At 42.2% G+C, this 72,089-nt stretch overlaps 1 protein-coding gene across 1 annotated transcript; it reads right to left on the bottom strand.

The window, feature by feature from the left end:
• Positions 1 to 22,501: 22,501 nt before the first annotated feature.
• Positions 22,502 to 45,813, bottom strand: LOC126427177 (ankyrin repeat domain-containing protein 23-like). The gene is made up of 3 exons (XM_050089403.1): positions 45,233 to 45,813; positions 30,280 to 30,429; positions 22,502 to 23,030 (listed from the first exon to the last, which is right to left on the bottom strand). The coding sequence occupies exons 1-3, from the start codon at positions 45,640 to 45,642 to the stop codon at positions 22,640 to 22,642; spliced, it is 951 nt and encodes a 316-aa protein (XP_049945360.1). The 5' UTR covers positions 45,643 to 45,813; the 3' UTR covers positions 22,502 to 22,639.
• Positions 45,814 to 72,089: the final 26,276 nt, after the last annotated feature.

Below are 72,089 nucleotides of genomic sequence, written 5' to 3'. Positions count from 1 at the left end.
AGCTCTGGCCAGCGTAAATGGGAGCGTGCTGCCTTGGTCAGGACATTGCCCGTATCTCGTGGTCGTGCGGTAGCGTTCTCGCTTCCCACACCCGGGTTCCCGGGTTCGATTCCCGGCGGGGTCAGGGATTTTCTCTGCCTCGTGATGGCTGGGTGTTGTGTGCTGTCCTTCGGTTAGTTAGGTTTAAGTAGTTCTCAGTTGTAGGGGACTGATGACCATAGATGTTAAGTCCCATAGTGCTCAGAGCCATTTTTGGTCAGGACATTCCCTCCTGGATGCCGTAGAGTACGTGCGGTGAAAGGCGGGCGGCTCCCATATGCTTGCGCTAGCCTAGGACGTGAACCTATTTGCGCCTTGTTAGATTCTGGCAGTAACGTTTCATTGATTGATCATGATTGGTACGAACGTTACAAAGGCTTGGCTAAGTTGTCAAAATTAAGCACTGTTAATCATGTGTGTTATTCCGCTGGTGTGTAAACCCTTGAAGTGGTCGCAAGGCACTTTCAAGCATGGCATTCAAAGGTTCTCTTGGCCACTTGTCTGTTTGGTGGTTAAAAATTTATCTGTGAGGTTTATTTTGGGTTGTGATTTCTTGAAATTAACTCAGTGTGTGGTAGACTATGAGAACAAAAGTTTTTAATTCAAGTTTAGACCAGAGCTTAGTTTTCATTTCTGTGCTCATGGGTTGGGGGCCGGTGTGTGTAGAGTCGAGGCACAGCCAGCCAAGGTTAATGTTTACCATCTTACTCAAGAACAGGCTAGGTTATTATTAGAGGCGTTGCATGAATTTCCGGAGGTGTTGACCGACCGGCTTGGGGTCACTAATAAGATCGAATATCGCATTCAGCTTACTGATCAGATTCCGGTGCGGCAAACTCCCTGACGTTTATCTCCATCCAAAATGCAGGAACTCCGTAAAATCATTAACCACTTCCGTATCACCTTATGCAGCACCTATATTTCTTGTGCCCAAGCCCTATGGGGAAGGGTTTAGACCCGTGGTTGACTACCGTGCTTTAAATCAGAAGGTTGTCCTGGAGTCTATTCCTCTCCCGGATTTGCACAGTTGTTTTTCTTGGTTCGTGGGAGCCAAAGTTTTCACTGTCCTGGACTTGCACCAAGCGTACTATGAGGTACCGTTGGCTGAGGAATCTAAGCCGGTAACGGCATTTAGTACCGATTGTAACCTTTCAGAGTTTAATAGGGGGCCCCTCGGACCAGCAGCAGGTGCGGCAGTCTTATCACGCCTGTTAGGCTAAACTTACACTGCCCGCGATGCGATGCGATGCCGAGCCGAGCGGAGCGATGAAGCGCTGAAATCGCGTGACAATGGACAGGCTTGGTTTAACTGTGGCAACAGAGTGGTGCCCGTTTAGACTGCAGGCTGGGCCGAGCGATGTGATGCGGTGCGATGCGATGACTCCGCTGTAGTCGCAACCGAGTTTGCGTTTGGCGCGAGTGTTTGGAGCGATTGCTTGTTTGCGCTTGCATCTGAAGTAATTGTTTGCTTGCAATGGACATCGAAAGACTAATTAACAGAGTGCGTGAACACTCCGTGTTGTGGGAGCAGAAAAATAAATATCACCACAATAGGGATTTTGTTCGTCAAGCATGGAATGAAATAGCTGAAGATTGTGGAACAGACAGTAAGTACAAAAAAGTAAAATAAATAGCTACAAGACTCCAAGAAATAAGTAACACAAACAACTTCGTTTATTTTCTAATTTTAATTGTGTATAGATACTATTACAGTATTTCGATAATGAAATGACGTTGACAATAGTTACAGTATTTGATAATTTCGACATGAAATATATTTGCGTTAATGACTGTTGACATAGTTTTTGAAGGCCTCTCTGACACTCCTCGCTCTTCTTGAAGCACTACTGTTTGCTCTGTCATTTTGGAATTTCACGTCTATATTTTCAGACGAGGTACTGAAGAATAAATGGAAGCACCTACGTCACACTTTCCGCTCTGAACTCAAAAAACCTCGTGCTGAACGTTCAGGAGACGAAGGTGGCATGCCGCATTTCCAATCCAATTGGCCGTGGTACGAGCTAATGACATTCCTGACTGACATAATGACGCCACGGAAGACCAAGACTAATGTTCATTACAGTAAAAGAACAGCATCGCAACACGACGACGCACACGACGACGTACCATTTTCACCAGCTCTTACAGAGAAGCCGGCCGGTGTGGCCTTGCGGTTAAAGGCGCTTCAGTCTGGAACCGCGTGCCCGCTACGGTCGCAGGTTCGAATCCTGCCTCGGGCATGGTTGTGTGTGATGTCCTTAGGTTAGTTAGGTTTAATTAATTCTAAGTTCTAGGCGACTGATGACCTCAGAAGTTAAGTCGCATAGTGCTCAGAGCCATTTGAACCATTTTTCTTACAGAGAAACAGAGTGTTTCACCTGATGAAACCAACCAAGCCAGGTCTTCAAGACCGTCTGTAAGTTCAGAGCGTAGCGTTTCGATGCCTCCTCCCTCACCCACCCTACACACAAACCAAAACAAGAGATCCAACAAATCGATAAACTCTGAGTTGCTAAATATAGAGAAGCAAAAGTTGAAGCTAATTGAGCAACAAATGTCGAAATCAGAAACGCAAGATGACAGCTATCATTTTGTAGTGAGTTTGCTGCCAGCAATGCGAAAACCATCACCAGCAGCTCAGTTGAGAGCCAGGATAAAAATTCAGCAGGTTATTTTGGAAGAATTGGAACAATCAACCACTTCCACTGCACATTCGTTGATGTCACCCTATGCACCTGAAAATCCAGTTGAAATCGTAATGGCGGGAAATCCGCAGAATGAAATAGTCATTTCTGAAATTGAACCTGATGACATTGTTATTTCAAGCTTTTTGTTTTGTTTGTTTTGGTTTTTTTAGGGCGCAAAATTATTTCAAGCCACCAAAATTCTGAAAACTTTGATACTTAAGTGAGTGAACTGTGATGTATTTTACTTCTCATTGTCAACTATGTCAAAATTAATTAAAAGAAAGTTTGAATCTATCACAATTCGTAAATTTTTCATAATAAAATGATTACTGTAAACTTAATATTGTACTTACCTAATGGTGATCATAACTTTTTCAGGGGTAATAGCCATTCTGAAATTTGTGTTTTGCTTCTGTAATCTACTTGAAACAGACGGCACTGTATAATCAAATGTCTCTGTACTCATTCTGGATAACTCCAAAATTTATCCTCATCTTTTCTCAAGTCACTGTACAAATGATGAAATTCTCCTAAAGCCAACCTCACCTTGTTGATTTCATGCACCCATTCACGACTGCGTTGAATTCTCAGAGCACTGTTTTCTAATAAAAAAGAATTTACTGGTTCGAGGAAACACGACATCGTGCCGAGACTGCTCAGTTGCTGGCCAGATCGCGCGCGCGCGCGCTGTATCGTGTGCAATGTGAACGCTCCATCGTATTGCATCGCTTTGGCCATTATGCTTCGCATTATGCTTCGTGTCGCATCGCATCACAGGCAGTGTAAACGTACACTTAGACTCGATGTTAGGCGACTTTAAATTCAATTTTGCGTTCAATTATTTGGACGATGTTGTCATACATAGCGTGAACTTCGATGAACATCTGGAACATCTAAGTCAGGTATTTGGACAATTGAAAGAGGCAGGTCTAACCGTTAAACCGTCCACGGTAAGTCGCCCGGAACGGAATATCCTTTTTGGGACATATTGTCATGCAAGGGAGTAACTATTGATCATAGCAGGACGCATGCTATTCATGCCTTTCCGATTCCTAAAGATAAAAGGGCTGTCGCGCGTTTCGCCGGCATGGTGAATTTTTTTAGGAAGTTCGTACCGAATTTCGCTCAACTGGCCACGCCTACTAACCAGTTGCGCAGCAAAGGCGAAAGGTTTGTGTTGGGCGACTCATAACAGGCAGCCTTTGTCGCCTTGGAAGCTACAATAAGCACCGCTCCAGTGTTAGGGATCCCTGATTTCAATCGTACATTCCGTGTTCAAACCGACGCGTCGAACGTAGGGGTGGCGGCTGTTTTGCTGCAGGAGAAGGACGGGGAAAGGCGTCCTCTTGCTTACGCATCACGAGCTTTGTCACCAGCCAAGTATTCAGTGTACGAATTAGAGGCTTTGGCGGTCATATTCGCCTTGGAAAAATATAAATTCTACTTGGGACATCGTCAGTTTCGTTTAGAAACAGACAATCAGGCCCTGAGTTGGGTGCTTGCTCGGCCACGGAAGACAGGAAGAATAGCGCGTTGGGCCGTTAGAATCTCGCCGTTCCAGTTCGATGTTTGTCATATTAGAGGGGGACAGAATCAAGTGGCGGACGTTCTCAGTCGCATGTTTCGAGGAAGCAGACGATCATTTCGAGCTAGCCACCTGTAATATGGCTGTGTTAACTGAAATTCCATCTCTGTTCAGTAAACTTAAGGAGGAACAACGACAGGACCCCGAATTGCGAACTGTGGTATACAGACGTAGTGCCGGGGAAACTGTTCCGGGTTACTCCTTGGAACGGGGGTTTCTCTGCTTTCGCGCTAACCGCCATAAGGTTCCTAAATTATACGTACCCCGGAGTTTAGTGCCTGGAGTTTTCGAATATTTTCACCAGACCTTGTGCGGGGGACATTTTGTTGTTGTTGTGGTCTTCAGTCCTGAGACTGGTTTGATGCAGCTCTCCATGCTACTCTATCCCGTGCAAGCTTCTTCATCTCCCAGTACCTACTGCAACCTACATCCTTCTGAATCTGCTTAGTGTATTTATCTCTTGGTCTCCCCCTACGATTTTTACCCTCCACGCTGCCCTCCAATACTAAATTGGTGATCCCTTGATTCCTCAGAACATGTCCTACCAACCGATCCCTTCTTCTCGTCAAGTTGTGCCACAAACTTCTCTTCTCCCCAATCCTATTCAATACTTCCTCATTAGTTATGTGATCTACCCATCTAATCTTCGGAATTCTTCTGTAGCACCACATTTCGAAAGCTTCTATTCTCTTCTTGTCCAAACTATTTATCGTCCATGTTTCACTTCCATACACGGCTACACTCCATACAAATACTTTCAGAAAAGACTTCCTGACACTTAAATCTATACTCGATGTTAACAAATTTCTCTTCTTCAGAACCGCTTTCCCTGCCATTGCCAGTCTACATTTTATATCCTCTCTACTTCGACCATCATCAGTTATTTTGCCTCCCAAATAGCAAAACTCCTTTACTACTTTAAGTGTCTCATTTCCTAATCCTATACCCTCAACATCACCCGACTTAATTCGACTACATTCCATTATCCTCGTTTTGCTTTTGTTGATGTTCGTCTTATATCCTCCCTTCAAGACACCATCCATTCCGTTCAACTGCTCTTCCAAGTCCTTTGCTGTCTCTGACAGAATTACAATGTCATCGGCGAACCTCAAAGTTTTTATTTCTTCTCCATGGATTTTAATACCTACTCCGAATTTTTCTTTTGTTTCCTTTACTGCTTGCTCTATATAAAGATTGAATAACGTCGGGGAGAGGCTACAACCCTGTGTTACTCCCTTCCCAACCGCTGCTTCCCTTTCATGTCCCTCGACTCTTATAACTGGCATCTGGTTTCTGTACAAATTGTAAATAGCCTTTCGCTCCCTGTATTTTACCCCTGCCACCTTTAGAATTTGAAAGAGAGTATTCCAGTCAACATTGTCAAAAGCTTTCTCTAAGTCTACAAATGCTAGAAACGTAGGTTTGCCTTTCCTTAATCTTTCTTCTAAGATAAGTCGTAAGGTCAGTATTGCCTCACGTGTTCCAGTATTTCTACGGAATCCAAACTGATCTTCCCCGACATTTAGCTTTCCATAAAACCCTGCTCAAGGTGAGCGAAAGGTTAACTTGGAAGGGATTGGTCCGCGATGTAATAAGGCTTGTTAAAGGGTGTGAGGCTTGTAAGATGGCGAAGCCGGATACTGGGCCCAAGAAAGGGTTCTTGCAATCTACTTGAGAATCTCGACCCTTGGATAAAATCTATATTAACTATTTGGGTCTCTTACCGCGTACCCAGAGAGGCAATCGCTTCGTGTTCGCCATGGTAGACACCTTCGCCAGGTTTGTGTGGTTAATTGCTAGCAGCGGTACTACTGCTAGTGTTAGTATTCAACATTTCGAGAGTGTTTTCGCTATCCTTGGCGCGCCAACGTTGCTAGTGAGCGATAACGCCCCCGCTTTTGTTTCTAAACAGTTTAAACAATTCTGTTTTGACCGGGGTATTTCTCATATTACCACTACACCTTATTATCCCCAACCGTCCTTCGCTGAAAGAGTCCATAGGAATTTAACGTCCGCGCTCATCGCGTACCATTCTGGGTCACAACGACAGTGGGATTTCTCTCCCCACTGGTTATCTTTTGCTTTTAATACCGCTCACCACGAAGCGCACAAATTTTCTCCTGCTAAATTAATGTTTGCCTTCCCGTTGAATTCTCCCTTGTCCAATTTGTGTTCACTTAATGATCTGCTACCAGAGCAGGTCAACCCGAAGGAAATTAAAGTCAACTGGGAGGCAGCACGCAGAAACATCAGGCTGGTACATCGCCGGGAGCAGCTGCGTTACAGTAAGGGTAGGCAATGCGCGCAAGTCCAGATGGGGCAGGAAGTGTACCTTAACAATTTTTGGGGTCAGAGTCAGGCCAGTCAAGGTGTCACTGGGAAGTTGCTGCCTAGCTTTGTGGGTCAATATAAGGTTATTAAGATACTCTCACCGGTGAACCTTCTACTGCAGGACCTTAAAACAAAAAGAAGGGTGAAGGCAGGGGTCAGCTCAAATTGAGTACGATTGATCGCCGTTCAGAATGTCAGGGGGCAAACGCAGGTTTTCCACCCCAATTTCCGCCTTTAAGGGGTGGGGGGGGAGATTGAACCGTATCATCTTCATCTTTGCCTATGTTTGGTGTGTCGTCTTCCGGAGCCTCGGTTTTGCTCTGCCGCTATTGGTCCGTTTGCTTTTAAATTACGGAGGGCGCTGCGTGCGAGGACAGACCTGGTGACGACGAGAGTATCGAGTGCTGCTGCCGGAGTGAGATGGGGAGTTTTTTTTCCGGTTGTGTGGCAGCGCAATGCTGCGGGAAAGGTGGTACAACTTCCTGTGAACGCACGTGACTGCTGCGAGCGTGTGTACTCGGGACGGCGGCAGTCGTTCTGGACGGGCTGTGTGATAAGGAAGCTCGGCGTGGCAACTGTTGATGTGGCGGTCCACGTTGCTATGGTGGAACTGGGGCGATTGACATAACTCGAGTTGGTGCTGGTTGCAACCTGTCGCCGAATGCTTGTCTGCCTTCCGGACTAACGGTGAGAATTTCTCGAGGCGTCTCACTCAATTTCTGCCCGTGTCGTCGGGTGTGTTTTGCTCTAAGGGCGTGTGCCATGGTGTTTCGCAATTTTAGTAGGCTCAGGCGTGCCCGGAATCCCGATTCAGTGATCTGCTGTTACATTGTCAAGTGTAACTATCACTAGAAAAGAGTGTTAACTCTCTGTGCCTTAATAACTGAACCTAAAATATTATCTGTGGTTGAAATTTTATTTTGACCCAAGTGCAATAACGATCTTGTATTTTACAATTTGTTGGGTGGTATTATTATTTAGGTCTGGCTGTCACATTTACTAAGATGAAGATTTACGAAGGCCAGTGGGCGTCATCAACAGTTCCTGCCTAGATAGGAGTTATATTTTGAACAATGAATTTCAATGTTTAGTAATTTTTATTTTATGTGTTATAGAGAGTTGCTGTGATGCCCTATGTGAACGATTCGCCACATAGGTGAAGTTTCTAGTTATTCTGCTGGTCTGTGCCATACTGCTAAAGCAGGCAGTCCTAGCACAGCTGGCCGGCCGGAGTGGCTGAGCGGTTCTAGGCGCTTCAGTCTGGAACCGCGCGACCGCTACGGTCGCAGGTTCGAATCCTGCCTCGGGCATGGATGTGTGTGACGTCCTTACGTTAGTTAGGTTAAAGTAGTTCTAAGTTCTAGGGGACTCATGACCTCAGATGTTAAGTCCCATAGTGCTCAGAGCCATTTGAATCATTTGAACCTAGCACAGCTTCAACCATTCTCAAATATTTATTACTACTGATATTCAGGCCCTTCAGGCCGAGTGGCGACGTCACTACCCTTTTTTTGGTTATTAATTTTATCTTGTTAGCTTGCTTCATTAAAAAAACACCTTTGGGATATGAATTTGTCATTTTGTCTTTACTGCTCCTTTGGACGAAGTAAATTAACTGTTGGTTTTGCATTCATGTAGCATTATCAAAACAGCATTTGTGGTTATATTTGATTGGCCTTTCTGGCCTAATGATTAAAGTCATTCCTTTGAGTAACTTATTGTATTGGTGAATAATTAATCAATATATATATATATATATATATATATATATATATATATATATATATATATATATATCTGTACCAGTGCACAAGTGTTTTTCAATGTTTAATAAAATTATATACATTACTAGCCATTAAAATTGCTACACCAAGAACAAATGCAGATGATAAACGGGTATTCATTGGATAAATATATTATACCATAACTGACATGTGATTACATTTTCACGCAATTTGGGTGCATAGATCCTGAGAAACCAGTATCTATAACAACTACCTCTGGCCGTAATAACGGCCTTGATATGCCTGGGCATTGAGTCAAACGGAACTTGGATGGTGCGTACAGGTACAGCTGCCCATGCAGCTTCAACACGATACCACAGTTCATCAAGAGTAGTGACTGGCGTACTGTGACGAGCCAGTTGCTCGGCCACCATTGACCAGACGTTTTCAATTGGTGAGAGGTCTGGAGAATGTGCTGGCCACGGCAGCAGTCGAACATTTCTGTATCCAGAAAGGCCCATACAAGACCTGCAACAAGCGGTCGTGCATTATCCTGCTGAAATGTAGGGTTTCACAGGGATCAAATGAGGGGTAGAGGTACGGGTCGTAACACACCTGAAATGTAACGCCCACTGTTCAAAGTGCCGTCAATGGGAACAAGAGGTGACCGAGACGTGTAACCAATGGCACGCCATACTATCACGCCGGGTGATACACCAGTATGGCGATGACGAATGCACGCTTCCAATGTGCATTCACCGCGATGTCCCCAAACACGGATGCGACCATCATGATGCTCTAAACAGTACCTGGATTCATCCGAAAAAAATGACGTTTTGCCATTCGTGCACCCAGGTTCGTCGTTGAGTACACCATCGCAGGCGCTCCTGTCTGTGATGCAGCGTCAAGGGTAACCACAGCCATGGTCTCCGAACTGATAGTCCATGCTTCTGCAAACGTCGTCGAACTGTTCGTGCAGATGGTTGTTGTCTTGTAAACGTCCCCATCTATTGACTCAGGGTTCGAGACGTGGCTGCACGATCCGTTGCAGCCATGTGCATAAGATCCCTGTCATCTTGACTGCTAGTGATACGAGGCCGTTGGGATCCAACACGGTGCTCCGTATTACCCTCCTGAACCCACCGATTCCATATTCTGCTAACAGTCATTGGATCTCGACCAACGCGAGCAGCAATGTCGGGATACGATAAACCGCAATCGCGATAGGCTACAATCCCACCTTTACCAAAGTCGGAAACGGTACGCATTTATCCTCCTTAGACGAGACATCACAACATGGTTTCACTAGGCAACGCCAGTCAACTGCTGTCTATGTATGAGAAATCGGCTGGAAACTTTCCTGATGTCAGCACGTTGTAGGTGTGAACGCTCTGAAAAGCTAATCATTTGCATATGACAGCATCTTCTTCCTGTCGGTTAAATTTGGCGTCTGTAGCACGTCATCTTCGTGGTGTAGCAATTTTAATGGCCAGTAGTGTAGAAGTTGCCGGCAGCAGTGCTGTATTCTGTCTGTTTACATATCTCTGTGTTTCAATAGGTATGGCTATACCAGTTGCTTTTTTCGCTTCAGTGTATATGTGGTGTCCGTCCTTTCAGACATGTCCTAAAGAACGGGCACCATATGTGTATTTAATAAGTGCTTTTGTCAAACTGACATACATATTTCAAATGACGACGTGATACAAGCAAATTCAGTAAGATGAGTTGTGGTCGCTAGCAGGTTTGAAGTGATTGATGAGGCTGCTTCTATTACATGCGCTTGTGCTTTGCTTGCGGACTCTGTAGTTTTCGTCAAAGCCTGGGCAGATTTTCCTGTCTTGAGCTTCCATGCGATCAGTGCCTGCCTTTCCATATCTACATCTGCCCTCCGTAAGTTGCTTATGGTGTGTGGCGGAGGGTATTTCTGCTACCACTGTGATTTCCTCCAATCCCCCCCCCCCCCCGCCCCCTCGCTTGTTCCATTCTCGAACGGTGTGGACCGAACGGCTTTCTATAAACATTCGCATTGGCCCTGCTTTCTCTGATTTTCTGGTTGTGCTGGTTTCACGAGTCACATGTGAGAGGAAGTGATGCGTTTCCCGTCTCTTCTTTGATCGCACGCTCTCGTTTCAGCAGAAGACCTCTCCATGGTACAAAGCATCTGTCTTGTAGCGACTGCCACTGCTGTCTGCTGAAAATCTCTGTAAGATTCCTGCGTCGAGTGGACGATCCCGTGGCGAAACGCGCGACTCGTCATCGAATGTTCTCCATCTCTGCCACTCATCCTTCCGTATGACTCTCGTACGCTCGGGTCGGTGCTCTGCTGTCGGGCATAGGCTGCACAGCGCATCCTTATAGCCGGGGATTGCGCTCTATGCGTTTGAGTGAGCCAACACCAACTCTAGTTAGTTGGCCATAAGTTTTCTTCGAGATTTCCGCTGCCAGCTGCTTATCCAACGACCATTTTCCAATTCTTGATTAAAAATCGTTTATCTATACAATTTATTATTAAAGGGGAGATAAAAAGTACCACAGAGGAAATTCGGGCTTTTACTTTAGTAGTGGAAAGTAATTAAAGCTAAACAGCACATTTTCAGTGGACTTGCAGACCTGGAAAAAGCGTCTGAGATCGTACAGTCGATACCTAAGGAAATATAGGTAGAGGGTGACACTTGCTGGACTACATGACACAAAATCGTCAAAACTTCTGAACGGTTTGCGTTAAGACGTTCGAACTGCACGGTTGGCTTCCGGGCAAGATGGGAATTAATATGCGCATGCCGGTTTGGTTTAGCGACGAAGCCCACCTCATTTACTTGGGTTCGTCCATAAGAAAAACTGACGCATTTTGGGGGCTGAGAATCCACATTGTCCGACACATCGCTTATGTAAGTCGAGATAACTGGGGGTCCTTCTGTAGTGTCTTCCGACATACACACAGTGGGACATGGGTTTCTGTTGAGCTGTCGCTCTCTGTTATTTTATAGTGTACGAGGTCTGTTAAAAAATTTCTTGAACATTCGTAATTTCGGACCAATGGTGTGTTGGGACGAATTGGGTTGGCATCCCTGAAAACGCCTGTGTTTAACGTGTAACTGTCCGCCCCCATTAGCTGAGTGTTCAGCGCCACAGAATGTCAGTCCTAAGGGACCGGGTTACATGCCTGGCTGGGTCAGAGATTTTCTCCGCTCAGGGAGTGGGTGTTGTGTTGTCCTAATCATCATTATTTCATCCCCATCGACGCGCAAGTCGCCGAAATGGCGTCAAATCGAAAGACTAGCGCCCGGCGAACGGTCTACCCAAGGGGAGGCCCTAGTCACACTACATTTACATTTTAACTTGTAACTACCGGAAGTTCCATTGCTGTATGTCCGTTAGTTATGGTTCAGTGCTGTAGTGAGTAGAAAGTTGTATCATACAGTGTGCGAATTTCACGATGCCAGAGTTAGAGGAGCACGGCGTCTGCATTAAATTTTACGTGAAAGTCAAGGAAACCTTTACAGAGGCCCACCAAGTGATGCGGGAAGCCTACGCTGAGTAGTTAAGCCGTTACGAATGTTCCACACGGTTTAAAAACTGCCGGACGGAAGTTGAAGATGACCCTCGTTCAGGACGCCCTTCGACGTCTACCGAAGACGCTGTCAGGAACGTGAACGAAATTGTACCTGTCAATAGAAGACTGATTGTCCGAGAGATTGCAGTAGAATGTAGCATTTCAGTTGGATCATGTCACGAAATCCTGACACAGCATCTTGGAATGCTCCTAGTTGCTGTTCGATTTCACAAATGAGAACGAGATGTTCTTTAAGAGAATCATAATTGTGATGTGACGTGGCTCTATTGGTATGATGTTGATACCAAGGAATGATGTGGAAGGAAACATCAGAACCCTAGGAATCAGAGGACGGAGAAGGAAAGTAAATGGGAGGAAATTGTTGAGAAGGCTATGACCCATGCATCGTTGTAAAGGCACAAAACTAATTAAAATGGTTTTGCAGCCTCATCAAATGTATATCTCATTTTTGTGTAGTTAAGAGTTGAAGTAATGAGAACTGGTCTGATTTTTCAACAGACTCTGTTAATAAGGTGTGTTGGTAGGTAAGTAATTATTGATTCTTCTCTCAGAAATATAACTCGTACGCATACAGGGTGTTTGGAAATATCCGTTACAAATCTAGGACTTACAGAGGTGAGTTCATAATATCTTGAATAGGAAACCACATCTGTAAACGTTCTGTTTTCGTTCTATTACAGTTTCAGTTCAGATATTGAACTCATCCACTTATACTTGATGAATTGAATGATCCGTTACACAGTATAGTTATCAGGTAACAATTCGAAATGAAACATAACGAAACATGGATTTATCACTTAGGCACATTTATATGTATTAGCACTTTAGCGTCATGGCCTGTGTGTTTGTACAAAGAGCTTATGTGGCTCACCATGTAATTTTATACAAGACAGATGAGGAAACAGCATATTTACTAGACATTTTTGCAACACAGTATGTTTACATTCGTATCAAGTTTTCACCCAACACAAGAACATTTGCAGTATTCCACAGCATACTACAGTATGTAATGGTAAAGTATGTTATTTTCATCTGGTGTACGCAGAGAGCGCCAATGGCCTTGCCGCAGTGGTTACACAGTTTCCTGTCAGATCACTGCAATGCCTGACAGCTGGGCCTGCCACAGCCTGAAATTCGTTTCGATTGAAGTTCGCTGACAGTGCTGCCAACAGCCGAGTGCACGGCATTACCAATATTACTTTTGCTGTTGTTGAGGAGAGAGAGGAAATAGGCCTTGTATTCAAGTGGCAAGTTTGAGCTTATTGTCTCTGAGAGAATCAGTTTGTTGTGCAGAACAGACCATGGTGTAACATGCACGCCACCCACTGCAGACTAAGGGAACGACTTGGAACAGTGTATCAGGACAGCAGGAAAGATGAACAGCTGTTCTTGTTCCAGAAACATAAGAAAATTCTGAGTGATGTTACATTAGTTGCTGACATTTTAACATATCCCCTACAGTACATGGTAGTAGCAGCTTCGTGTTCCTAACTATCTGCACTGCAATTTCTAAGTGTCAGCACGTGAGATATAAGAGTCTGTTTTCATTGAAGAACCGCAGACTTTAGTAACGTGCAGCTTTGAGAAGTATTATCGAAAAAAAACCTGGGAGATTCATACCATGATCCAACATGTTCAAATTTGTTTTAAAATCAACGTCTTCTGGCTGTTTGCCGCTTTACCATAGAGAAAGCTAAAAATGCGGTTATGGATTATCTCCAAGCTAATAGCAACAATACCAACCATATAACTGTTAAACTATGACACATGGCTTATGGTTTCTTTCTTTTTCGTGTGCGGTGAGATTTACAAAGAAGGTATGAGAACCCTCCACGTGTGTGATACCACTGTTAGAGATATTTACAATATTTTTTTTGAATAAATTGTTTCACATTTGTCTACACTATGGCCTCAATAGTTTACAAGCAGATGAAGTTAAAATACAGCGACAAAGAGCATCAGCAGACGAGAGATCGGCGGAGCAGCGAGTCCCAGCAGCGGTTTTATAAATGTGTGCCTATTGTTCAGTAAGAATCTGGTGACAGTAGTTGTTACTGTATTTATAGGATAGACACAGCAATTTTTCAAGGTGTTTACTTAAATTATCTAGCAAACATAGGCTGTACATGTATAATCACCTTACACCAGTCTGCCATTTACTGTGCATTGCACTGTTGGGTTCCTCAACACATCTACACCAATACTCACACTGTACAAACCCTACAGGTAGGTGGCAGTGGACCATTACAACTGTACCATATGGTACTCTTAACTTCTGTTTTCTTTCCATTCTCATGTGGAACACAGAAAGAATGGTAAATTTAAATACTACAGCGAAATACTGTTTGTGATGTCCTTTTTGTAAGATTTTAAAATCCCCTGTTAGTTCTATTCTCTACAAGTCCAACATACTATATCAACGTTCAAGAATGGATACAAAGGAGTTTTGTTGGCTGTTTTCTTGTAGACTCACTGTATTTTCACAATATCATGCGAAAGAATCGTAGTCTGTTATCTACTTTACCTATGACTGTGCTTTTGTGGTCGTATGGCCATATCCCTACAAACAGTTATCCCTAGGTATCTCTATGGGTTGACTGATTCTAGATTTTATTCACTGATATTCAAATCATAGAACACAACATTTTCGCATTTTGTATAATGCACAGTTTTATATTTCTGATCAATTAAAGCTAGCTGCCACTTTTTGTACCGCTATTAAACGTTATCAAGTTGTTACGATTTGTGCACTTCCTCCACCTAACTGCCTTTATCCATGGTCTTAGGGGTATCTTGCGAGGAAACCGTGAGCTGGAATTTTTATGACCAGTGTCTTCAAAGTCGATGCAAATTGACATGGATTAGGTTAATTTTTTCTACATACTTATCAATGAATACTGCAGATAAACATCTCCAAAACATGTTTGCAATGAAATCTCCTTATTCACTGTTGAACATGGAATGGTTGACTGATTATTGTGGAGGGTATAACTTACTCAACATTTACATAGAGTAGTATGAGACATTCATAGCCTGCAGCTGATTTTGCTTGGAGCCATATTGGATACCTTAACTTTTACAAAAACTGAGAAGAAATATTTTGCTTTAGCATCCTGCAACAGTCAGAGCCACTCTATAATTGCGATCAATAAACGTATCGACCTTTCATTTGATTACTGAAGCACTAACTTAATTTGAATTATGTACTTGATTTATAGGCCAAAGTAGAGAATTTTATTGCCAGTACTCTAACTACAACCGTAATTGCACCCTTGTGGCTGATGTGTGTGTCCAGCATTGTGAACTATGTGTTGCTGTTTTGTGCCCATAGTTGACTGTCTGCCTTCTGTCTGAAGTGCAACTTCAGTTCTTTTGACGGTTGTATTTTGGTGGCACAAAATAGGCAGGACAATATTAAGATTATACTAATTTTATTTTTCGTATGCGCCGTCTTCCATTCACGGCTGTATTAGTGCATCTCGTCACCCCTTCAGCTTTCTTTACTCTTAACGAAATTGATCTGTTGTTCATATTTCATTGAATATAACTTGCTTTTGGATACTCAGTCTCAAAGAGTATTGTATTACATTGTCATTATACCAAAGATTGTTAGCTGTTAACTGGCAGTCCCTGGCAATCCTCTGTTTGAGAACTGACTCTGCTGACTGTAATCTTCTACTGTCTGTTTTGGCGAAACCGAAAGATCTCTCTAGCTTTGTAGCCATTTTTTTTAAATAGATTGAGTGGTTTCAGGTTTTACCCCTTGAGAGTGGAGTGGCATTTGCACACTGTCTGACATGTTAAATTTTCTGACACAATCGCCCACACTAATTCCTCATTCACATGTACATTTCCTGCAAGCAGTAGTTGGCCAGACTGATGCCTGAGGCAATGGAGATGCTATCGGCAGGGGCGGCTGTCTGGCCAGGGCTGCTGTGCAGCTGGTAGCAGGGCGGCCCCTGCAGGTGCGTTGCAGACGTGATGCCTGACAGAGGAAAATGCACTGAGGACGGCCAAATGGAATATGTGGAAAAAGAGAATAATTTCTCTGGCTTCCTGTAATGTGATAGAGGAGATCAATGTTACATGATACCTGGTAATACATCTCCTAAGTGGAGTATTACATCTGTGAGTTTTATTTCTGATCATATGTGAATTCTTTTTAATTTAAGATAACCTATTGCGCTTTTCAAATGATCAGCACATAACTGATTATTGCTGCAGTTGCCACACTGTAATTATGCAGATTAATCACTGAACCATCTGTTTTCACATACATGAGTAAATTTGTTCTGGTGTAAAGTCAAACCCCATCACGCCAGTCAGGAACGTTAGAGCAAGAGGACTGTGGAGAAGATATCAGCCAATAGCACGCCTTTCGAGGACGACAACGTGGAAGCAGCGGCCTCTAGGCGAAGAGAACATAAGCGCCACGCCCGTCTGGTCGCTGTCACTTCTACAGCAGCATCGAGATTAGGAACATCAAGACCAGCGACTTAGGAATTGTATATACTGAAGAGATTTCTTATTTGCATGTCGCCCTTTCCTTGCCACACTTCTGTGTTATTGTCAAAGTTAGGTATTGTCATTGACTCATTTAGTAATAAGTCTCTTTAATACTATTTGCTTCAATTGCTGTCTAGAAACCCCCGAAGCAGGTTTCCTAGGCTCCCCATTTGCGTCATCGAGGGAGGATGCAACATGAGCGGTGAGTATTAAGAGGAACCCAGTGCATGATGGCCACTGATTCTCTTTCGTGTTTTGTTGCCACCTTAAATCTACATTGGCTTTTCTTTGCAGAGGCGTGTTTACATGCTTCAATAGTGTATCTTATAGTGTTTTTGCTAATCAGTGTTTTCAGGAGGGCGTTGCGGAAATTTTCTTTGCTTTTGTACTTACTTTTTTGCTTGCTTAGTCTGTTTATTGCATTTCTCTCTTCCAAAATGAACAACCCACCTCTCCCAGCCCCTGCTCCAGGGCCACAGCGGCAAGTGATAGATGCAACACAGCTGACACAGATCACAAATGTTTCAGCTGCAGACTCAGCAAATCGCAACTCTACAGTACAGCAGCTGCTCACCGCTCAAGTCACTAATGCAGCCCAAAATACCCGCCCTCTAGCTTCGAGTGTCATACTGCCTTTTCGCCAGTTCAATTAATAACAAGAGGAAGGGCTCGAATGGTTGCAACAGTCTGAAGCCCAAATACCTGGTCACAAATACCAGGTACTGTGAAACTCCATTATTTCTTATCAGCAGGAAGTGCTGTGTTTCGCCTCACTCAGAGATTATTCCCTACTACAGCTCTGAGAGAACTTTCTTGAGATCAAGTTGTAGATTCGATAATTAACTATTATGACTAACAAGTCACTGTTGTAGAAGCTAGGTATCACTTCTTTCACTGCAAGAAACGGTCAGAACAAACTTATCATGAGTGGTTAACAGATTTGCAGGGTATGATCAAGAAATTCAAATTAAAATGTGCTTCTGGTGTTTTACATTTAGATGTTATGTTGCGTGATGCGATCATTTACAATGTAACTGATGTCACACTTACAGAACAAATTTTGAAACTGGCCGATCCAGCATTTCAGCAAGTAGTGCAAATACTAGATCAGTGCAGTTCAGGTGCCATGTCGGCTGATAAATCTGAGCGGCCACCAGTTTGTCGGGCTGAGTGTCTTGCTCACGAGCGGCCTGTCAGGCGGCGGCTGCCTGCGCACGCCACGCCTCGTAAACAGGTCTCTACTCAGTGTAAGCAGCTCTCTATAAGGTAATGAGAGGTGAGTCATGCCCGTAGTGCTATTCACAGCACAAACGCCAAGATTGCCCTTCTAGACGAGTACAGTGGTATGCCTGCAGAAAGAAAGGTCACAAACAGTCAGTATGTTTGCAACGGAACAACCATAAGATTTCTGTTCACTCACAAAATTCTAGTCATAAGACCCATGTAATCAATGCAGTGTACTCAAAGCCTGCTGCAGGTATTAGCATAACTAGCAACCACAAACGTTTTGTTAATTTGCATATTAGTGAAAAACGTGTGAAATTTCAGTTGGACATGGGTGCCTCTGTAACGTACCTGAATCGTAACACATATGAACTTTTTGGCTCCCCATGCCTGTCTAAAACTAGCACGCACCTGATGGCCTATAATGGACAAGACGTTCATGTTCTCGGAAAATGTACTTTGCCTGCAAAGTATCACTCACGTACACGAACTGTAGCGTTCACTGTGCTACAATCATGCGATTGTGAGAACATACACTACGTGATCGACAGTATCCGCAAACGTGGATGAAAATGACTTACAAAATCCTGACGCCCACCATCGATAATGCTGGAATACAGTATGGTGTTGGCCCACCCTTAGCCTTGATGACAGCTTCCACTCTCGCAGGCATAGGTTCAATCAGATGATGGAAGGTTCCTTGTGGAATGGCAGCCCATTCTTCACGGAGTGTTACACTGAGGAGAGGTATCGATGTCGATCAGTGAGACCTGGCACGAAGTCGGCGTTCCAAAACATCTCAAAGGTGTTCTGTAGGATTAAGGTCAGGACTCTCTGCATTACAGGGACGTTACTGTCGTGTAACCACTCCGCCAAAGGCCGTGCTTTATGAAGTGCTCGATCATGTTGAAGGATGCAATCGCCATCCCTGAATTGCTCTTCATCAGTGGGAAGCAAGAAGGTGCTTAAAACATCAATGTAGGCCTGTGCTGTGATAGGGCCACGCAAAACAGTAAGGAGGGCAAGCCCCTCCATGAAAAACACGACCACACCATTACACCACCGCCTCAGAATTTTACTGTTGGCACCACACACGCTTACACATGACGTTCACTGGGCATTCGCCAAATACACACCCTGCCATCGAATCACCACGTTGTGTACCATGATTTGTCACTCCACACAATATTTTCCTAAGAGGACAACACCTGAATTGTGCTACTTGATGTTGTCGAGTTCATTGGCACAGCAAAAGGAAACTTGCTATTAGCGTATACCACAACTAACCAATGAGTGTTTCAGAAAGATCCCACAAAGTCTATGTTTTGTCGCGAATGCTTGCCTGCTGTCTTAGGGTTGGACAACAGCCCTGATTTCATGTCAAATGAATTTAGAACATTCTGTGTACGCAATGGCATACAGCAACTAACTAGTGCACTGTTCCATCCACAGTCAAACTGGAAGGTGGGACGTTTTGTCAGAAATTTCAATCAGCAGATGGCTGAACATCGCAAGGCACACACTAGGCATCGAGCAATGCAACTGTTTCTCGCCTCCTATCGTTCACGTCCACGAGATGGAACATCACTGGCGGACACTGCTCCACCCTCCTCAACATCCGGCGCCCAAGTAAGGACACAGAGGATGGGTGCGAGACGAGATCGTTCGTCGACTTGGCGCTTGCATGTATCTGATTTCAGGCTGAGACGGATTGCAGGGCCCACTTCACAATCAAATTTTAAAAAAATGTGTGTGAAATTTTATGGGACTTAACTGCTAAGGTCATCAGTCCCTAAGCTTACACACTACTTAACCTAAATTATCCTAAGGACAAACACACACACCCATGCCTGCGGGAGGACTCGAACCTCCACCGCGACCAGCTGCACAGCAATCAAATTCGCCACTGTTAGTGCACAGTGACTCTTCTGTGCCTCTTCCTCAAGATTCACGTATCCCGTGGACATTGCGGCCACAGCAGCCATCAGTGGGTGTCATCACAACATCATGGGACACAACGATGGAGACGGTGCCGTCACCTCCTCTAGTCCTACCGATGGCGCTGGAACCACCCACACCGCAGCATCTGACGCCTCCTACATCTGGTTATTGGCTTCCAGAGGTGGATGCATACCCTTCTGGTCGTTTTCTGGGGGACGTTTCCGCCAGAGTGAAGGCCGGATGGCGGAGTACCACTGGAAGCCTGACATCCCCTGCAGCCACAGCTTCCGGTCCATCGCAGCGACCACGACCCTGCCTCCCCTTCCCTCCAGACGGCAGTCCGTCGGTTTGGGAGGGGAGGTAAGTTCCGGCAGAAAGCCAAGCGCCGGCACGCCAGTCGGGAACGTTAGAGCAGAGAGGGCTGTGAAGAGGACGTCAGCCAATAGCACGCTGACCGACCGACAGCAGCGGCCTCTCGCCGAAGAGAACACAAGCGCCGCTGCTGACTGGTAGCGGCCACTTCTATAGCAGCATCGAGATTTGGTACATTAAGACCACCGACTTAGGAATTGTATATGCTGACGAGATTGTTATTTGAATGTCACCCTTTGCTTGCGACACTTCTGTGTTGTTGTCAAACTTAGGTACTGTCATTTACTCATTTTGTAATAAAAGTCTTTTATACGTTTTGCTTGAGTTGTCGTTTACCAATCCGAGAAGCGGATTTCCTAGACACACCATATTCGGCAAATAGGCAGGATACAACAAAATTCAGCATGTAATCGAAACTAATGTGCTGTAAGTACTGGTGATAATACCACTTTGAAACTACACACCAAAGATGCGGGATCGTCAGCACATTAGATACAGAAGTAAATTCGGTCGAAGATCTAAAATGAAGACGTGTTTTAAGTACAGAAGTTATGTGTCAGGAGTCTGGAGTTTTATACAAGTTCCAATAGCACCAAACATTTACCGAACAAGTATTTAATAATAAATATTGTGAGAAAACTGGTGTTTATTAGTAATCGAGAATTATTCAATTTCTTTTGAATTTTCAGCAAAAGGAGATTCCCTCTGATATGGCGCCTGCCGCTATCCTGTGATGTTTAGAGCGCACGCTATAATGGATTATAGTTCACTGTTCTGGTGCGAGTGGCGCTGCGGTGGTGATTTGCTGTTACATCACTGGCGTGTAATTGCAGTGGCCGGCGGAAAGCGAGAGGGTAGTCGGTTTCCGGGTACTGCACGGAACGTGAAGTTCGCTATGCCTGACCTGCTGGTGACTAGCGCTAAGGTTGTTGTGCTTCGCAATATGAGCAAGGTGGTCTGGGGCGGAGGCGACTCGCCGCTGTTCCGGCCATGGGGTGGTGATTAATCTGAGTTGGCGTACTTGTTCAGCCTGCCTGTCTGATGTGGAGGTCGGGTGGGGTCCTGTGATACTCTGGCCCGGAGACAACTCGCTGCTGAATTTTGGAGTCGTCTGCGAGGTTGGGATGTGAGCTCGGTTGGTTAGTCAAATTATCCGCTGGGAGCTCCAGAACCGGTTTCTGAACTTCATTCTGATGTGGGACGGCGTTGCTGGAAGTTTGTGCTGTGTGTGTGTGTGTGGCACGTAACGATATTTGTTGGTACTAATTTGTTTGCTCAACTGGAGTACCTTTTGGTTATCCTGCTGAGTGGGTCGTTGCCCACCCAGTCTGCTCAGCGTTACCTTTGGTGGTATCTGTTTGTTCCTTTTTTGAAGTAATTCACGTAGGTGGTTACTGTTACCTACCCGGAGTTGTGTTCATGAATATTTGGCATTTGATGTTTTAGGTTAAGTCTGCCTAAGACAGGCGTTTTTGGAAAGTATATGCATACTGATTTACTGGTGCTTGGTATATGTGGTCTTCTGCGACCTGAACAACATGATCTCGTCAATTTGGTTTGTGTAACAGAATTTAGTGATATGTTTTGTATTTTTTTCTCACTGTGTTATTATTAACTTGGTGGAATATTAGTGTTTGGTATCATTAAGGCACTTCTAAGACTGTGGTTTTACTATTCATATGCGCTTGGCTTTTATTGTTTTCTTTTAAGAAGCGAGAATTGCTTATTAATATTTGTGTGTGTTGGCTTCCGGCACTTGTTAAGAGCGCCCGAGTTAACGGCGCCGTGGTTATCATGTGCTGTCGGGATGTTATATTGTTATTTGATTTTTTAAATTTTATCTTGTGTTGATGTTATCTGTTGTGTGTTACAGAACATAACCAAGGTGCATAAGTAGTGGGCAGTTGTGGGAGGCATGTCAGGGAGCTCTCAGTGGTTTATTTCGGGGACTGTTTCTAGTGGGAAGGCTTTGAAGTGTTGAGAGCTCGCTCGTTTGTGATTGCATTGGGGATTGGCCTTGCCCTTTGGTTGTATCAAATTATTATTTTGTTGTTATATTTATTGGTTGTGTGTTGCGCTTCTTCGATTTTATAGTGCCAAGTGCCATTATCTTTCTCAAGGTTTTTTTTATGTAAATGATTTTAAATTGTAATGCCAAGTTAACATATTAGTGGATGTTGTCTTTTGGGTAAACTCCAAAGGCACTATTGTAAAAGGTTGTTTGATTTTATGGTGGCAAGACGCCGTTATTGTTTTTAAAGCTGTTTGTTTTAACTATTTGTTAAGCTCTGTAAGTTACATGAATATGTTATTACTTAAAAGAGTTTAGCATTGGCAATTTAATAAATTGTGTACAAAGTCTGCTGTTTTGATATTATTGGGCGGAAATCCGTGGATAGTTGTCCTATAAGGACACACATTCCACCCTCCTTCTACCTACAGTTCTCACTCTAGTTGTAACGGTAATGGATCCGTTGTATGTACTACGTAAATATGGGCGCAAAGCAAGACTGCAGGATTAACTTTTCTGAATTGTTTATTTTAAAAGTAGCAGAGGTTACACAGAAAGCTTTATTTATTTTACTCCGTAGTCGTCTGCATTACACTCAGCTTGATCTTAGGATGTCTATGAGCGACTGGTGGTTGTTCCGCTCGGCTAGGTCCAGCGGCGTGTCGCAGCCGCCGCCTCTGCGCGGCCACGCCGTGCTGCATCGTGCAGTGGCGTGCTCCCACTTTGATCCATGGCGTTGTGGTCGGCAGAAGAAGCTGCCAGCAGCCGCACCACAGCTGCATGGCCTTTCCATGCAGCCAGATGGAGAGGCGTGTTCTGCCAGCGGTCCCTGGCGTTAACGCCTGCTCCTACCTCCAGCAGACGGGCCCCCACCTCCCCGTGCCCCATGACTGCTGCCCAGTGCAATGCTGTCCGCTTGTTCTCGTCCTTCGCCTCCACGTCCGCCCCCATTGCCAACAACGTTCGCACTTTGCTCACTGACCCCTCCTTAGCTGCCGCAATCAGCATCTCGCCCTTCATGTCTCCAGATAGATTTCTGCAACAAAAGGACAATACTAACAAATTTCTTCAAAGACGCACGTCTGAGGACGAAACACTATCGCAGAAGCAGAACTGTGATGAGTTCCAAGAACTCATGTCTCCAAGAAGGTTACCACAATACACTGGTGTCCAAAATTAAAGCAACAAACTGCGATTTCCCTGTCCTGTGTCTAATTCACGATGTGATCATGCATACTATCTACAGATGTCAGCACCATCGTGTTCTACACGGAAGATAGCATTCCAGTCTACAGACAACCAAGCTCACAATGAAGTCAGTGCACCTATGAAATGGGGTAGTGTTTTCTGGGTAGTGAGTCCCACATCCACAATCTCTGTAGGCACAGACGGTGGAGTATGGTACAGAGAAGACGCATGCCAGGCTCTCTGCAGTGGAGGGCCATAGGATGAATGGAAGGAGCACAATCACAAACTGAAGTGGCCTGGTGGCTCAATGTGGATCTTACTGTTGTTTCTCAGATGTGGCGATAGTTTGTAGAGACAGAAACTGTATCTCGAAGACGAGGGCAGGATCCAACACACATGTGTTGGATCCTGCCCTCGTCTCCGAGATACAGTTTCTGGCTAAAGGGCATCACGGTACTGCCTTACTACTGCATGGCAACTGGCATCACACCTCGCAGCATGCACTGGATGTGTTGTATCGAGGCAAACGTTATACAGAAGGCCTCAGCAGAGTAGCCTATATAGTCAGAGACCTGTTGTATATGAACCCCTGACACATCTCCACAGAGAGTAATACGTAAAGTCATCAACACGCCAACCGGATGGCCGAACCATGGGCCAATGTTATTTTCACAGGTGAATCCCAGTATGGACTGGAGAGTGATTAGCGCCAGATTTGCATATGGAGGGAACGTGGAACAGGATTTTCGAGCCCAAACATTAACAAGCCTGTTATCCAGAAGGATCTTTAATGGTGTGGGCAGCGATCACGTTGACACCTTGAACACCTCTTCATGACACTGTATGGGTGAATTGGCAAGGGTTATCTCCTGTCAGGTATCGTAACGAGATCTGGGGAACTGATATGCCATTGTTGCGAGGTGCTGTGGCCTCATAGGGATATGCCTCATACAGATCGGGTGATTGACGTTTTCTTGGAAGTAGAAGATATTGCACACATGGGAGATCCCAATTTGAATCCCATTGAGCATGTTGCAGATACACTAGGGAGACGGGTTGCATCACATAAGCATCCACAAACAATTCCATAAATCTTGTGAGTTGCTCTGCAGGAAGAATGATGTTATTGCCTCCACATGAGAGTGATGACTTCATTCGCAGCTTGCCCTGTTGTTGTCAGGGTAGTATCAGCCACAGGCGGTCACAAACTATGCTGAGTACATTAAACCAGTAGTCGAATTGAGTGTGCAGTTCTGTTAAGTTGGAAAAAAAACGAAGAACATTTTCGTCTACCATAGTGGTCAGTGCTAATAGACAAGCAACACTGCGTGAAATAAATGCAGAAATCGATATAGAATGTACGACTAACGTATATGTGAGGACAGTGCGGCTAAATTTGGGATTAATGGGCTGTGGTAACAGATGTCCAATGCTAGTACCTTTACTAACAGTATGGTATCACCTGCAGCTCCTTTCCTGGTCTCGTGACCAAAATGGTAGGATCCGAGACGGCTGGAAAAGCTTGGTCTGGTCAGATAAGTCTCGAATTCCATTGGTGAAAACTGATGGTGGTGTTCGAGTGTGACGTAGACCCCACAAAGCTGTGGACCCTAGTTGACAACAAGGCACTGTGGTGTTGGCTCCATAATGGACTCCATTTTCTCAAATAACGATATAATGAGCCACAACTGTCCGCAACTGATTTGAGGGACATTGTGGACAACTGGTGTAAATGATTTGGCCATCTGGATCGCGCAACATGAATCCCATAGAAGATTTATGGGACATAATCGACAGGTCAGTTCCTGTACAAAATCCTCCACCAGCAACACATTCGCAGTAGTGGGTGGCTCCAGGGACAGCACAGCAAAATATTTTTACAAGGGACTTCAACGACTTTTCGGGTCCCCGCCACGTCGAGTTGTCGTACTAGGCTGGGCACAAGAAGGTCTGACACGATATTAGGAGGTATCCCACAACTCTTGCCACATCAGTGAATGTAGCTGTATTCCTGTCTTTCTCTGAACATTTCTATATTTTCTTCTTTCGTCGATCAGTTGCAGTATTTCTTCTGTTACTAAAGGTTTCTTCGAAGTTAGCTTCCCTTTATCTGTGTTGTCTGTCGGTGATTTTACATTCTAGAGATGTACACTCTTCTTCAACTGAACAGCCTACTGTGTTGTTCCTTACCGCCATATCCACATCATTGGTAAGCTTCAAATACATCTCATCATTTCTCAGTACTGCATGATGATACATCCTTCTACACTGATACTTCTGGACGATTCTCTTGAACTTCACTCTACTCTTCATAATTATTAGATCTGTATTTACATCTGAGTACACCTTACAGTCCAATATCTGATTTCGAAATCTCTGACCATGATGTAATCCAGCAGGACTCTTTCAGTGTCTCTGGGTCTCTTCCAAGTATATTTTTTTGTCACACGATTCCTGAACAGAGTATTCGTAAATACCATCTCACATTGGTTGCACAACTCAATTAGACTTTCATCTCTGTCATCCCAATGCCAATCCCATATAGCTGATGACCCTTTCTGCTTCTCCTTCCCATGCAACCGCATTTTAATTTCATACTTTCTTTTCTCCTTTTTACTTGTGTCATTGGCATGTGTACCTGAACTGTCGCTGTCTGCATTCGTTTGATGTCGAATCTGGTGAGAGAAACTCTGTCGTTGAGAAGTTCACAGTAGTCCGCTCTCTCCCCTATTTTCCTATTCATAACGAACCCTGCTCCCAACATACCATTTCCTGCTGCTGATGATATACCTCAATGTGTCTTAAGATAAATGCTTAGCCTTTTCCTAGTTCACATCAGTGACCCCCAATGTATCTAGACTGGGCTTTTGCACTTCCGTTTTTAGACTCTAGCTTTGCAATTACAATCAAACTTCTGAATTCAAAGCTCCAAGTCATAGAATCTTATCCCACAATAACTTATTCCGTCTCTATTTCATAGTCACTTCCCCCTTGGCATTCAATTTGCAGAGATCCAAAAGGGTAACTTGTCCGGAATCTTTCCACAATGCAGATGGCATCATAACCGTTTTCCTGTTACTGTTATATTTCCTGTGGATGCAAGTTACGTGGTTTTAATTTATTAGATTCCATTGCCTTCTGCATCCTCATGTCATTGATCACTTTTGATTCTCCAGCTTTCTAGGGGCAGTTTACTACCTGAAGGGCAATAGAGTTCCTTGAAGCTCTATGCTTTCCTCCTCCCTCTTAGACCCTTCTATTATTGGTTGTCAGGAAGCTGATAACCTCGGCGATGAGCGCCTGTAGCCCCAAACACACACACACACACACACACACACACACACACACACACACACACACACAAACACACACACACACACACACACACACACATTCTTTGGCCTTTGTCAGAAAGATGGCGACTTCTTATACTGGATGACTTCTGCTGCCACTGCTCTTAATTTTTTTCAGAGGTTAAGCAGCGTCTGTGTTCGAATGTTTTCATTACTAATCAATGGCGCACTCCTAAACCATTGGTATATAACAGAAACACTGTCGCAGCATTTATTTGACTATCTTGTAAAAATGTGAAGTAAGTTGTTGAAGAGCTTTTTGAGATTCTTGGTGACAATGTTAAAAAACGTCTTTTCCCTTTGCAGTGGTATATACATTGACGGAAAAATATTGCAGCACGAAGAAGTAGTGTGACAGAAACGAAAGTTGGTACGTGTGTTTCTACATCTGAATGATGATGACTCTGTGGCAGTCGCGTCGCTTAAGAGTGGCGCTAGTAGTGCCATTATGAGGAAGCAAATCAAGCTTGTTGTAATTACACACTGTAACGAGCGTGAGCGTTAGTTACCTTTGAGATTAGATGCAGGAAGCTGATGTTAGTCAAAATTTCCTTCGACACGACAAAGACGCCGTTATGAACATCTCACAGAGATTAAACGAAATCTGTAATAGGGGCTATGAGAAGTTGGATGTTCCAACCGTGATGCATAAATATTTGACAGGCATGTAGCCACTATGCAGGCCTGCTGGCTGCGGTGATTCCACGAATATTCCGTCGCAAGAAGACTGGGTTCCAGACAGCCACTGAGATGGAAGACCATCGTGTTCACCGTATGACTCTGGCGCACTGTAATACATCTCCAGCAGCAGTTAGAGCAGCAGTTGGCACCAAGTAACATAATGAAGTATTACAAATCGGTTACTTCACGGACAGCTCCGAGCCAGATGCTCTGTAGCGTGTGTTCCACTGATCCCACACCACACCGTTTGGCACTTCAGTGGTGGCAAACTGAAGGGATTGGTCGAACTCTGTTGTATTTTCTGATGAAAGCTGGTTCAGCCTCGCTGCCGGTAATGACCATGTTTTGATTTAGAAGGAGGCCAGTTGGGGGCCTACAACCAACCTGTCTGTGTGTTAACACATTGGACCTAAACCTGCAGTCATGGTCTGGGGTGCGATTTTATATGACAGCAGGAACACTCTCGTTGTTATCCCACACACCTTGAGTGTAAATATCTGTTTCAATCTGCTGATTCGACCCATTCTGGTGCCATTAATAAGCAGCATTCCAGGGGGAGTTTTCCAACAGGATAACGCTAGCTCACTTACCGCTGTTGTAGCCCAACATGCTCTATAGAGTGTTGACATGTCTCTTGGCATGCTCAATCATCAGGTCCGTTCCCAGGCGAGCAGATATGGGACATCATCATACAGTAACTCCAGCATCATTCACAAACAGCATTACAGTCCCTGTACTGACCAACCAAGTGCATCTGACATCGAACTCCATTCCACAAACTCTCGTCCGATACTTGTGCAACACAATTCATGCATGTCTGCATGTTTTAATTCGACCTTCTCACAGTGTATGACCATTTCACGTTTCCAGTGGCTCATCTCACACCTACATTGACCTGCGATCTTGCAATGATAATCAGTTAAATATGTTACCCTGGCAAATGTATCCTTGATGTTTCACTACTCTGTATTGACAAGTTTTTGGTTTTGTGATTCTTTTCTATCAGTGTATTTATGATTGTAAACTATTTTTGTTTAAAGTTGTTGTCGCTTTTAGTCTTCAAAAGACTGTATTTTTTTTAGGTAGGACCTTTTATTAGTCACCACAACTGTCTGATGCCCAAGAAAAAAGGAAGCCTTCACTGTCTTCGCCCTGTACATTGTTATTCACATCAGTACCATGTTACGCTCGATCTGTTCCCCAGCCTGGTTTTCTTAACTCTCTGTCAACAAACTTTTCACTCCATTATCAAGTATTTTGTTAATATGTTTCATTTCCTGCTCTTTATGTTTTATTTCCGCATGCTGTTGTTTCCCTCTCGATTTTTAGCCAGCTTTCTCAACTTTTTATGTCAGTCTTTTTATGCTGAAACATTCTTCCCTTCCATGTCTTGTTTCTAAGTCAACCACAATAATTTATTTTCTACTTTGTTGTCTGCTGCTTTTCTACTGAGATTGTACTAATTTCGTGTCCAGTATGTGCAACGTAATTTAAAGACTATCCCTGAAATTGCATTCAGCGTTATTAATTATGCTGCATAATGAGTTTCTGGATTATCCACAAAGTATTCTTCCCTGTGCTCTCTATCTTTAGTCTTTCCTGCTACACTTCCTTATCGTCGGTTGTCTTCTTATGTTGAATGGCTGATGCTATTTGTGTACGAGAAATTAGGTAAATACCCGTCAGGCTATCTTATTTACATAATTTCACCATACCTTCTCTGTATCGTTCAACATTATCAGACCCATGGATGAACTTTTGTTGACTGCTTGTGCTGCGAAAGGCGTTCAGATTGGGATAAGTATTCTTATAAGTATTTGCTCAATTTGGCACAGACATTAAATCTAATGACATTGTACATCTGTGGCTGACCATAAAAGGTAATTAAAGTCCGAAATCCTTGAATAACTGGGAGAGATATGTTTTCTTAAGTCACCTGAAACATTACTTATCCCATTTTCAACGTTAAAATACTGGGTAACCTTCCTTATTTCCCCTTGAATAGGTACAGACTCCTCTATTGTCCAATAACTTGTTGGATTCTACTCTGATTAATTGTAAAAGCATGTTGAATACTCTGAATTGCCACTTTTGGGCCTGTAGAATTCAGCTAGCCACTGAAATGCATTTTGCAACAATATCAGTTCACTATCAGACTATCATTGTTTCACGAAGCGACAGTCAAATATCTGTGACTACCACTACAGATCAATAATTTCAAAGAAGAAAAGTGACGTGATGACGAATTTACGCTGAAGCTGGTCTGCACTGAATAAAAAGAAAACTTTTGCAATGTCAGCTGTAAAACTCCCTGAGCCACAGAGGGTTTTACAGCTGGCGAGATATGGCTGCTGTGTCCATCTCCACTCAACGATCCCCACGCATTACAATTGACCTGATTTTTATTGATCCAACATGCCTGCGTTAATCAGCAAGATATCGACAGTTTAGTAGAGGCTGATGTTGTCACGAATGATTTCCAAAAACTGCCACTAGAGGTTCTCACGTACATCTTTCGTAGTAGGGTAAGACATGGATCTCAACTGATTCTCCTCCCCCAGTGGTGAGGTTCCCACAGACCCTTGAGAGAATATCTCATTATAGTGTTGGGAGAGTAATCGCGGAAATGCAAGTGACGGTGGGAGTTTCAGAGATTCCTGGTTATTTGGTGAGGCAGCCCAATACTGAATAATACTGAACGTGGTTGCAAGTCAGAAGAAACAAACAAGATCCAGTCTCTGCAGAATTAATTCATAATATAGCAAATCATCGCCGAAAACACAAATTGCCTCTAACTCACCAACACAGTCGCTATCTTTGGGGAAGTATCTTACACAAGTAACTGCATTAAGTGGCTCAGTTGTGTTAGGAACTGAAAATACGTCACGATGCAGACCTGTAGATCCTTGCCTCGTCAAACAGCATAATTTATAAAAGAAATAACTTAATACCAGAACTATAACATCTGCTTCGTCAAAACATAAAGTAGCAACATTCGATTTCTTCACTTTAACACTGGGCTAACTGCCCAACGCGTAACGCTGTTATTGTGACAGAACTCACCGCAGGTGATAGACGGCAGCGTCGTCAGGCTGTGGAGTGGCCTGGGGAGTGGTGGGGGGCACAGCTGTGGCTGGGCTCCGGCCGTCGTCGCTGTGGCCACTGTGCGGCTGCGAGGGGGGGCCGGTCCTGCTCTCTCCAGCGCTTGGCGTGCTGCGCAGAAGGAACATTGCTTCGAGAAGGGTTTTCACATCGAAGCCAGTGGTCAGATTACCACAGACAGTACTGCTGAGGTACTGTCCCCACACAGATAATGGAACACACACTACCAAAGACAGTAGTGGGACAACTAAGGCGTTCAGCTAACCACTTCACACATTGCATCTCCTAATTTTCTCATACTTATAGGCTAGCATACTACACAGTATTTGGTGCAAAATAAAGCACAAATGAAAGGCTCATACTAAGCTCAACAAGTATGCTTATGATAACTATTAGTCAACATAGTTTCAATACATAACAATATAAATCACAAAGATATTTGAATGACAGTATCCCTCCAATGCACTTAATGTAGTGCTGTCGTTATGGGATGGTGTTCCTAGCTCGTGTGTTATGGGGGGTAGGATGTCAAGCCGGCCGACTTGGAACAGGAGAGACACCAGAGGACATTTTAGTTTCCACAGTCTATACTTTTACAAATAAAATCATAAAACTTCGTCAGAATGTCCAGCAAGGATTCAGTATTCACACTCATAGCAGTGGAACTGCAAAAACATAAAGAAAAAATTTTTTTTACATGTGAAATTTCATAATTTTTCATCTTCCTATCGGCTGCAGCTGTCGCTATAGGTACACCTTTCTTCATAAGTAAGAGAGATCTTTCGATGAATCTTGCACGGCATACAAACCATGCTTACAGGTACATGAAACTCTAGAATTTATTTAATTTATGAAAAAATGAATGTGCTGTAGCATTTTTAACTTCATCTTTAGAGAAAACTCAAGTTTTATAGTTATATTACCTCAATTTTTAGCACAGTTTTTAATCGACTTGCAAAATTATAGAGATTTGCATTAAGGAGTTCGTGTTTAATGAGCATACCAAGTTTGAAAGTAATAGGATACTTATTATGAATGTTACATGCACCTAAGTTAAGAAATGTCTGTTTTGCGGAAAATGGCCATTAAAGTTTCTGCTTGTGTGTATCATTCCTTTAGAACTGTCCAGCACTATAAGCAAGTTCTTTTCCATTTTCTTAGTCGGTTTTCTTTCTTTTCACATTCCTGATTTTATCACCTCCAAAAATAATTTATCTCCTTTCACTACACACTCTCTATCGCATACAAAGCTTTGATGCAGTTCACTCCGGTCTTTATTCCCATTTTCTCTAAAACATATTTCTTGCTTTGCACACAATCATTAAAACATGAAACCGCGTCATAAACACAAATAGCAACTGCATTTTGTCCAACAAAAATGGTTTTAGGCAATATTTCCCATACACATTGGTTAAAACTTTCATTTGGTTTTTGGGTGCCACCATGAACACATTTCTTCAATAAGTTTTCATTTGCAAGGTCCCTGATATAGGTTTGGTGGCTTCCATTAAAGTCCTGAGCCATTGGTGTCACATTTGTTGCAGCACCCTTTGCTCTGTATTTGTTGCCCTGGTGACTTTGTGTAGGATTCAAGCTGTGCAAAGGGGTTTGGCTTGTAATCACTAAAATGTATATTTTTTATACATCGTACTATTCAGGAAGATATGCGGTACAAAATACGCATATCTTTAAAAAATCAATTTTCTAAAATTTTTGACATTCTCCCCTTAGCAGTCACGAATCCGACTGTTGGGGGAAGAATCTGGAGAGACGTGTGCTAAAAATCTTTTTCGGTTGTTTCGTCCCTGTTGTGTGTAAGAATGATACGAAAATAAACCTAGAACACGAAGAAATGGGATACAAATTACAAAGGGGAAATTATACCAGTGATATGATGTTGTGCAGTGTTGTTAGTTCGAGGGATGTCGGTTCCTAAGATTATCGGTGCATTCATATCGCAAATTAATTTGTACTTCTACTTGTACTCTAAACATCACCATACACTTATTTTTTCTCCAAAATGTAAGTAATATATACAGATTGAGTTATCCCACCATCTTTTACACATTACAAACATAGAAATTCTTCTACAGAATAGGAGTTGTCAAGGAGAGACTTTTTCAGTTTATTTTCACATTTCACCTTGCCATATGTTAGACGTTTTATATCACTGGGTAAGCTGCCAAAAATTTTTTTGCAGCTTTGTACACCTCCTTCTGTGCTAAAGACAACCTTAATGTTGATTAATAAATGTCATTTTTCTGCTAGTATTGTAATTATGTACCTCATCGTAGCTTTTGAACTGTAGTGGATTATTTACAAAAAAATTCATAAGGGAGTAAATATACTGTGAAGCAATGGTCAGAATACCCTACTCCTCAAACAGATGTCTACAAGGTGATCACGGGTAAGCACCACATATTGTTCTCGCAGCACGTTTCTGGGCAGTAACCTCAGATCATTATTCGATATGACATTACTGAATGTAAATAAGCAAAATATGTAAACTTACTGATTTCTATCTCTTCAAAATTTGCTATGACTAAGTTAAAACGTGGCTAAACTAAATTGTTTTAGGGGTTCCGAAATTTGTGTTTTTTCCAATTTAAATTCTCATCAATATGGGCACCACAGAATTTTTAATTTCCCACTATATGAATTATTTCATCACAACATGTTACACTTATCACTGGTGCAGTACCCCTGGAGGTATAGAACTGAATAATATGTGGCTTTGTGAAATTCAGGGTGGGACCATTCGCAGAAAACCAGTCAATGATACTTTTGAGAACTTTGTTCACCGTTTTCCCAATTTCTGCACGTATACTGGGAGTGATTACCATATTGGTGTTACCTGAAAAAAGAACTAGTTCTGCTTGTTGTACATTAGACTGTAGATCATTTATATATGTGAGAAACGCTAGTGGACGTAAGATTGAACCTAGGGGAAACCCATACGTGATTTCTCCCCTGCCAGAATTATGTCCCTGGATTCTGTTTGTTGAATTACTAATAAGTACAAATTTTCGCATTCTTTTGGTCAGATATGACATGATCCATTGGTTGGCTATACCATCAATCCCAAAAAACTTCAATTTATCAAGGAGTATACTATGATTTGCACAATCAAATGCTTTGGATAGGTCACAGAAAATACCTACCAGTACTATTTTGTTATGTAATGCTTGTAATATCTGGTGTGTGAACATGTAAACAGCATTCTCAGTAAAGCAACCGTTCTGAAACCCAAATTTTGATTTTCTGAGGACATTATTGTTGCCAAGATGTAATACTCTTTTAGAATACATCTCATTCTCAAACATTTTGGAAAATGATATCAGCAGTGATATAGGTCGGTAGTTACTGATGTCTCTCTTATCTGTGAAATAAAAAGTGTCGACATTCCAATTCGAAACTGAACGCTATTCATTCTGTGAATCCCAAGAAGAGCGAAGTCACGGATTGAAACAAGTGTGCTGTTACGAGTCACTGTTCCATAACTAATAATTCGCTGCCTGACAGATAAATTGAAGCATACAGGGAACACAGTCAGAGGTCGCTGTGGCTTTTCCGTGACGCGCCGGGAATTCTGCATCAAGAGGATCGAAGATAACAAGAAGAATTCGCTTCAGCAGAGGAGGTTCGATCCGAACCAGTTTTGTCATACAAATATTCATGCACAATAGCGGTAACAAGAAAAGGATGTATGTAAATTTACGAATGCTGAATGCTGAATACATGTATTGAATATTGAAGGTCTGTTTCTATTAGAGCCGGTTAAAGTTCACACAGGATATGTGTATCTTCCATTTTTTTTCAATCATTCTTTCAAAATTTACTTTTTAATTATTTAAACAGCAAATATTTATTCAGATTTCCAATATATATCACATTTCTAGTCCCCCCGCCACTATTCAATGGCAACCGTGACACGATGGCGCCGAGAGGAATGTGAACAGACCTTTCAATTCTTGAAGAAAAAAATTTTTTTAGGTAAATGATCCATTTCAGCTGAAAAAACAAAATTCATGACAAATACAAAAAAATGCACCAAAATACATAGAAACACAAATAGGTAAAATAGAACGAGTAAATAAATTTAAATACCTTGGAGAAACTATACAACAGATTGGACTAGAATAATCTGGAATAGATGTAAGAATTAACAAAATGGAAAGAGCATATGGTTTGACCAAAAATATTTACAACAAGAAATGTATATCTATAAAAATAAAACTAAAACACTACACCACAGTGGTACAACCAGAATGTTTATATGGATCTGAATGTCTAACGATGAACTACAAGATGGACAAACTAGAGGTACTGGAAAGAAGGATTATTAGAAAAATAATGGGTACAATGAAAACCGCAGATGGTTGGAAAATAAGAAGTAATGAGGAGATCTACAAAAATATAGAGAAAATATCTGCAGTAATGGCCAAACGAAGATTAACCTTTTTTGGACATCTCCACCGAAAGAATGGAAATAGACCAACAAAACAAATACTGCTATATTTCTGGAAGAAGAAATCGACAATAGCATGGATTACAGAAGTAAGAAAAAATCTTGAAAGAAACAACATAAAAGAATCAGAAATAGCAGAAAGAAACCATTTTAAAAACAAAATACTAAATTTGGAAGGCTTTCAAAGGAGAAGAAATAAAAAATCGTGAACAGCATGGACAGAAGAAAAGAAGAGACTTCATGGGGATGAAATGAGGGAATCCTGGAAAAATAGGATACAACAACAATGGAAGAAGAGGAACTGAAGTTGTTAACGTGATCCTAGTAAGTCAATACGATTGTAAAAAAAAAAAAACAAAAAAATCGATTTTATCGTTACAAAGAACTAATGAGGCCTTTGTTGGATTTTTACACGTCCGTGAGGTTGAAACTATTAACAACTTGAAGGAGCAAATTAAAATGAAATTCTGCCTACGAACGAGATGTGCTGGGAATGCGAATTTCAGCGGTTAAAGTAGGAAGTTGCTACGCTGTATGCTTATATGGCCCTGCTTGGCGCCGTCTCTCTCGCAGTAGATCCTTGTTCCTTCCAATTAATATCCTTTACGGAAAGTGGATTTCTATAGAAAAGACGAAGATATGTGTAAAGTCAACATTTAATTGAAGGATACGATTCAAACAAAATTTCATGTTTAAAATTATTTTCCTTTCATAATTTTAATAGAAACTGTTCAGAGTGGAGTCAAAGGAAATGGCCATTGTTGAAAATTCATTACAAAATGCAATATGCCAAGATGGCGGAAATTCGAGCTTGTCAACATTTGAAGGTCACGCACCAACTCGTGAACTGGCCAATGACTACCAAAACGACGAGGTTGGCGTCCCATTATTAAAAAATTGTGATACTGGTAATATAACTAGTCATGAGGCCGCTCATATGACGCTCTATGAGCCAATTTCTGAGGTCTCACCGGGAAACATTTTCTAAAGTAGAGAATCTGACGTGCGCAATAGCGAAAATTTCTTTGATTATCTGCTCACGACGTCGCGGACGCAAGCACAGGAAACAGTTCACAAAAGCAATGCAAATACCAGTGAAACACACACTCTGACACAGCTAATGCAGCTAATAACACAACAGTTTGCACAGCAAAACCAGGCGTTTAACGATTCCAAGAATAGTATTAGTCAACAGTTGAGAGAGGTGGGCAAAAATGTACGCACTGAATTATCTGACGAATTATCCGGTAAGTTCACAGAGCACGGTAAACAACTAAAACAAGAAATAATTACCGACATGTCCCGCAATATAAATATGTTAACCGAAAAGGTAAGATCCGCAAATTGTAATCGGGAACAACTTGCAGGTGAGTTGCAAAACCTCAGTAAAGCATTTAGTCAAGTTCAGGACACGCAATCCCATGTGGATGCGTCGGTAAAAAATGTGGCGAACGTAGTCAACGAGCTGCAAGACGTATGCAAAAACCTAACTACAGAAATACAAAACTTGAGTCTAAGAGTAGATCATTTTAGAGTCAGAATTTGCTAAAAACAGAGAGGTATGCTATGTGTAGATGTAAAGGAAGTAACTGAAAAAGCTGAAGCCGGGATGCTGGAGAAGGGCAGCACCCTTGCTGGAAAGGTAGTGTCAGAATGCAAAATCTATGTTGGTACTGTAAAATTTGTACATTTGTGGTAAGATCTTATGGGACCCAACTGCTTAGGTCATCGCTCCGTAAGCTTATACACTTAACTAACTTACTTACGCTACGGACAGCACACTCGCCGATGCCCGAGGGAAGATTCGAACCACTGACGGGGGGAGCCGCGCGGACCGTGACAAGACGCTTTAGACCGCACGGCTACCCCGCGTGGCCCTTATGTAAATCCTGCAGGGCTCTTTAGAGCTCTAAAAGAGACGTAAAGCCAACTTCTTGCTAAAACAGACTAGGGTTATAGGAAGCAGAGGAAAGGTTGCGAGGCAGTGTTGCTAAAACTACGGACATTCCAAAACAGCATATGACAGAAAACAAAGCTATGCTCTTAGATGCCTTCACTGGTTACCAACAATTCAGGATTAGCCCTTAGAAGGGAAATAGCGAAGGTTGCACAATGCAACTTGCAACTTGCCGGCAGTTGCACCTGTCGAGCAGGCGCAGTTGCCATGGATACGCCACAAGCGACCATAAACACGACTGTCACTGACAGCGCGGCCTGTTTGTCAACATTACTTGCAGATGAATGATTACTTACGCATCGACATTCCCGATATTTGCTTCTGAATGGAAAAGAACAGACCCTGTGGTCTTTATCAGAGCATTTCGACATGTTTTACCTCGTACCTGGACCGAAGCCCAGAAAATTAGATTTCTTCTTGGATACACACAGGGTGACGTTCTACTGTAAGCTACGGACATATCGGAACGTTGCCAATATTATGAACGGAATGAGACGGCATTTCTGAGTAAGTATTGGTCTGAGGCCGTACAAGAGAGGCTCAACGTGAAGTATTTAACCCAGCTCCGTTCAATAGCAAGTATGGAAGCTTACGAGGATATTTTGAAAAATATTTGAATAAAACTAGGTCTGGACGAACCAGCTAAATTTTCAAAAAAATTTAAAGAGCCGTCTTCCTGCCCACGTTAGGGAAAAACTCATTAACATCCCGTAAATCGACACCGAATACTTTCTATCTCTACTGGACTCAATAGATTTGATAAACGAAGAGATACCAGTACAACCTAAGCCTGTTAATAACCCGATAGCGTCACAGAGATTTACGGATAATGGTAACGATAATCACAACGGCAATGGAGAAAGTCGTAAATGTAAAGGCGCATATAAGAGAAATGGGCAAAACTTTAGCAAAAACAACTACAACAGGCGCGTAGCGTAAGGCCAGCCTGTACAGTATGTACAGACACAAGCCACCGGCAACAGTCAGCCGATCGTTGGCAAACGCAAAACAATAGCAGACAACCAAATAACCCACAGACAGCGGAATGCCGCCAGAAATGTAACGCAAATATGCTGAATAACGCTCAGAGGCAAAGAGAATTTCAGTCGGAAGCCTCACAGGATACTAAGCGGTGTAATCGAACACCAACACTCCACACAGTGGAAGCTACACCTAACTCAGAGGCCGATGCCATCGCGACGCCAGAAAACTTGAACCGGTCACGGTAGGCCCCCGTTCCGTGACCTTGGAGGGGAGTGGGGCACATGTTTGATCGACACTTGCTTCATAAGGTTACTTTGAATAAAGAGGTTTAGGGTAGCATGTACAGCTCAAAGAACAGATCGTGCTTGCCCTAGCTGTCAGCGGCACATGTCACTGTGTCTGTCTCTGATCTGAGCAGCCCATCATTGTGTCCGTCACTAGAACGGAACCTGCTGCGGCCACAGCTAATGTTCATCTTTCTTCAACCACTTGATAGGCTAACGTAAATAACAGCTTGCTGTACACATGCAATTTAATACAAATGACGACTGCAAATAAGACCAAAATAATTCACAAAGCTATGAACGTCTTGGCTATTGCAGGGTTTTTGGAGGCTAACTTACGTGCTGACATACTCAGTTTAGTACGGTGATTTGATGAAACTCTTACGAGAATTTTACGAAAGCAACGTGAGCCACCAGAAAATGCTATTGCTAGTTTCAGTGTCTGTGTTTAAGAGCCTACTATGCAATGTCCTTCAGACATGCATGCATGCCTGAAAAAACAGATGCTGCTGTGATCTACAGCTGTGTAAAGTACAGGAAACTTATTCACAATGGCGAATACGTCACTCCAACTGCACAGTTTACTGTTGACGTATGAAACTTGATACCAGACCTGGACAGGAATCAGAATTTCCCACTGTACATGAGTGGTCGCCGTAACCACTTTGTCTATGCGAGCGTGCTTCAGTGCCCGACCCAAAACTCGACACATCACCGTGAGTTTCCATGTCTTGCTGTAGAACAGTCACTGTAACACTCACACAGGAAGAAACACACTTATTGTGGTTGCGGCCTTTGCCTGGGCATGTAAATACTACTCACAGTGCCTGTGTTTAAAAACCTTCTATAGCATGTCCTTCAGACAAGGATTCATGTCTGAAGCAACAGACGAAATGTGTTCAAGTTGAGAATACGATCACATTCCAGCTCTGTAATTTATTCGTGACGTATGAATATTTGTGCCAGACTGGGATCCCAACATGGGTATCCCACTTCATGCGAGCAGTCGCCTTAACGACCTCTGCTATTCGAGCATACTTCCAGGTTCCGGGTTCGAGTCTCAGTCTGGAAGAAGTTTTACTATGACGCAAATATACAGGATGAATCGCCTAAAACTTCGACTGAAAAGAATGGTGGATATTGGAAGTGCTATTCATGTGCTGCTCTCATACAGTGGATTGGAACTGCGGGGCTCGTATTGTTAGCTATACAAAAGATTATATTAGTAACTAGGAAGTGTATTATTAGTGAAAAGTTACACTTTTCGAAATACAGTAGATCAACGCCTATTGACATTAACAAATTAGAAGTAGAACAAATCAGATGTCACTGGTGTTTGTTGAGGATTATGGTGCGAGTCGTTTTCGAGATACAATATTCTGAAAAGTTTCGACACTGACATTTATTTGTGATATTCAACCTGCTTCGTTGCTAGGTACAATGTTGTTAAGTTTGCTTACTGAGTGCTTGTGTGCACCTTGAGTGCATTTCGACTTGCTGTTCAGGTAGTGTCTGAGAATCCAAGCAGTAGGTCGTGAGTGAATAACGGGATTTACCAATGCAGATAATGCCGGCATCTGTATGACGTATGGAGAGTGTAGGAAGAATGCATTTCTCTCTCGTACAGTGTATGTGGAGAGATATCCCAATAAACATCGGCCACCTCAGCAATTAGGGCCAATGGCCTTGCCGCAGTGGTAAAACCGGTTCTGGTCAGATCACCGAAGATAAATGCTATCGGGCTGGGCTAGCACTTGGATGGGTGACCATGCAGTCTGCCTAAAGCTGTTGGCAAGCGGGGTGCACTCAACCCTTGTGAGACAAACTGAGGAGCTACTTGATTGATAAGTAGCGACTCCGGTCTCGGAAACTGACATACGGCCGGGGATAGTGGTGTGCTGACCACATATCTCTCCATATCCGCATTCAGTAACGCCTGTGGGATGAGGATGACACGGCGGCCGGTCGGTACCGTTGGGTTTTCGTGGCCTGTTCGAAAGGAATTTAATTTGCATCTTAGCAATTATTTATCAACCTCCAAGTTCATTAACTGAAAGAGGTAATGTAACACATAGACAACGTAACAGAAAGAAAAAAGTGACGACAGAAGAGGGGCAATTTAATGTGCTTCCTGATGTTCCAGATTAGCTGCCGTGTAATCGCATGAGGACGTGGCATGGGTCAGGCAATTGTCGTACGTATTGTCCCTCGACATATGTTCCATTACCATCACATCTCTCTCTCCATCAAGAACTGCATGGAAATTATTATGACAAACGTGTTACCTTCTATACATGGGCCTTAAGACAGAATACTCCAGGTGTATCATGTATCTTGTTCAGTGATGAAGCCACAGTTAATAAACATGGCCAAGTAAATCATCGACACATACCCTGTGGTCTGTTGACAATCGCTGTCGGCTTCGTCAGATGGAGCGTCAGCATCCATGGAATGTAAACATACAGTGGGATAGTGAACTGCCAGTTCACAGGTCCGTTTTTCATATACGCCAATCTGAATGCGAACAAGTATCACAGCTGCCATCATCCATGGATGCTCTGCTCTTCCTCTGCAGACTAGGAGGAACCTGTGGTACCAACATGATGACTGTTCAGCCAATAGCGCACGAAGTACTGCAGTATATCTTCACGAATTCTTTCCAAATTGCCGGATTGGATGCTGAGGACCTGTACCTTGGCTGTCCCACTCCCAAGATTTTACGCCTGTAGACATTTTTCTGTGTGGAAAGCAGAAACTCTCTGTCTACGGGGACATACAGACTACAGTCGATGATATGCAGCGACGTATTACTGCAGCCTTCTTGGACATCTCCGCTGAAATGCTAGCATGTATGGAAAGGTCGTTGAAACCAGACCGGAACTGTGTTTTGCCGTTGCTGGTGCTGCTTTTGAACCCAACCTGTGATGGTCAACTGCCTCGTTGCTGGCCAGAATCCACATAACTCTTGTATGCACTTCTGCTTTTCTTTATTGTGTGCTACCACAGACACTCTGACCTGTAGATTGAGAAGGAAGAATGAGTAAATGAAATTAAAAAGGAGATTTTATCCTACGTTCAGAGCCAAATAAGTCAGTGGGAGAACTTGAAAGCAACACAGCATGCGGTGTAGATGACGTTCCGGCGGAAATCTTAAAGAGTTTAAAAGAAACAGGCAAAAATGAGTTGACCTCTCTCTGCAACTACATCTACGACAAATGTGAATGGGCAGAAGACTTTCTCGTAAGTATAATAGTCCCAATCCCAAAGACTAATTATCCTAAAAAGTGTAAAGACCACGGGACAATCAGACTCATACCGAAGGTAGCAAAAGTAGTTCTTCGGATTCTAAATAGGAGGCTATATGGAACACTGCAAGAAACACTTGGTGAAGAACACTATGGTTTCGTAAGGGGAAAGGTGAACACGAGATGCCATTGGGGTTCTAAGAACCATCAGCAAAAGATACATAGAAAAGAGCATAGAAGTGTATGCTGTCTTCATAAACCTTGAAAAGACATTTGATAGAGAGCAGTTCGATAAGCTGTTAGGTCTTTAGAAAAAGAAGGGAATAAAGTGGAATGTGAGAAGACTGATGGCAAATCTGTACCTGGATAAGAAAGCTTGGGTACGAATAGGTAATGAGATGTCTGGAGACAACAGGATTGGGAGAGTTGTTAGACAGGGCTGTTGTCTCTTGCCGATCTTATTTAACATCTGTCAGAAGGAAGCACTGGAAAGCCGACAAGAGGCGTCAGGATAGGTCGACAAAATATTGAATGTATAAGATTTGCAGATGACATGGCGATCCTCACAAAAAATCAAGAAAAGCTGACTCAAGTGCTAAATGACTTGAATGAAGTCTTTGTAGTATATGATATGACAATTAATAAAAAGAAAACCAAAAGCATTGCCATAAGCCTAAAGAAAAGAAAAGTAAAAATTAACTTGGAGTCAGAAATCATAGAACAGGTAAGAGCATTCAAGTATTTGAGAACTTGGATTAAAGAAGATACGGACTGACAACAAGATATCAAAGTGAGAATGGCTCGGGCGGAACACGCATTTCGAAAGCAGAGAAGACTCTTAACTAGTTGTTTAAACAAGGAATTAAGGAAGCGACTAGTTAAGTGCTTAATATGGAGCATGGCCTTGTATGGAGCAGAAACGTGGACTTTGATAAAGCAGAATGAGAAGAGAATTAAAGCTTGTGAAATGTGGATATGGCGTGGAACGAAGATCAGCTGGACTGATAAAGTTAGGAATTACTCAGATATACTGAGGAGAGTTGGAGAAGAACGGAGGATGCTTCTAGCGATGTAGGACAGGAAACTAAACTGGATAGGCCACAATCTAAAAAGAGATTGCCTTCTAGTAGAGACAACTGAACGTTTCCTTCTGGGAAAGACAAGGAAGGGCAGAAGAAGGTTTCAGATGCCGAATGATGTCTGCGGGCCACAAGGTGGGTACCAAAGAATGAAGAGAAACGCAGCAGACAGAGAAGCATGGAGGGCTAGGCAGTTAAAACCCGCTGCAAGGCAGACAACCCAAAGATGATGATGATGATGATGATGATGACCACAGCTATAAGTTTTGGCGTGGGGACTTTTCAAAATACGATATGTCGTAATTGAGTCACATAGAATCCTACACCAAACAGCATCGACATTCTAATTTACCTTACTTTTTGTTGATTAGTATCACTGGCATTGTTCCTTTTAAGGAATTGAATGTTTTCACCAAGAAAACCCATTCTATGTATTATTACAATCTATTGATATATTTTGTTGATTAGTATCACTGGCATTGTTCCATTTAAGGAATTGAATGTTTTCACCAAGAAAACCCATTCTGTGTATTATTACAATCTATTGATAAGTGAATAACACGAGTCCCTCACTATTAATCAATTTTGTGAAACTGCACATCAATTGTGCTTTCTATTTTTACATCATTTGCAAGTTTCCAGTGATTCACCCTATATTGTGTACTTGGCGTGTCATTGTATTAGCAGTTGCAAATGCATTTCTTGTATTTCATACAGCTGTCGGTCATAGCAGTGTGTGTTCCCACAGATATGCATGCATGTATGGAGGATATTCCATAACAAATAAAGACACTGGAAAATTTTTACATGTCTAGGAAAGACCATGACAATAATAAGTAAGTTTCTTTCTGAGTGAGAATCAAAGCATTTGTGCAAATGCAGGATGTGGACACATGGTGAAGTTTGGAGGTCTGGAAGCGTGCTTGGATAGCTGAAGTGGTTGAGGCAAGCTGTCCCATAAAGTGGCAAGCCTAAGCTCGAGCTCCACTGCAACACAAATTCTAATATGTCGTCAGAGAACTGTACAGCTGGAGTCTCATCCTACTTGCAGCTGTAAATACATTACTTACATGATGTGATCAAAAGTATCCAGACACCCTCCAAAACCATGAGTTTTTCATATCAGGTGCACTATGCTGCCAAGTACTCTATATAAGCGACCTCAGTTGTCATTAGACATCGTGAGATAGTAGAATGGGGTGCTATGCGGAACTCACGGACTTCGAATATGGTCATACGTCTGTACCAGAGATTTCCACAAGCCTAAACATAACTAGGTCCACTATTTCCGATGCGATAGTGAAGTGGAAACGTGAAGGGACATATAAAGCACAAAACGTTCAGGCCAACCTCGTCTCTTGACAGACAGAGACTGCCGACAGTTGAAGAGGATGGTAATGTGTAATAGGCAGACATCTATCCAGACCATCACACAGGAATTCCAAACTGCATCAGGATCCATTGCAAGTACTATGACAGTTATGTGGGAGGTTTGAAAACTTGTATTTCATGGTCGAGCAACTACTCATAAGCCACACATCACGCTGGTTAATGCCGAACCACGCCTCGCTTAGTGTAAGGAGCATAAACGTTGGACTATTGAACGGTGGAAAAAACGTTGTGTGGTGTGACGAATCACGGCACACAATGTGGCGACCCGATGGCAGGGTATGGCTGGTGAACGTCATCTGCCAGTGTGTGTTGCGCCAACAGTAGAATTCGGAGGCGGTGGTGTTATGGTGTCGTCGTGTTTTTCGTGGAGGGTTCTTGCACCCCTTGTTCTTTTGTGTGGCAATATCACACCACACTCCCATATTCATGTTTTAAGAACCTTTGCCACTGTTGAAGGGCAATTCAGGGATGGCGATTGTATCTTTCAACACGATCGAGCACCTGCTCACAATACACGAGCTGTGTCAGACTGGTTAGACGAGAATAACGTCTTTGTAATCGACTGGCTTGCACAGGGTCCTGACCTGAATGCTATAGAACACCTTTGGGATGTTTTGGAACGCCGTGAACTCCGTGAAAAATGGGCCCAAAGAAACCTTCCAGCAGCTGTTATGAAGGCTGAGGATGGGCCAACACCATATTGAATTCCTGCATTACCGATAGAGGGCGCCACGAACTTGTTTGTCATTTTCAGCCAGGTGTATAGATACTTTTCATCACATAGCGTATACAAGAAACTGGATATTGTAAGTAGGCTGTTTAGGTTTTTATATTGGTAACGCCACGTAGCGCTCTGTATGAAAATCACTGGCTGTGCTGTGTGCAGTCTGTGGCTAGTTTGCATTGTTGTCTGCCATTGTACTGTTGGGCAGTTGGCTGTTAACAGCGCGTAGCGTTGCGCAGTTGGAGGTGAGCCGCCAGCAGTGGTGGATGTGGGGAGAGAGATGGCGGAGTTTTGAAATTTGTAATACTGGATATAATGAACTGCTATATACATTATGACTTTTGAACACTATTGAGGTAAATACATTGTTTGTTCTCTATCAAGATCTTTCATTTGCTAACTATGCGTATCAGTAGTTAGTGCCTTCAGTAGTTTGAATCTTTTATTTAGCTGGCAGTAGTGGCGCTCGCTGTATTGCAGTAGTTCGAGTAACGAATATTTTTGTGAGGTAAGTGATTTGTGAAAGGTATAGGTTAATGTTAGTCAGGGCCATTCTTTTGTAGGGATTTTTGAAAGTCAGATTGCGTTGCGCTAAAAAAATATTGTGTGTCAGTTTAAGCACAGTCATGTATAATTTTTCTAAGGGGACGTTTCAATATCAATAGTAGTGTATTTTACGATGCAGGCACATCTAATTACACTTAGTGGTGGACATTTTAGGCTTGTCAGTACGCACACGTAGAGCTGTGTAACATAGATGAGCAGCTTGTCTCATGCTTACCTGGTGTCTGTCGGTGTCTCTGCAATCAGGTGAACCAACTCCACAACAGTTTGTGGGTCGTTGACTACAGCCTCATCCCAGCCCTGCGTCGCCATCACACTGAGCAAGTGGGCCTTTATGAAGGCGACGGCAGCCTGCTTCAGCATGTTAGCGGAGTGCCTAATCGCGAGAACACCTGTGGCTGATGCAGTCTCGACAGACAGCTGCGCGGCCACCTGTTGCTCGCACTGCACCTTCAGTACTGACAAGCCGTATTGATCAGCGGCGACCAGCAGCTGCGGCGCCATGCTGGGCAGCTGTGGGGGCTGGAGGGTGTAGAGGTGTGCCAGCACCTGGCGCAGCACAGGGCCCTCTATGTCGGAGAGTGCGAGCTGGCTGCTGCTGGCCTCTAAGGTGAGACGACGGAGCATGCCCGCAAACACAGCGCTCCTGGCGGCCAAGATAGCCCTGTGTACCACTAGCTGTGTATTGTCCCCGGCCAGCAGAGTCACCACAGCGCCGTCTCTGGCGTCCAGCAGGGCACCCAGATCCACGGCCGTGGCCTCCTCAGCCTCATGAACTCGTCCCACTGTTAGGGCTTCTGGAACACGGTGTCACTGAGCAGTCCTTTGCCCTCATTCAGTACCCTCTACACTTGTATGAGCCACAATCAAATCTGTATAAACCTCCAGTTGGGATCTGTTTCCAATCACACGCCATTTGCAACAATATGATATACTTTCTGTGTCAGACTGATGCCACAAGCGAATAGATGCAAATCATTAAAAAAACTGTTTCGGTAGGTATGTAACAGAAAATGTTTATTTAAAAAATCATTACACCCACATTTATTAATGTAGAAATCTAAAATTTTCCGTGCATAAAGCAAATGAGCAGCGTTTTAACAGAAAAATATATTGAAATAAGCAGGATTAATAATTTGCAATTAATTTGAATTTTTAATTTTTATTGTTTTCTTATAAAAAGCCATAACTTATATTCTAACCATGCAATTAATCTGAAACTTTTATTGTAGTGTTCTAAGAAGGTTATAAGACCATTGAACCGCAGTTATTAATCTATGGCACAAACTGTGTCATTAAGAAAGTTTTTAATCTTGCACATCCAAAATTAACTTTTTCTACATATAATCATCTAAAATTACGAATGTATTTGGAGGATCTCGAATTTTTTAGTTCCGAGGAGACAGCAGTACGTGGCGAACACTTCACGAAAATTTCAAAGCATTAGAGCATATACTTTTTGATAAAAGGTTTCTAATAAAGTAAAAATTGTGAAACAGAGGAAATGATGTTCAACGTTTATCTTCTCATATTTAAACATGCAATAATCTTACCTCAATTTTAAAATCCTCCATACTGATATTCCTCATCCTTCAGGTTTCTCTTCTCTCCTCTTCGAATCTCCCTGGCCTGCATTTGCAGCTAAGACACTGATCTGTTAGCTTTCTCGATGGTGTAAAATGCTTTTCTTGTAAACACATCAAGATATATACCAACACTCTTCAGAACTTCAATTCTGCCATTATTTCCGTTATTGTGACATATAACTGCATAATAGACACCTATTTTGAGTACTTCAAGTGCACAGAATGTCCCTTTTGAGCATCTAATCCAAATTAAATAACTGAGGCTTTCATTTTCATTTTGTGTCTCTCCATGAAGACACTTCCTAAATAAAGAAGGTTTTACAACAAACCTGAATGTGGGTTTAAATGCATTCATAACATGTTCTGGTTATGAGTGTTTATGTAAATACGTCTCATTTCTGTTATTTAACTTACACAGATTTGTGCATTGGTGCTTGGTCAGTGGATAAGCTGAGAGCTTATATTCTTCATTTCTAGCTACTTATTCTTTTTTGTTGGTGAACCGATTTCCATGAAACTTCCATCAGCTAAACACCATTTTTCCACCACCCATTATGCATAAATCTAGACTTCCACATATAGGTTTGCGAATTCCACTTTCCACCTACAAATATGTGTTAGTATTGTCAAAACGTAAATAAACCACATAAAACCAAGTTTTCAGGCAAAGATATAGATGTCAGCCAAAGATATTGAAAGAAAATAGCTTCAACACTGACAAAAATTGCGCTGAAGCCACCAATTCCCCAATTGTCGGGAGAGGTGGGAGTGGCCTGCAGTGCAGATTTAATCAGTTTAACAGTATAAAGGCATTTCTAAAACTGCTATCACGATAAAATTCGCACACAACATAGATTAAAGTGTGTAGATCAACAGAATGATATTTTTGAAAAATCGATTTTTCGGACCAAAATCTCCCCTTAAAACTTTCCTATTTGCTAGTACAAAAAGCCCCAGAAGGAATAGAGACCTCTTATCGTTAGTCTCTTTCTACAATTATTTGCTCAGAATATCAAAATGGAGATCTATCAGATTACTAAGAGCGTCAGAACGTACTGAATTCGTAATTTATTCAACACAAAGTTCCGATTTCTAAAGTTATTTAAGAAAAATATGATATTTTACGCCTGAAATCTGTATCACACTGTCCTTAACCGCCAATCTAACATGTTTCTCTGCAGGAACTGATACCCACAGCGGATCAACTAACTGCTATCATAGTCTGGAATGACTTTCTAGGAACATTACATCAAGGTGGCGGGCATAGCTGGATGGCAACTTCTGACATAGTCCAATATCACAACACACAACGTCGTGTACAGTAGTGGCATTGTTACACCCCATACCCCCACCCACAATGCATAAAATTAAATTTCGTGAGGGATAAAGACAAATGTGTCTATCTGTGTTTCGATCACAATACTAAATTATTTAAAAAAAACTTCGCTCTTATTCTTACTGCTTCATAAAAGTATAATAGTTATTACATAGGTTACCATTAATTAACTTTTACTTTCAAAAATAGCATTAACGAATGACACAATGTGGTGAGGATAGAGCTAGTCAAATGAATGTATGAACCTCATCTTCCACACATAATCCTCCTGCTGTACAGAATAGTTCGTACTTTTTACCATGCACCTATGATAGATAAATCGAGACATATAAATCATGTATGCTTAAATATCTCATAAAGGTTCTTGCGATAGACCAGAAATTTCTTCATTTCTCACTTCATCCAAAAAGCATTGCCAAGTTGAAATCGTTCGATTTCTAACAGTTAAGAAGTAAGGTTTCCCGCAGTCATGTGCTTTAGAAGCAGTAAGTACAGTGCGCGGATTTTAGCTTCATCCATTTTAAGTAAGGCTGCAGCGAGAGGGTGAAGCAACTGCCATGAGAGAGAGAAGTGGTGTAGAGGAAACATGTTTTCTAACAAGTGTACACCGTCAGTGCAGACCGTTAGTTGACTTTTGTTTTTGAGGAGCAGTAAATGCAATGAGAAAGGCTACATCAGTCTATGAAAAATGGTTATTACAAATAAGAAGTACAAATTGTGTCATTGACTCATTAGTCTGAGGTTTAATAAAGCGTCTACAAAATCTGAGTATAATTTATGTTTCATCATTTGGGAAACAAAAATTACCAAAGAAAATATTCTTCTTTGTAAAGTTCAGTTAATCGGTAAAGATGATGATTTGGTGTGTGTGTATGTGTTTGCAAGTCCTAGCTCTGGTACTATGGTTGGAAGCTATTACTGCAGGGCGATATGTCAGGGCCAGTTATGGAGAATATGCCACCTTTTCAACTAACATATTTGCCATCATTTCATAACTGATGTCATGCTACCACATTGTTCCAGGTGGTATTGATAACTAACCTTTCTTGATATAAGTTCTTTATTACACGGTATAATTAGTGCTGAAGATAGTCATAGTTCCAGTTACTACATTAGACGATCAGGTTGATCCTTTAAATGACATGTTAAATGATTATTATTTATTGCAGTTTTGTATCAACTAGCTCTGAGAATCCTGAGAAACAAGAAAGCACAAGGGAAACACAACATTCCTGCTGAATTTCTCGAACCCGGAGGAATCGAAATCAGAAGTGTGTTATATACTCCTAAGTGCAAGATAAATGAAGAGGGAAAACTATCCTTAGATTCTAGAGAAACATAAAATTAATCCTAAAAGGAGGAATGTCTTAAAATACTAAAATTGCCGAAGTCTTAGCTTAGTTGTAAGTGCCTCATAAAATAAAAGCGTCCATTGTCTTCGAATCTTCGAACAGTTGACATAAGATTATCAGAGTCAGTTTGGATTTAGAAAAACCCGAAGTATCGAAGAAGGAATAATATCTTTAAACTTAATTTTGAAATGTAAATACACAGCTTATTTAGGTATACAGAAAACGTTTCATAATGTAAAATGGCTAAATAAACTTTGAGTTATAGAAGAATGTAGGAATATGCGCAGACACTGATATGTTCTGTGGAAGCTGTATACGAAAAGAAAGGACTTTTATTGGTGTGCGCACTACACAGGTTCTACACATGTTCAGAAATGAGCCCAGCAAGGAAGTGTGCTATAAACAATTATTCTTAATCTATTCAACGAATAGGTAGAAAGTGAGAGTGGTTTTACATGTACAAGTAAGCATGGCACAGCTGTTTTTTCTGAAAGTGAATCCAATCGAGGCCCATGCCAGTTGAATCTGAGTGCCCCAGAGCCAGAATGCAGTCTCCAAAGTGCTTCTCGAGGACATCAAACGCTCTACTGCTTCGATATGGGTCGAGCCCATTCTTGCACAAATCACATCTCGTCGTAATCACTGGCACTTTCGATAATGGGGATGAAATCATTTTTCAACACCTTCACGTACCATTCCGTAGTCACCAAAGGAATATCCACCGATTATTCGGTGAATGGAAATTGCAAACCACACAGTCTCCTGTTGAGAGTGAAGAGACTTTTCGACCGCCAAATGTAGACTCTCAGTCCCCCAGATGCGCCAATTACGCTTATTGACGAATCCACCCAACTGGAAGTGGGCTTAGCCGCTAAACCAAACTGTATTCACATCAATTCTGTAGACAATAGTGTTGGCGAAAAATAACGGCTGTTCAATGGCCCTGGGAGTTAAAAATGGCTGATAGGTCTGAATTTTATATGGGAAGAAATGCGGGTCTTCAACAACAATTTCTTTCAGTGTGTCCCAGTAGATTCAAAGCTGTTATGCAGCTCGTTTCACCGATTTCCTGGGGCTAGTTTGAAACAATGCAAGCGTCTTCTTGGTGTCTTCAGGCGTTTTCATCCTTTTTCGACGACCGACATTGCGAACTCAGTCAGCACGAACGCTACCCGTCTCTCAAACTTGCGAATCATATTCTCGATCGTTAGCACACTTGGACCGGTTGTCTTTAGCCTGAACTCGGTCGCAACACTTCCTCTGAGCCGCAGTTGGGCTGTTATTGCTAGCACAGCAGGCCTTCACAAGCGCTCTATGTTCAGGTACGCTGTACCGTGACGTTTTCTCGCGCAAATATACGACAACAAAAAGGAGAGCGCGCATACACGTACCAATTACAATCATGCCCCGCGGCTAACCGTACAGTTTGAACGTCATAACGCAAACCATTCAGAAGCTATGACGATTTCTTTTCATGGTTCAAATGGCTCTGAGCACTATGGGACTTAACATCTGTGGTCATCAGTCCCCTAGAGCTTAGAACTACTTAAACCTAACTAACCTAAGGAAATCACACACATCCATGTCCGATGCAGGATTCGAACATGCGACCGTAGCAGTTGCGCGGTTCCGGAGTGAGCGCCTAGAACCGCGAGACCACCGCGGCCGGCTTCTTTTGATGTAGATCAAAAATTGTCATCCGGTATGAATAACGTAAATTCCTGATTTCCATCATAAACATGTTGCTGCTGTTGTTGTGGTCTCCAGTCCGGAGACTGCTTTGATGCAGCTCTCCATAATACTCTATCCTGAGCAAGTTTCTTCATCTCCAACTACCTACCGCAAACTACTATATTAGTGATGCCTTGATGACTGAGAACATGTCCTACCAACCGATCCCTTATTCTAGTCAAGTTGTGTCACAAATTTCTCTTCTCAACAATTTTATTCAGTACCTCCTCATTAGTCACGTGATCTATCTATCTTATCTTCAGCATTCTTCTGTAGCAGCACATTTCGACACCTTCTATTCTCTTCTTGTCTAAAATATTTATTACCATGTTTCACCTCCATACATGGCTACACTCCATACAAATACTTTCAGAAACGACTCCCTGACACTCAAATCTGTACTCGATGTTAACAAATTTCTCTTCTTCAGAAACGCTTTCCTCTCCACCGCCAGTGTACATTTTATATCCTCTCGACCATCATCAGTTATTTTGCTCCCCAGGTTGCAAACTAATTTACTACTTTAAGTGTCTCATTCCCTAATCTAATTCCCTCAGCATCACTCGATTTATTCGACTACATTCCATCATCCTCGGTTTGATTTTCTTGAGGTTCATCTTATATCCTCCTTCAAGACACTGTCAATTCCATTCAACTGCTCTTTCAGGTCCTTTGCTGTCTCTGAGAGAATTAGAATGTGATCGGTAAACCTCAAAGTTTTTATTTCTTCTCCATGGATTTTCATTCCTACTCCGAATTTTTCTTTTGTTTTCTTTACTGCTTGCTTAATATATAGATTGAATGACATCGGGGATAGGCTACAACCCTGTCTCGCTCCCTTCGTCACCACTGTTTCCCTTTTATGCCGTGGAGTCCTATAACTGGCATCGGGTTTCTGTACAAATTGTAAATAGCCTTTCGCTCCCTGTATTTGACCGCTGCCAGGTTCAGAATTTGAAGGAGAGTATGCCAGCCAACATAGTCAAGAGCTTTCTCTAAGTCTACAAATGCTAGTAACGTAGGTTTTGCCTTTCGTTAATAAACCATATAACCATAAACATACGCCAGTGTCTTGCTCTTACATCATTCACCTTAGGGAAATACACTTTCTTCAACTTTGGAAGGCAAGACACAACTATAAATGAAAAACGAACGTAGGGTTGTGAGTGCAGGACAGGAGAGCATAAGTCTGCTGGAAAAACAGGTTATCACAACTACCCAGTGGTCGCAGGAGCAGCCTTGACGCAACCATTGTCTGTCTTACTTCCATGGATAGTGTTCCTTTGTTAACTACAGAGCTATCGCATACAGATACCTTTGAAACAGGCTCACAGAATTGACAGCCAGGGTGTAGTTCGTAAGAAACGCAAGGGGTGAGGGAGGCAGATCGTGTCACTACCTGTGGGTCCTTTTGGAGGGAGCCACCTGGCTTGCAATGGCGATGCCTGGAACCTAGAACAAATGGGCGATGGAAGGATGCATGGGGCTGGTCGTTAATTCTTGCTGCTGCAAGGTCCATGTCTACATCAAAATTTGCGTGATTACTATGCTACTCACAACAAACTGCCTGGCAGAGGATTCAATGAACCACCTTCAAGCTGTCTCTCTCCCGTTCCACTCTCGGAAGTCGCGGGGGAAAAACGAGCACTTAAATTTCTATGTGCAAGCCATGATTTATCTTATTTTATCTTGATGTTAATTTCTCCCTATGTAGGTGGGCGCCAACAGAATGTTTTAGCAATCGGGGGAGAAAACTGGTGACTGAAATTTCATGAGAAGATCCCGTCGCTACAAACAACGCCTTTGATTTAATGATTGCCACTCCAATTCACGTATCACGTCTGTGACACTATCTCCCCTATTTCTCGATAATACAAACCAAGCTGACCTTCTATGAACTTTTTCGATGTTATCCGTCAGTTCCACCTGATGTCCAAACCACACAACACAGCAATACTCCAGAACAGGGGGGAAAATCGTGGTGTAAGCAGTCTCTTTAGTAGACCTGTTGCAACTTCTAAGTGTTCTGCCAATGAATGGCAGTCTTTGGTTTGCTCTACTCACAACATTATCTATGTCATCGTTCCAATTCAGGTTATTTGTAATTTTAATCACCAAGTATTTAGTTGAATTTACTTACTTGAGTTTTGTGTCACTTATCGCGTAATCGAAATTTAGCGGATTTCTTTTAGCACTCATGTAAATAACTTCACTCTTCTTTATTCAGGGTCAATTGTCACTTTTCATACCATACAGCTATCTTATCTAAGTCATTTTGCAATTCGCTTTAGTCATCTAATAACTTTACAAGACGGTAAATGACAGTATCATCTGCAAATAATCTAAAGACGGCTACTCGGACTGTCTCCTAAATCGTTAATATAGATCAGAAACAATAGAGGGCCTATAACACTTCCTTGGGGAACGCCAGGTATAACTTCTGTTTTACTCGATGACTTTCACTCTATTACTACGAACTGTTACCTTTCTGACAGGAAATCAAGAAACCAGTAGCACAACTCAGGAGATATTCCATAAGCATGTAGTTTGGTTAGAAGACACTTACGAGGAATGCTACCGAAAGTCTTCTGGAAATCTAAAAGTATAGAATCAATTTGACATCCCCTGTCACTTGCCCCCATTACTCATTACTTCATGAGTATAAAGAGCTATTTGTGTTTCATAAGAACAATATTGTCAGAATCCAAGGTGATTATGTGTCAATAAATCGTTTTCTTTGAGGTAATTCATAATGTTCGAACACATAGATGTTCCAAAACCCTACTGGAAATCCACGTTAGTGATATGGGCCTGTAATTCAGCGGATTACTCCTACTTCCGTTTTGGGGTATTGGTGTGACCTGAGCAATTTTCCAGCTTTTCGGTACGGAACTCCCTGTGAAAGAGAGGCTGTATATAATTCCTAAATATGGAGGAATAGCATGAGCATAATCTGATGGGAACCTGACAGCTATACAATCTGGACCGGAAGCCTTGCATTTATTAATTAATTTAAGCTGCTTTGCTACAACCTGGATGTCTACTTCTATGTTTATCATCTTGGCAGTTGTTATTTATTGGAATTCAGGAATATTTACTTCGTCTTCTTTGGTGAAGTTTCAGAAAACCGTGTTTAATAACTCTGCTTTAGTGGCACTATCATCAATGACTTCCCCGTTGTTATCGTGCAGTGAAGGTATTGATTGCGTCTCGCCACTGGCGTGCTTTATGTATGACCTGTCGCTGTCCTTGATCACTGTCAACTGTCTTCAGTGCGTGATTGGCCGTAGACACGCACTGCTGCTGGAGGAACACCGGTTTCTGGAGCTGAGCCGTTGAATAAAGGTTGGAGAGTTGTTTTGCTCTCTATGCAAGTCTGTCTGGAGACTACAGATCGTGTTCCTCGATGCTCCAAATGCACTCTCTATTCTTCTCTTACGTTCCTCCTTTGGGGTTTCTGCACCTGGGGGGGGGGGGGGGGGGAGGGAGGGGGTCAGCACAGATCAGGCGATTGCATCAGTCTACGCCTTTCATTCGTCAGTGAACACTATACTGTTATATGCATTTTGTTAATTCTCTAGGATTTATCTATAATATCTGGTCTCATTCCTGAATAACGACGGATGTCTCTGCTGTACACATATTAACTCTGTTTGTTACCAGATTTTTCTGACACAATGTTAAAGATTTCTGACACAGAATTTAAAGATTAATGGGATTAACTTTACTTGTATAGGCATTTAAGTATTTAGGAACCATGTCTAGATTTTTATATATTTTACGTACTGCACCATCGTAATTATACCTCAAAGTGGACTACCACTGTCGCTACAAACTTTCTTTTCGCCTCTATGCATCCACACTTCAGCACCTGACCTACTGACCACAGGAAGGTACATTTTTAATGACTTGCTTGTGCCATCCGTACTTGCAAATGCTAACAGGTATAAAAACATACGCTCTGTAACAGCTATAATTATAAGTCTGCAAATCGTGTAAGTACTGATATAGTATTGTTTAGTAGACTGTTCTCACTCACCGATAGAACTATCTGTACTTATACACCTTGCACCATGTGTGTCTGTCTATATGTAGGCAGTTAAATGGCTCTGAGCACTATGCGATTTAACTTCTGAGGTCATAGGTCGCCTAGAACTTAGAACTAATTAAACTTAACTAACCTAAGGACATCACACACATCCACGCCCGAGGCAGGATTCGAACCTGCGACCATAGCGATCGCTCGGTTCCAGACTATAGAGCCTAGAACTGCACGGCCACTCCGGCCGGCTGTAGGAAGTTATATGATTTGGACGTATAACTAACTACACACACTAATCATTTGCATGTTATATATACTGAAGAACCAAAGGAATTTCGTATAGCGCCCCCCCCCCCCCCCCTCGCGATCATGCAGGAGTGCCGCAAGACAAGACGACGTGGCACGGCCTCAACTAATGTGTGAAGTAGTGCTGGAGGGTACTGACACCATGAATCCTGCAGGGCTGTCCATAAGCCCGTAAGACTACGAAGGGGTTCGAGATCTCTTTTGAAAAGCACATTACAAGGCATCCCAGATATGCTCAGTAATGTTCATGTCTGTTGAGTCTGGTGACCAGTGGAAGTGTTTAAATTCTGAAGACTGCTCCTGGAGCCACTCTGTAGCAATTCTGGACGTGTGGCGTGGTGCATTGTCCTGCTGGAATTGCCCAAGTCCGTCGGAATGCACAGTGGACACGAATGGATGCAGGTGATCAGGCAGGATGCTTATGTTTACGTCATCTGTCGGAACCGTATCTGGACGTATCAGGGGACCCATATCACTCCAACAGCATACGCCCCACACCATTACAGAGCCTTCACCAGGTTGACCAATCTCCTGCCGACATGCAGCATCCACAGATTGATGAGGTTGTTTCCATACTCGTACTCCTCCATCCACTCGATACAATTTGAAACGACTCACCCGACCTGGCAATATGTTTCCAGTCATCAACAGTCCAACGTCAGTGTTGACAGGTCCAGGCGAGGCATGAAGATTTGGGTCATGCAGCCATCAAGGGTACACGAGTGGGCCTTCGGCTCCGAAAGCCGATATCGATGATGTTTCCTTGAATGGTTTGCATCCTGATTCTTGTTGATGGCCCAGCATTAAAATATATAGCAATTTGCGGAAGCGTTGCACTTCTGTCACTTTCAACGAAATGGTTGTACGGGAAAGTCCCCACTTCATCGCTACTTCGGAGATGTTGTGTCCTGTCGCTCCTGAACCGACAATAACACCACGTTCAGACTGATTTACCTCTTGATAACCTGCCATTGTAGCAGTAGTAACCGATTTATCAAGTGTGCCAGACACTTGTTGCCTTTGTAGGCGTTGCCGACCACATCGTCGTGTTCTGCCAGTTTATATGTCTCTGTATTAGATTACGCAGGACTATATCAATTTCTTTGGTACTCCAGTACGTTCTTTGCGTATTGCCCGTTGGCTTTTCCTTTCACACACTTGTAACAACGCGAAAAACGTTCCGGTGGTTATGTAGCTTCGTATTTATATCCAGACATAACTTACCAGGCTTAGTCATTAAATGTTCTTCTCATATGTCTTCCTGTGAACACACACGTACTCCTTTAAAAGTACTGATCACAGACAATCGTCTTCTTTTCATATTTATCGTTTGATATACACAGACCAACGCAGTACTTTTATTTCAGCCACGTTAATTACTTAAGACTGGATTTTCGAGTTATACCGAGTACTGGGCAAGTGATTCATGCCGCTCAAAACAGAGGAAGTATTTCTGTTTAAATTCTGTGCAGTCAAATATTTTGGTCACTGAATTTTTTCTCCTTTTCTGTCTGGTGCACACACGAATAAATCAGAACACATTCCAACGTCTCATAAGGCCACCTGCAGCATTTGAGAAGCATGGATTCGCCAAAATTTAGTACTCAGACTTGTAGCGAACATCCCTGTGCTTTGTTGGTGGTCTCTGAAAATGTGAGACGCATCGGGAACAGCAAACCTTTCAGCTTGAACGGCATATCTGCTGGGACCATTGGGATGCGTCGTAGCAGTATATCTTTTCCTGCCATGCTCCCATTTAACATAGTGGCTTCAATGATATTATCATCGTTTTTTGCAGAAAACGTGGTGCCGCAGCAAAATCGTAGTTTCTTTATGTTTCGAAGAGGAATGACAGCCAAGAAAATTTTCATATTTAAACCGTGCAGCGAAAGGCCTGGCAAATCAATAAATTCAGGAACTTGATTGAATTTTTAAGAACTTAATTCTGATTCATTGCAGTATCAATACATAGAAATACAGTCGCTTCGCCTGATACTTTGTTTTAAACGCAGAAGTTGACGGCACTGACATCGATGAATAGGTATGTTTAGGGATCCGTAGTTCATGAAAGAACTAGTTAAAATGAACTATTCTGAGAAAGGATCTGTTAGAAGTGTCCTTTCTCTTACTAACATGTAGTTCGTTTCTTCTGCCTTCCCCTGCATATTGGAAATTAGAATCCGTGAGAACGAATTTCCCCTCCCTCGATACTGAGCGCAGCCGACTCCCAGGACCTAGGTGTCCTTAGTCCTGACATCCTAATGGTGGACTGTGCGGACGGCATCTGACTGGAAGACTGAAACCATTCCGTCAGTTTGCAATCTCACCCCTCCTTTCCCTTTCCATTTATTATCCACATTAAGCAAAGTTTTTTATCAGGAGTTGAGACGTGCGTAGTTTACAATAATCTTTCTAGTATGCTTAGCGTGCCATGTTGAGTTGGCTCCAGTTCTTCTTGTCTTGGGGTCTGATTCTTTAAGATGTAAATGTCAGATCAGATCCTCTCGGTTGGTTTAAACCAAATAAATTTGAATATTGTTGTTGGAAAAATTTTTGTATGTAGATGTATTTTCTCACATTTAAGTATATCATACAGTATTTTGAGTTTTCACCTTAACAAAGCCGAAATTAAATTGTTCGCACAAAAATACCTCCCATCACGTCATAGGCATGCTTACGACTCTCTTACCCTGAGGAAATAACAATATTTCAAATGTTTTACTACTTTTCTTAACAAATGAATCCCTTGTAGTTTTATTTACATTATTAATTTGTATTATTATTTCATAAATGAATCGAGAAACAAATACAGTAAAAAGTACAGGGCTATGTAGTTAAGTATAGAAATTTTAAGTGTGCCAATAATTATCAATTTGAAGTGTTTGCAAAAAAATTATTTTAACTATATATCCAGAAGTAGTACGTATCGGTTATAACATCGAAACTAAAATATCGTATGAAAATAGTTACTTTTCGTAAATTTTAGCTCGAAATATAACATACTGTATATAAAATTATCTGAAAGTTTTCAGAAAACCAACTGAGATAATACTGACCTGTCCTAAATTCGGAAAATAATACTGGTATCGACAAATACTGTTGAGGAAAACGAAATGCTTGAGGAGGACACGGTTAGAAGTTCTGTTACTTAAGTTCAGGCTCCATTTCCGAACTGTGCCAACTGTGTAGGATAGAAGAGAGAAACTGTTCCCTTAGTTCACTTAGTTCACCTCAGTCTACAGTACCTGTATGTAAACATTTCTTTCCTGTGTTAAGACTTATATATTTAATAAGAGCTAGTTTTTTCTATTTCTAGGGCTTGTTAGATAAGAAAATTAGAAAGCAGATACTCACTCTTGGTGGCAAGGAGAATACTTCCATCTTTAATGCCTCCCACATCCCGGGTTCCCAAGTAAAGGCCTAGGTTAAAACTAAAAACGCTCAGCCATGTGTGTGAAAAAGATTGCATGTAAAAAAGTCGTAGAAATGTGCACTCTGGTTTGTTTCTGAAGGTCATTCAGTTTGGTACCCCGCCTCTATCGCTGAGTTCGGCTCGCGCAGCCGTGTGATGCGGACGTCTGCTCGCGCCCCGCCTGTTCTGGAGTGCACACGCGCCATTTCCTTGTTTACCTCTTGCCGCGGTTTCGAGTACTGCGTCCCTCTTATGGGCGAGCCATGGCGCACACATAACACTGGGTAGCGATCAAAATAACATTTCAAGTTGAATATGCATAATTACGACCTTTTGAATCGAGAACTTTGCTCGGGATGATGTTTGCCTGGACCCACGGGACGTGACTGGCATTCACTTTCCCATTATCGGAAACGTTGTAGGTATCATAATTGTGTACCGATATTGAGAATCAGCACGTGCAACACCTCAACCTGACGGACATGTAGAGGCCTCCATTCGATCAGTGTCTTTGACCTTCCATTTGAGGTCCCACCAGACATCATCATGTTGGTTTCCAAGTCATATGCCAATGTACTCAATCACCAGGTCGACAAATGGAAAACCTTTGATACCTATACTTCTCTCTGTAGTGTCCATTAACTGAAAACTGAATTAGTGAAACATGTGCCATTATACCTGGTTATAGGACGACGGAGGGTCATCATCACATATGATAGGCTGTAACTAGGAAGGACATTCCGCCATAACTGTCTCTGACGCCAGCTTAGAGAGACACCACTCAACGACTCTGCCCCCATTGCGACGTCCACTGTCCATCCCGTGACCTATGCCGTGGTCACCACACGATCTTCAGCACAACTTACGTGATCCACTACAAACAAAGACTGCCATCACAGTGACTGATCCGGCACTTGTAACATCACTGTTACCTGAGTTTTCAATGAGGGGAGAACTCTCCTGCCTAGTACTGATGGCAACAATACAGAAAGAGCACCTAGTGTTGTAGCGACTTCTGCCTTCCTTCCATTGGGCAATGAGTCAACAAACAATTGCTACCATTTTAAATCTGAGCTGCATGTTCGAAACAAAGGTTGCCATGGAAGCGCCAGAAGTGGAAACGTGACACTTAGATGATTACCTTCAACAAATGGCTGTATGATGGCAATAAAATGTTCGATGACACAAATTCCTGTCACCTTGGCCCACAAATGCTTCATGTAATAGTAACACAGTGGCTCATCCCACATGACTTCCCTCTTGTGACACCAACTCCACTTGTGTGTGCAGTAGACGACCCACCAAACGACAGAATATCTGTACTAATGAGCTTCTGGGCATATAAGGTATAGGATGACACCATACTACCACCTTGTACCACAAAAGACAATGTCCTGAAGGAGATACTGGGCAGAGCAACGACAGAGTTACTGACCACACTGTGGATGCCACAGCTGGTACACCCAAGACAGCTACTGACAGAGTGCATTATCACATTCCAGGTAGACATGGGAACTCAGCAGTACCGACAGGCCATGCTCAACGTCAATAACATCCATGTGGAGCATAAACTGACGAGGTTACATAATACACTGAACACAGCAGATATAGACATAGCCATCCCTCAGGAGGTATATGTCAGGGATTTTATAGAGCGTTTCGAATACGACACACACATCACCCACACATCTGGCACTGGCAGTGGCATGGGGTTCTTCTATTGATGGCTTAAGTGCCAAAGACATCACTATTCTCCTTGGCAGGAGCATCATTGCGTACACTCTTCATAGCACCAAATCCATAAACATCTACACACCCTCCGGATTAGGCCATCATGGAGAATGGTCTCCTTATTTCAGGATGCCTTCATGCCACTCTTGATGGGTGTCAGGATTTCATTTTCGGTGGTGATTTTAACTACATCCAGGTAGCTAAGGGCCAACTGCCACACTACACTCTATGTGTAGCCCTCTCCACCATCGGAATCACCCCACAATTCACTGATGTGTGTGAAAATGTACATGTCGATAGGGAGGGTTTCACACACCATATCAGCCACTCCTCCAGCCACATAGATCGTAACTATCTCACATGCTCCAATATTTGGGGCAAACAAGTCACTTAAACATGGCTCATTGGCTTTTCCTATCATGCAGCCTGTATAGGTACTTTCACCTTTCAGTGCCAGATGGTATGGCATTGGCGAGGCCACTGGAACTTGAATGTGTCTCAACTACATTTTCTTGTATGTCAACAGCTAATGGGAGCCTAGTGGACATCCTGCATCCTCCTGGCTTCCTTTTAGGGTTGCTTGATTCTGTTGATAAACCAAACAGAGGATCTAGCGTCAGTGACTATTGGCTCTGTCTTCCATGAACTCTTCACTGGCTTTTGGCAGCCAATTTGAAAAGTGTTACCTGCTTAGTGGTACACCACAACTAGGCATCATCATGAGGTAATTACAACTTCTGGACTTCTTTAAGTCGATACTGTGACAGGACTGCATTTATGCAGACATGGTGCATGATGGTACTCTCGGCCTCATTTTACTCCAGCGAGGACTTTGATGGGGTTAATCACTCTTATCTGGCAGTGAAGATCCAGAACATGGAATTCCCAGACAGCTCTGGGATACGACATCTTGGATTATGTACTATGGTCGTCGGTCGTATTATACCATCTATCCTGGTCCAAGGACTGGTATGGAATGGATGCCCTGTTTCCCCAGTCCTGTACGTTGGCACCATAGATCTGTTACTTTGCTGCGTCTGCCGACACTTCATTGACTCTTGGCACCGACACTTCTCGTTCCATGGCCTAGGGGGGTGGCCTGGTCGTCCACCTACGCAACAGCAACGTTGTTGAAGCAGCAATGGGGTGGGTGGGGAGGTATCATACTCCTTCAGTAGCGTCATTACATTCACCAAATCTCGTGCACTACCTATAGTACATGGGCTGCCTACTGATTGTGTCACACCCGTGCAGGTCTGTGGCATGACAACATATCTAGGTATTGATCTATGGACCTTAACAGTAGGCATGTATTATGTTAGATCCGGCCAGAGCTCTTTGACCATCAACTCTGAACTGTGGGCTTGCTGCAAAGGACGTGCTATGCAAACATTTATGTCACATTACAAATCCTGCACGTGGCCCAGACTTTCCAATTCTGCCATCAATGGTGAGTCGAGGCATGTTGTTTAAGGTCAGCTATGAGTTCCTCATACTTGTGAAGGGCAAAGGAGGCCTCAATATCTGTCAGCTCCTAGATCAAAGAACAATCTTGCATGTCAAGATGCGGCTACGTATTCTGACTTGCCTCACCAGCCTATTGAGAGGACCCTTACCCCAATCTCTCTCATTGCTACAGAGCCACTGACAGATGTCGCAGCACCTTTTTCCTACTTATGCTATTTCTTTCTTGAATACAGCTACATCCAGATCCTGCTTCCCCCTCCACAACCTAGTGTAGTGTATGCGTTGCTGCAATCGCACCTTTCACCAAATATACCTGAGAAAACATATGACCTCTTCTGGTGGAATTCAGTGTGGAGGAAAGTGCAGACCCCTATGCTCATGTCAGATGTTCAGTCCACCTGATACATGACTGTCAGTGGAAAGCAAGTATGAAAGACGCGTCTCTACCAGATACATCTGGTAGCATCGCCATTATGTACCACATGTGGAGTACAACGACGGCCATCTAAGCGAGGCGAGTGATGTTTAGCCTTTGGTCCACCAGATGTTGATATCATCTCATGCATGAATCCTGACATCATTACAGCACAAATGATTCTCATCCCTGGCACGGACTATTATTTGTGGACTAAGATCTACTCAGTAATTTGGATTCGTGGACACACTGTCCACTACCTGTCAGGTGGTGGTGAAAAATGATCTCTCAGTATCTGGAAATACCTTAACGACCAACAGTGTGAAGTTTTGAACAACCGTAAGTACCAACGATATTAATCGAAATTTCTTCAGAGCACTTCCTGCAACAACCCTTGTAGCTGGATCACCCATACTACAAGCATCTGACATACCTTTCTTTCCTCCATTGTACAGAGATTCCCACAGCAGTTATTTATACACACTTGTGAAGAGATAAGCATCAGTGACCTATAAATACATCTCCCAGTGATGTTCAAGGTGATGTCTTTGTGAGGATGTGTTGGTGCGACAGAGATGACTAAAAAAAAGAGATGGTAGATGTTAATGGTGTCTTACTGATTGGGGCCTACACATGAAGTGGTGGATATTATTTGGTTTTGGGGGGAGGGGATGCTTCTTATTAAGTTTAAGGTAACAGTGGCGATACCATTGGCTTCTTTTCCTTTGTAGGCCTAGGTGTAGTAAGGAATGTGAGGAATGTGGTAAAAAATGTGGTCAGTACAGCGTAGCTGATATTTTCTCCACTCAGAGATTGGTTGTTGTGTTGACTTCACCATCATTTCATCCACATTGACACGCAGTCGCCAAAGTGGCTTCAGCTGAAATACCTTGCAACAAGTCGCTGTACTCTGCCAAGTGGGTCTCCTGGCCTGGCCACATGCATCATCATTTTATTCAGTTTTGTAGGCAATGAAATTATTAAATTTTGCTTTCAAATTATTAGTTTGTAGGCATTTATTAGTGCTCTTGTTTCTTGGCCCCTTTACATAAAAATTAATTATGTAACTAATTTGAAATGGTTGATCGAACTAATTCAATAGGAAGAAATATCTCTAAAGGAGTATTTGCGTACAAAATGTCTAACGATCTTTTTAAAATTCTGTAGGATATTTCGAGAAATTGGAGGATCATTTTGTATGTGATTGCTCTGACTTTGTGGACGTTTGTTGGCAATGTGATACAGTGTGATGATTTATCGGTTGTTATTCTCCCATTCCAAATATAAAACAACTGTGCAGCACAACGTTCAACAAATGCATCATGTTGCAGTCGCTCATTCATATTCATCTCCAAAGTCAGATTTGTACCTCTTGCCGTAATACCGATGGTTGAGAAGTGCTTTCACTTCATCAGTGGCTGCTGAATACGGTAACATTTAGAAATGTTTCACCAAACGTCTTGTCTCGCCCACCTCTTACAGAACTGTCATTTTGCCAATTGACTGTTGCACAATTAACATCTACTTCAGCAATGAGAGTATGACTTGGAAACTTATGTACTAGTGAACTTAGGTTTTCTCTATAACTTTTTGGTTGCATCTGGAGTAAGTCTAGAAAATGATACAAGGACCAGATTCGAAATTAATACCCGCCCTTGATACTTTCTCAGACAGAGAAGTTAAAAAATGGTCACTACTCAGTTACTGACGAACACTGTTTCAACTCCCTCACTTGAAAGTCGAATCGAAGACATTACTCGTACCGACCGCCGTGTGACTGTGGAAACTATAGTCGATAAGGTTCCAGTTACTACTGGTACAGTTCATAACATTATCGGTAACAAGCTGAAGTACCGTAAAACATGTGCAAGATGGGCCCCAGAGGAGTTGACGCGGCTACGCAAGAAAACAAGGTTGAGAGTGTGGACAGAGCTAAAGGAACGTTATGAAAGAGAAGGTGAGCACTTCCTCAACAAAGTTTTAACTTGTGATGAAACTTGGGTTCACTGTTGTGAGCCAGAATCAAAAAGACAAAGCACGGATTGGAAGAACATCAACTCACCTGTCAAGAAAAAATTAAAAACCAAAGCATCAGCAGGAAAAGTCGTGTTGACGGAGTTTTGGGATGCTGAAGGTCCAGTTTTTTGTGATTATCTCAACGATTAGCGTACAATCAACAGCTAATACTACTCGGATTTGCTTTTAAATGAGGTGAAGCCAGCCATGAGAGAGAGAGGTCGTGGATCTCAAAGGAGAGGTGTGATGCTCCAGTAAGACAACGCACGTCCTCATATTGCTCAACTAACACATGAAACCATCGACAAAATAGGCTGGGAAGTACAGCCTCACCCCCCTTACAGTTCTGATTTAGGACCTAGTGATTAGTGATTTCCATTTGTTGGGTGCACTGAATCAGGCATTACATGGGAAGATGTTCGAGGACAACGAGGACATGAAAAAGTTTTTGGGAGATTGGTTGAAACATGTAGGTAAATAGTTCTTGGGAGCCGGCATGAAAAAGCTTGTAGCCCAATGGCACATGTGCTTAGATTTTCAAGGGAATTATGTTTGAAAAGTAGAAAAAGTATTGTTGCGAAAAAATAAACGTTATTTTCTCCAGACCAATTTGTCTCTATAATTATTGAATGACCCTCGTTTAATGCGTCGTCAAAAGAAACTGTTGTTTTGTCACATATGGCTGGACTGACTATATTTATTGCTAGATTGGGATTGCGATCTATAGCAGTCTAGTTACATGTGGTGATTTATGGTGAGGTTTGTGGTGGTACTGCGCACCCGATAATAATATCCGATCTATTTGCGTATTTAATTACATTCTCAAAGTGTTTTACTACACTTGCACCTTCCAAAACTGAATAAAATGCAGAGTATGATGAGCTATTCCTGCCAAATAAAGAGACTCAAGCACAGAAAATTGTTATGAAAATTGAATTTTGTAAATAAAAACTATAGCCTCTGCACTGTAACTGACACTATTGGATGATACGGAAAGTCATCCTGCTGCATGACCATTATTACTGAACGGTATTCTCCTTCTTATTCTCGTCCATTATCTAGCCTTTCCAATCGCCATGTAGGGCACTATGAAGATAGTCTTCAGTTGAATGGTGGGTTAGAGCGTAAGGACTGATTGCTTTAAACTAACGTTGACATTTGTAGCAAGTACTGTGCATTGCGTGTTACAAGCTTGGTGACAGTTTTTGTGACTTTATGCCAACACATGAAACATATGTTTTCCAAAGTGCTTACTTCAGTTACTTAGTGAATCTAAATCCGACATGTGAAACAAACCTACAGCAGATCAACACTCAATATTATACAGTTTTATGACACGAATGCTTCAGTTGATTTTTCTACATCTTTTCTTGACCGAATTAATGTTCGTCGCCCTAGACGAGAGACTGTATTTGTGGAACGCACAGGCCTAAATAAGCACAGTTACAGGAAGCTTAATACAGCCACCATGCCACAGGTTACCATCCACATGTCTAAAGTGGTCCTATTGCTTCAGTTGTTTCTTTCATATAATCAGGAAAATTTTTTATGGGGGGGGGGGGGGGTGCCATCAGTCTTCTGACTGCTTTGATGGGGCCGCCACGAATTCCTCTCCTCTGCAACCGTTTTATCTCAGAGTAGCACTTGCAACCTACGTCTGGGCGTATTCCAGTCTCTGGCTTCCTCTACAGTTTTTGCTCTTCACAGTACCATGGAAGTCATTCCTTCATGTCTTAACGGATGTCCTATAATCCCGTCCTCTCTTTTTGTCAGTGTTTTCTACCTATTCCTTTCCTCTCCGATTTTGCGCAGAACCTCCTCTTTTCTTACCCTATCAGTCTACCTAATTTTCAACATTCGTCTGTAGCACCACATCTGAAATGCTTCGATTCTCTTCTGTTCCGGTTTTCCCAAAGTCAATCTTTCAGTACCATACAGTGCTGTGCTTCAGACATACATTCTCAAAAATTTCTTCCTCAAATGAAGGCATATGCTTGATACCAGTAGACGTCTCTTAGCCAGGAATGCCCCTTTTGCCAGTGCTGGTCTGCTTTTGATGTCCTCCTTGCTAGAGCCATCATTGGTTATTTTGCTGCCTAGCTAACAGATTTCCTTAACTTCATCAGCTTCATCACTCCTGATGTTAAGTTTCACGCTGTTCCCTTTTCTGCTGTTTGCCATTACTTTCGTCTTTCTTCGATTTACTCTCAGTCTATATTCTGTACTCATCAGATTGTTCATTGCATTCAGCATACCTTGTAATTCTTCTTCAATTTCACTGAGGGTAGCAGTGTCGTCAGCGATTCGTGTCGTCGATACCCTTTCACACTGTATTTTAATACCACTCCTCAACCCTTCTTTTATTTTCAGCATTGCTTCTTCGATGTACAGATTGAACAGTCGTGGGGCAAGTCTACATCCCTGTCTTACATTCGTTTCGGTTAGAACGCTTCGTTCTTGTTCGTCCACTCTAATTTTTCCCTCTTGGCTCTTTTATATATTGTATATTACCCGTCTCTCCCTATACCTTACCCCAATTTTTCTCAGAATTTCCCACATCTTGCACCATTTTACATTGTCGAACGCTTTTTATAGGTCGACAAATCCTACGAATGTGTCTTGATATTCCTTTAATCTTCCTTCCAGAACCAATCGCAATGTCAGAATTACCTGTCATTTACCTTTACCTTTTACAAGGCCAAATAGATCGTCATTTAGCACATGCTCAATTTTCTTTTCCATTCTTCTATGTACTATCCTTGTTAGCAACTTGGATGCATGAGCTGTTAGGCTGATCGTACGATAATTCCCACACTTGTCAGCTCTTGCTGTCTTCGAAATTATGTGTATGATGTTTTTCCGAAAGCCAGATGGCATGTCCCCACACTCATACATTCTGCACACCAACGTCAAGAGTCGTTTTGTTGATGGTGATTTTAGAAATTCTGATGGAATGTTATCTACCCTTTCTACCTTAGCTCTCTTAAATTCTTTTTCTGGTACTGGATCCCCTATCTCTTCTAAATCGACTCCTGATTCTTCTTCTATCACATCAGACGAATCTTTCCCCTCTGCATTTAACAGTGGAATTCTCATTACACTGTTAAATGCAGAGGGGAAAGATTCGTCTGATGTGATAGAAGAAGAATCAGGAGTCGATTTAGAAGAGATAGGGGATTCTCATTGCCCCGTGTGGAGTTTGCTGGTCTCCCATCGGGCGCCTCCCCAGGTGGCGGATAGGGGAATGCTCACCAGATATGGTGGGTACCGGGGAAATAAAATACCCGGGGTGGACCAAAACTAGCAACTGCTGCCTTGTAGTATGATATTGGCTTATCAAAGGCTAAAGGAAGAAAACCATGAGTAAAAATTACCTGGTCCTCTGGGTTGGGGGTTGTGCAGTGGGCCAGCTCCTCACTCACATAAAAACATAAAAATGCTAAAAAACCTAATAATATGCCTCGGAAAAATTGGAACTTTGGACGACGAACTGGCGATGAGAAACGGAAAATTATGTTTGGATGCTGGAATGTGCAAATGTTTCCACTAAAATAAATTTACTACTTGCAGAACTTGACATGTTCAACATGGATGTTGTCGTACTCTCTGAAACAAAGAAGAAAGGCCAAGGAGAAGAAGAACTGGATAATTATTTACATATCTGGAGTGGGGTATCAAAAGCAGTAAGAGCCAAAGCAGGAGTCTCCATTATGATAAAGAAATCATGGAAAGAAAGAATCACAAATTGGACATTCATCAATCAATGTATTATAACTGTTGAAATGACATTATTTGCTAGGGAAGTTGTGATTATTGGCATATATGCACCCACGAACGACACAAAAGATAAGGAGAAAGATACATTTTGGGACACCCTCAGGGAGACTATTGAAAAAATCCCAAGAAGAAAGGAACTGATTATCATGGAAGATCTGAGTGGAAGGGTAGGAATTAGAGAATCTTGTAGAATAGTAGGAAAACATGGAGAGGACGAATATAATGACAATGGGGAATGATTGATTGCAATTTGTGAACAATTTGATCTAAAAATTACCAACACATTTTTCAAACATAAGGACATTCATAAATATACTTGGCAACAGAACACCAAAGACCTTCGTTCTATAATAGATTATATTATCATTAGGCAAACAAGTAGTTTCAAAGCAGTAGACGTCAGATCTTATAGGGGAGCCCAGTGTGGATCAGACCACTATCTAGTTAAAATGAAGTCTTTCTGGCCATGGAAGAATGCAAGGAGTGACACAAGTAACATAAATAAAACAAACCACATTGAGAAAGATGAAAATTTACCTTTTAATATTGACAGCCTACAAGACGAAAGTATCAGAACACTCTTTGCGGCCAGGATGGAAAGGAAACTGGTTGAATCATTTGAAGGAAGTACAGAGGAAATATATGACTATATAAAAGCTAATGTGAAAATCATAGCAACGGAGGTGTTGGGTAAAAAAGATAGCAACCACAACCGTGCAGCAGAGTGGTGGTCAGAGGAACTAGAGGTCCTAGTTAGAGAAAAACGAAATGCGTTCCTTCAGTGGTTGAATGATAAATCAGAAGAAACAAGATCAATATACAAGGAAAAGAAGAATGAAGTGATGAAAAAAATAAGGATGGCAAAAAATGAAGCATGGGAAAGAACATGTGCCAAGGTGAATAGCAAATTAGGATTTGGGAGAGCAAAAGAAGCGTGGTCAGTATTGAAAGGGCTTCGACAGGATACAAAAAGCAAAACTAATCTCCAACTGATAACACAAAAGGAATGGGAAGAGTATTTCCAAAAATTATTAAATGTGGACAGAGAAGAATATCTAGGAGAAGGAACAGGGGAAGATAAAGGACATGAAGATGATGAGATCCAGATTTTAGAAAGTGAAGTACTTCAGGCGTTGAGAACAGGAAAGAATGGTAAATCACCGGGACCAGGCAATATCAATCTGGAGTGTCTGAAATATGGTGGTGACAAAATTGTGAAACTGATAACACAGCTCTTCAACAAAATGATACATGGAGATTCAATACCCAACGAGATAAAGCTAGGTTACATTAATACAATATTTAAGAAAGGGGATCGCAAAATTTGTTCAAACTATCGAGGAATTTGTGTTACAAACACATTAATGAGAATTTTTGCGAAAGTAATTAAAAACAAACTGGAAAAAAATTTTAGAACCCATGAAGAACAATGTGGATTCACGGCTGGGAGATCATGTGTAGACCATATTTTCACATTACGACAGATTTTGGAGAAACATAGGGAAAAATCAAAAAATATAGGATTAATTTTCATAGATCTAGAAAAAGCATATGATACTGTTCCAAGAAAATTACTTTGGAGAGCAGTACATATGGCAAACATAAACCCTCCCTTGATTAAAATAATACAACAGATGTATAAAGATAACATTTGCCAAGTGAAAGTTGGTAATAAACTTTCACAGAAATTTAGAACAAGCAAAGGCCTTTTACAAGGCTGTCCCATGTCACCATCATTATTTAAAATCTATATAGATATTAGCCTTAGAACATGGTCTCGTAAATGTAATAGTATGGGATTAGAAATAAGAGATGGAGTTTACCTACATCATTTATTATTTGCTGATGATCAAGTAGTCGTAGCACAAGATGGGGAGGATGCTAACTATATGTGCAATCAACTAGCAGTAGCATACAAAACTTGGGGTTTGAAGATTAATTACGAAAAAACAGAATACTTGACTAATGATTCAGATGAGCTATACATTGAAGGAAAGAAAATCAAAAAGATAAACACTTCCTGTTATTTAGGATCCATTTTAGAAATCGAGGGAAAATCAGAGTCAGAAATCAATAAAAGAATTAGTAGCGGACGGAGGGTCATTGGGATGCTTAACTCAGTCTTATGGAGCAGGAATGTAATGAGCAGAACTAAAAAACTAATATACAAATCCATATTAGAGAGTGTGGTTCTGTATGGAACGGAGACCTGGACAATTAACATGAAGCACATTAAAAAATTACAAGCTCTAGAGATGGACTTTTGGAGAAGATCGGCAAGAATCTCCAGGAAAGAAAAGATAAAGAACACCGAAGTAATAAGGAGAATGGAAATAAAAGAAAGAATATATGATGTAATGGACAGGAAGAAATTACAGTGGTACGGGCATATACGACGAATGGAGAAAACCAGAATACCAAAATTGATACTGGAGTGGGAACCGGAGGGGAGAAGAAGAAGAGGACGACCTATGACAACCTGGCTCCAAAATGTACAGCACACAATGAGGAGAATGGGCGCAGAGGAAGAGGACACACAAGATCGAAACACCTGGAGAAATATTTTGAGATTATAGTTTAAGAACGTTTATTGTTTGTATTGTAATTTCCAAGTAAATTATTATGTTGGAGATAAGCCTCTGTAATGAGGAAAAGCTCAAAATAATAATAATTCTCATTGCACTCTTTATGCTATCACCCTTGCTTTTAAGGTCACCGAAAGTTGTTTTGATGTTCCTACATTCTGAGTTAGTCCTTCCAACAACCATTTCTTTTTCGATTTCTTCGCATTTTTCATGCATCCATTTCGTCTTAACTTTCCTGGACTTTCTGTTTATTTCATTCCTCAGCAACTTGTATTTCTGTATTCTTGAATTTTTCTGAACATTTTTGTACTTCCTTCTTTCATGAAGTATTTTTTCTGTTACCCATGGTTTCTTCGCACTTACCTTCTTTGAATCTACATTTTTCATTCCAACTTCTGTGCTTATCCGTTTTAGAGACGTGCATCCGTGTTCAACTGTACTGCCTACTGACCTATTCCTTATTGCTGTGTCTGTAGTCTTAAAGAACTTCAAGAGTGTTTCGTCATCCCTTAGTACTTCCGTATCCCACTTCTTGGTGTATTGGTTCTTCCTTACTAATCTCTTGAACTTCAGCTTCCTCTTAATCACTAGTATACTGTGATCTAGTCTATATCTGCGCCTGGGTACGCCTTACAATCCAGTATCTGACTTCGGAATCTCTGTCTATGATGCAATCTAGCTGAAATATTCCTGTATCACACATTCTTTTCCAAGTACACTGCCTCCTCCTGTGGTTATTGGACATAGTATTCGCTATTACTAGCTGAAATTTAATACAGAAGTCAGTTTGTCTTCCCACCCCCTCATTATTTGTCCCAAGTCCCTATTCTCCTTTAACCTTTTCTTCTACTCCTTCCCCTACAACTGAATTCCAGTCCCCAATGACTATTATATTTTCATCTCCGTGTATATACTGCATTACACTTTCAGAATCTTCATATCTTACTCTATCTTCATCTTCAACTTGCGATGTCGGCATGTATACCTCAACTATCGTTGTCAATATTCGTTTGCTATCGATTCTGATAAGAACAGCCCTATCACTGATGTGTTGATTGTAACACACTCTTTCCCATACCTTCCTACTCATAACAGATCCTACTCCCGTTATACCATTTGCTGCTGGTGATATTGCTCTATACCCATCTGACCAGAAATCCTTGTCTTCTTTCCATTTAACTTCACTGATACCATCTATATCTAGATTGAGACTTTATATTTCTCTTTTCTGATTTTCTAGCATCCTACCACAATAAAGCTCCTGACATTCCTTTCCCAGCCTCGTGGAACGTTATCGTTTACTTGCTTATTCAGTATT

This window comes from Schistocerca serialis, chromosome 11 (genome assembly GCF_023864345.2).
Source record: "Schistocerca serialis cubense isolate TAMUIC-IGC-003099 chromosome 11, iqSchSeri2.2, whole genome shotgun sequence".
Classification (NCBI taxonomy): domain Eukaryota; kingdom Metazoa; phylum Arthropoda; class Insecta; order Orthoptera; family Acrididae; genus Schistocerca; species Schistocerca serialis.
This window is presented reverse-complemented; position numbering and strand designations above follow the sequence as displayed.

Excerpts from the sequence above, each read along its gene's own strand:
- LOC126427177 (XM_050089403.1), bottom strand. The coding sequence starts at position 45,642 with ATGCTCCGTCGTCTCACCTTAGAGGCCAGCAGCAGCCAGCTCGCACTC. Across the intron at positions 30,430-45,232 it reads GAGACACCGACAGACACCAG|CACGCCAAGCGCTGGAGAGA; the intron begins GTAAGCATGAGA and ends CCTTCTGCGCAG. Across the intron at positions 23,031-30,279 it reads GCTGCCGTCTATCACCTGCG|AAATCTATCTGGAGACATGA; the intron begins GTGAGTTCTGTC and ends CTTTTGTTGCAG.